The sequence below is a fragment of the Cupressus sempervirens genome, chromosome 1, assembly GCF_028749045.1.
Source record: "Cupressus sempervirens isolate cs-2001-9-10 chromosome 1, ASM2874904v1, whole genome shotgun sequence".
Lineage (NCBI taxonomy): Eukaryota > Viridiplantae > Streptophyta > Pinopsida > Cupressales > Cupressaceae > Cupressus > Cupressus sempervirens.
In genome coordinates, this window is record NC_143118.1 from 451,649,109 (window position 1) to 451,721,197 (window position 72,089).

Consider the following 72,089-nt stretch of genomic DNA (forward strand, 5'->3'; position numbering starts at 1 on the left):
AAGGTTTAGAGTACCATGTCGGTGCAGTGGTTGTAACCAGCACATGGCTTAGACAATATTCTATGAAGAACCCTAACTTGTGGTTATTAGAGGATTGGTAAATAGAGAGGAAGATTCTTCATTATTCAAACCTTTTTGTCACATAAAATGTCCACTTGATAAAATATGGTGGAAAACCACATAATACGATTATTTGGAAAGTTCGCGAGTTAGACCATGAGGCAATACTTGAGACATTAAAATGTTGAGCAAATATAGTTGGCTCATTAGATTGAATAGGGAGAGAGGGAGAGAGAGAAAGAGTGATCAATTGGATCTAAATACAATGTTGCAACCTCTTCCCCAAGATTGTCCACATGACTAAGGTGGACCGTATTGTTAGGATGTGTAAGTGATGAGATTTAGTTTAAGGGTGAGATGCCAAAATCATCTACGAAACGGTATTATCAATTCACATCCTCAATATTTATTAGTGATTTTTGTTTAAGTACCATTTTATGTTAATCATCTTATGCCTAGAATTGTAGAGGATCACAATCATCAAAAAGTAACAAGGAAAATGGGTCTCGATCTGATGATAGGTTTGTAACATTTTAAGATTTAATTTTGTGGATTTTTCCCGCATGTTGTACATGATAGGTTTGTTCAAGTGACATATATGAGGTTGTATGTACAACATAATGATTGAGTTGAAGTGATTTATGAAGTAAAGGGCTATTTACTCTAGCTATGATCAATCTATGATCAAAATAGGATCACATGTCCATGATTAAAATCATTACAAGTTTTAATGACCTTAGAAGGCCATTTGTCTTCCAATCCACCTAAGGATCCATCAATGTACCAATTAATCATCTTGCCTCTTGCTTGTGACCTTGGAGCTCCTGCACCAGTGTTGGCCAACAATTGGAAAATTTGTGTTATCGATTGAGCTACTAGATCTTGTCATTTTCATTTTTTGCCTTCGGTGAATTCTTACACTTAGCATAGCTACTATCTTTCAAAAGTTCTTCCTTATCCTTATAAATATTGGATTTGAGTGTAGTTTCAATATTTGGTAGCTTATTACCAAGAGTAGTCACCTCATAGAAAAAAAGTCTTCCAGCCTAAGCTTCTCTTGAAACTTGTTTTATATTTCTTAATTTCAAAATATATATAAATTTTTCATTGTAACATGTAGGCACATATCTCATAATTTTAATCATGTTCATCATCATTGCTTAATGGTGTAGGGGCACCAAGGTCATTCTATGAAGATACATTTATTGAAGACACCAACGACTAAGGATCCAATGGACTTCTAGTACAGGGAGACTCTACCCTGCAAGTGGACTCCACTTCACAAGCCCAACCCTCAAACTTAGGGTACTCAAACAACTTGGATCAACACCTAGGAACTCCCTGCCACCAATAGGCCTACAAAGGAAAATACTTCATAAATGGTTTCAATACTTGACTTTTCAGATGGAAATGGTTATTATAGACTCAAACCAACAAGAAAAATCCCAAACTTGAGGTTTCTCAACACTCAACAATCAAATTTCAAAACTGTTACCAACACTTCCTACTAGGATAATTTCTAGTTTTAATGGTCAAACTCCCAAACCACAAAGGACCCCCCACTATTTTTGCATTTTTAAACACTCTTCAACATCCCCTAAGAGATTCCAAAAGATTAACCACCATCTCAGCTCCAACATCAAGTTATGCCCACTTTGTGTCACAGTCCTAAATGGCCAGTTTAGGCTGGGTTACAAGGAAAACATAAACAAATGGGTTCAAAAACTTGGTTCAACCTCTTGGATCTCTGCTATACATCAAACTTGTCCTTCTACACCCTTCACCTAGGTTAGATTAATCAGTTTGGGAGCCTGATCCTTCTTTTTCCTTCAAATCTAGACTAGACATAAGATTATGTTCAGTCTAGGGCTTGTGGGTAAAAATAGATGCCATGCTCCTACAACCCTGAATCTTTGCCATCTCAAAGAACCCTCTCCTAACTTGCATTCCAAAAAGCGGAATTAAAATCCCACGGTGGGTTTGCAAGTTTAAAATCCCAAGGCTTTAGTATGTTGTATAAAACCCAAAAGGGTATTCAAATCCATGATTCTTTTCTTTGGGTTGTGAGGAGATGTTTGCGATTTTCCATGTTCAAGGCTACAAGCCTAGTCTTGAGTTTGTGAAGCAACTAGCCAATGAAAGTTTCATAGTTGAATCTAATGTTGGATTCATGTTAGTTTGGACTTAAATAGACCCTTTCCATGCTTGGAAGTCACCCCTGCTCATTATTTGTATTTGTGGGGTTTTGTGTCAAATATGCCTATGGGCCACTTTTTGGGCATAAATATGAGCAATATAAGTGATTTTTAAAGGAAAAAAAGAATTTTATGTTTTTTAGAAGGTTATAAATGTCCTAATGGGTTAATTTTTTGACATCTAGGAGTTAAGATGTCAAAAATTGCAAAAAATTGCAAAAGTTGTCAAAACAAAATTGCAAAAATGATGACAACTTTGTAGGGGTTTGGGAATTGGTAAAGGGATGAGCATTTGGAAATAAGTTATTTTACTATTTTCAAACCTTTTCTAAGTCATAGAATTGGATTCAAGTGAAAAATTTAAAAATTGCACTTTTTGTGCAAAGTTGCATTGTTGAAAATTGTAAAAGTTGCTCAAATTTGCAATTTAGTGGAAAAAGGGTCGTGGGATTGAACTGTCTGCTCCATTAGCTTCGGATGGCTAGGTAAACCTTATCCCCAACTTCATCCTATCCCTTTTAGCGATCAAACATTCTCAGACACACCAAACTGGAATGTCTCTAAGGGTCACTAAATGCCATACGACTGTGATCTTTGACAAAGCATATCTCGAAGCTTGTGCAAGGTATGGATGCGATTCTAGTTCCTATAGGACCATGTTGTGGAGACCTACAATAACCTATCTCATTTGTTGGAGATCAAACTCCATTTTCATTTTATGATGCCATCTTGGGTGATGTTGAAACTTGCAGTGTTGGCCAGCACAAAGTTGCCAACTACCAAATCTCTCTCACCTTTCATCGTGGGATCAAACTATCTACTCTGTTAGCTTCAGGTGGCTAGGTAAACCCTATCCCCAACCTCGGCCTATCCCCTTCAGCGCTTGAACATTACTAGAATGTTCCTAAGGGTCACTAAATGCCATAGGGCTGTGATCTTTGATGGGCCATATCTCTAAGCTTGTGTGAGGTATGGATGCGATTCTAGTTCCTACAAGACCATGTTGTGGAGACCTACAATAACCTCTCTCACTTTTTGGAGATCACACTCCATTTTCATTTTACAATGCCATCTCGGGTGATGCTGAAACTTGCAGTGTTGGCCAGTACAAAGCTGCCAACTGCCAAATCTCTCTCACCTTTTGTAATGGGATCGAACTGTCTACTCTATTAGCTCTAGGTGGCTGGGTAAACCCTATCCCCAACCTTGTCTTTTTCCTTTTAGTGCTTGAATGTTCTTGGGCACGTCGAACCGAAACGTCCCTAAGGGTCACTAAATGCCATAGGGCTGCTGCAATCTTTGACAGTGCATATCTCAAAGCTTGTGTGAGGTATGGATGCAATTCTAATTCCTACAAGACCATGTTGTGGAGGCCTACAATAACTTCTCTCACTTTTTGGAGATTACACTCCATTTTCATTTCACGATGCCATCTTGGGTGATGTTGAAACTTGCAATGTTGGCTAGTACAAAGTTGCCAACTGTCAAATCTCTCTCACCTTTCATCGTGGGATCAAAATATCTACTTTGTTAGCTCTAGGTGGCTAGGTAAATCCTATCCCCAACCTCATCTTATCCCCTTCACTGCTCAAACATTCTCGAGCACGCTGAACCAGAATGGTCCTAAAGGTCACTAAATGCTATAGGGCTGCAATCTTTGATGAGGCATATCTCAGAGCTCTTGTGAGGTATGGATGTGATTCTAGTTTCTATAGGACCATGTTGCGAAGACCTACAATAACCTCTCTCACTTTTTGGAGATCACACTCCATTTTCATTTTACGATTCCATCTTGGGTGATGCTGAAACTTGCAGTGTTGGCCAATATAAAGTTGCCAACTGCCAAATCTCTCTCACCTTTCGTTGTGGGATCAAACTATCTACTTCATTAGCTCCAAGTGGCTGGATAAACCCTATCCCCAACCTCATCTTTTCACCTTTAGTGCTTAAATGTTCTTGGGCACACCAAAACAGAATGTCCCTAAGGGTCACTAAATGCCATAGTGCTGTGATCTTTGACGGGGAATATCTCAGAGCTCGTGTGAGGTATGGATGCAATTTTAGTTCCTATAGGACTGTGTTGCAAAGGCCTACAATAATCTCTCTCACTTTTTGGAGATCATACTCTATTTTCATTTTACAATGCCATCTCGGGTGATGCTGAAACTTGTGTTGACCAATACAAAGTTGCCAACTACCAAATCTCTCTCACCTTTCGTCATGGGATTGAACTGTCTGCTTCGTTAGCTTTGGGTGGTTGGGTAAACCTATCCCCAACCTCCTCCTATCCCCTTCAGTGCTTGAACGTTCTCAAGCACGCCGAACCGAAATGTCCTTAAGGGTCACTAAATGCCATAGGGTTGCAATTTTTGACAGGGCATATCTTGGAGCTCATGTGAGGTATGGATGTGATTCTAGTTCCTGCAGGACCATGTTGTAGAGGCCTACAATAACCTCTCTCACTTTTTGGAGATCACACTCTATTTTTATTTTACGATGCCATCTCGGGTGATGTTGAAACCTACAGTGTTGGCCAGTACAAAGTTGCCAACTGCCAAATCTCTCTCACCTTTCGTCATGGGATCGAACCGTCTACTCTATTAGCTCTAGGTGGATAGGCAAACCCTATCCCCAGCCTCATCTTGTCCCCTTCTAATGCAGAGAAAAGTATGATGAGCCCTTTAAACAACTCAAAATGAGCAAAAGTGTAGAAGTGTTCCAAGAGACCCTTCTAGGTCTTGAAGGGAAAAATCTACAAATAGTCAACTTTAGGACGTTTCAAGGCATCAATAGGTTTTTTTTGGCATATCTAACATGTTCCAATCAATACCTTTCAATTTCAATACCTTCTAAGCCAAATGCTCAACGTACCCAAATGTTCTCAATGCAGGTTTTTCCAATTTGGTGACAGCAACAAGACAAATTGATCAATAACTTTTATTTTTCCCAAAAGGCTCCTTGAAAAAATGGATGTTTTGGATAGCATTTATCCTTGCACAAAACATATATAAAAATTAGATACCATTCCTTTGGAAAATATCAGAGATCCTTAACACTGCCCCTATTTCCAACAATGTAAGAATGATGCAATTACAAAGCAATTGATAGGAAGACTTAAGATCTAGTTTCCAAATTTTGCATAGTCTCTTAAAATGTCTTTAATTAGGAGATTCCACACTCAATTTCAATCTAAGGGTTCCCTAACCCCAAAAGCCCCAATTCACCCTTTTAGAATCCTTGTTCCTAGGGCTTGGTCAATCCCATACATGCCAACAGTTTTCTGACCAATTAAAGATGCAAACATCAATGTTTTTTCATCACAAGCATGTTCCCAAACTCAAACACTATCCTTATTAAGAAAAATCTCCTGCTATAGGTCTATCCCCTCAACTTTAACCCTTGTTTTCACAACTTTCTTGCTTGGTGGCCACCAGTTCTTCAGATTAAATGCTCATTACAAGGTTAGTAAGCATGGTACATGTTAGAGAAGTGTCTTAGGGAGTATGGTTTTAGTTATGCGATTGTATCTATGGTGATTCTTACAAACTAAGTTGATTTTTTGAAGATCCTATGTCTTATTGTGATATTTTAAATTGGTTTGAGATAGTTTAATTTTGATTTAAAGTGTTTAAGACAAGTTTTCTAGGAACAATCTAGGAAAAAGCCTTGTTAAGAGCTCATTCCACAAATGAAGCCCTAACTTATATTTGAACCAATGGAATTCTCTAAGATTCTAGAAAATTCAAGTAAGGAGGGTATAACTATAGATTCCTAGAGCTCAGGAAGTGTCTTGATGGAAAAACTATGTTTGCATTAGTCCCTAAGTTGAATAGCTTAGTGTATTCAGGTAGGATTGAGACCAAAAAGATTTAAAAATGTTGAATTGAATTGATGGGTAGTTTAGTGGTGGATTTGAGTTATTTTTGGTTAGTAGAGGAGGTCTAAGGCCATGCACCAATTATCTAGTAATTACTTTGAAAGCCAAACCTAGTGTGACCTTATTAGGTCTATGTACTTTACATGGGTTAGGTGCTACAGGAATGGAATTGGGAATCTAGGCTTTGGAGTCTTAAATAAATTCCAAAAGGGTGTCTGAATCTACCCATAGAATAGTTAGATTTCAACCTTAGAGGAATTTAAGTCCAGAAAATCAGAGTAGGAGGCCTACAAGGAATTCTATGATAGTCAACATTTTGTACTATATGACAATTGGAGGGTTAAACCAAGAGTTGTTTCTCAATTAGTTCAACATAAGGAAGGTGTCCCAATAGAAACTTGGGGTTGGTGAAGCCATTGGTGAAGAGTTATAGTTATTGGCTTGGAATAGGGCTAGTGTACCTAAAATAAAAAGGTGCAAGATCTTGAGTAGAGAAGTACTCACCTTGGAGGAGCTCACAAATTACCCTGTCACTTTGGATAGGCCACAAAACTGATATCCTAAAGGAGTAAGATATTAGGAAGGCCACAAGTTTAATTTGGTAGATTAGGAAGAAGATAGTGCTTAAACCTCACTTCTTGCTCAACATCTTTGCATTAGTGAGGGGGAGATAAAGAGGATAGATGGCTACATAGATATGGAAAAAAATAGATATGGAAAAAATAGAAATATAAAGAGGGAGGGAATAAGAGAGATTGAGATACAAGGATAACATGAGCCAAAACTACCAAATTGCAGTGCTTGAATCCTTCATTAGAAAATTGACACCCAAATTTGAATAGGAGTCTACAAAACAACATGTTTCTTCCACTTGTCATACTCTTTTATTTCCTTTTAAAAATTCTCTATGATTTTCCATAACATGCATTGTAAATTCGTTAACAAGTATAGCTCCCTCTTATAAGTATCTTATGTGTCATCTTAGATTCGTCCCCCTCTTATGTGAGATATTTCTCTTTCCTATACATCACAATTATTTATTAAACTTTTATTTTTACCTTAATCTAGTTACTATAGAATAATAACAACACATTCCAATCAACTGGTGATTATGTTACAATCATTAATGTATGAAAACACATAAAACTATCAATGATTATGTTAGATTTATGATTTTTAAAATGACTTTTTTTTGCAAATAATCCATCTTTTCTCTACTATCTCTGACATTTTTTAATTGATGATAAAGAATGGTGGTTATATATTGAAGCTCAACAAACTAATTGTGTTTTTTCTTCTTGTCTATATTCTTTTTGTAACAATGATTTTTTCTTCTACACAAACTTTGTGACCACTTGTGATCAAATTTTTATCTTATTTTTAACATAAAAGTTTAGAGAACTTTAGATCTAATTTTGTTCGATAGAGTAATTTCAAACAAAGATAATTGTCAATAGGCCATTGGTCTATTGATGAAGTTGAAATCTCTTTAAGCGTCCAGCAAATATCAATTTTACTGAATGTAAGACAAAATTTTAAATGAAAAATCTTCCATCAAAAAGTTATTTTCATAAAAGACTAAAACTCTATTATAACTAAATTATTTATTATTTATAAAGATTATAAAAATAAGTACTAGAGAAGAGCCACAAGTGACCATGAAGATTCATATTGTAACAATGGTATAACTAAGTCTATAATGAAGAAATATTTAGAGAAAAGTTATATCCATTAAAATCTTTAATAATAAATTAAATCAAAATCAATACAATTTACTGCTTAAAGATATTCATAGTTCCATCTAACCACCTCCCAAATCAAAACATCATGGAGCCAAGATTGCAATCAAGGGACAAAAATAGACTTATTCAAAATAGCATCTGCATATGGATTGTCATATAGCATAAGACTGCAATGAGCTCTACCTTGGAAAACCTCCATGCAAATGTGTTGATCACTAGGATCATCATAATAAAACTCCCACTTATCAACCATTAAATCATCTTTAGCTTCTAACTTATAGTATGCCCTTATTTTCACCTTCTCACCTCTCTTTGCAACATAAGCATGTTTCTTAACACTATCCCTGTAACTCCAACACTTGTTGAACATGGAGAAGATGCATAGAGATAGAGGGAAACAAAAGAAGGTGTAGGTAGACATGAAGATTAAAGGAAATAAAAACATAGTGATAAATGAATAGAGATATAAGAAGAGGATGAATGTGAGATAAAATAGAGAGAGTTAGGGAGACACAGAGAGACATCTAGATGGTGATATAGATTCATAGAGATCATCATATTAATACTTAGTTTTCTCTAATTCAAAAAATATTGAAGATATCATGCTAGAACTCTCTTATTGATTTTGTATCGACTTCATACTTAATTTGTCTTCTTTAGGTCATCCTTTTTAGGTTTAAGTGTATGTGCATACATTAGTGATTATTAGCAATTGTAAAACTTGATCTTCTTCTGATGTAACAATATTTCTATGCTTAGATGAATACACTATTTATTTGATTATATATCTATAAAATTGGTTTGTACAATGAAGGCCAGCCATCTAAAATCCAAGGTTTTAATTCAGCTAACAAATGGAGAGCTTCTCAAGCTACTGATTTCTTTCATGGAGTTCCTAATAAATCTCAAGGTTCTCATTTAGGTGACCAATTGCCAGGAGGTCCACGAATATTGCTTGATAAAGTTTATTGCCAGGAGGTCCTAATCGATCTTGACTGATAAAGTTTATTGCCAATCAATATTGTATCAAAAATTCAAACTAATTAGGTATTGAATTAAACTTGATAAACAAATGATAGAGAAGGAAAACTTTAAACATGAACAAGATCATAAATCATATGACAATGACATATTGCAAATGATTAACTTATGCTTAAACAGTGATAAAGTTTATTGTTAATCAATATTCTATCAAAGTTTCGAATAGATTAGGTATTGAATTTAATGCTATATATAAACATATCTAATTTAATGTCTTATATGCACATATCTAATTTAATGTCATACATGAACAAACATATCATATATTAACCAATAATGTCATACATCAAATATAAAATGTCATATACATCAAATGTGTATCGAATATGTCCACTGATGCCTATATATATACATGTCTAGATCAACTATATATTTTCCTTCCCACAAAGGGAAGGAAACAAATCTCTCGATGTCTTATGTTTTCGTGTGGAGGGAGACGGTGGAGATGATGGGGTCCTCCTAACATGCTCACTCGTCCTCTTGTTGAGGCTCTTCTCTAACTCGAGTTGATACAAACAAAGTAGATACGAATCAATATTTATGATATGTTGAAATCAAATATATGTACACAAAAAATTAATTATTTTCTTATCACCATCAAATAGTCACTCTGTAAGTCCACCTCAAAGGCTTGTGGATGATCAGGTGTGATGAGACCCTACAACAATTCAATAAATATAATCACTTATAAATAACATTAGAAATTTTAATACTAACTATTATAAACAACAACTAAAATCAAGAAAATTCTTTCATACCTCAGTCAATGGTTGTGAGCTAGCCATAGCTACGACCACTCCATGATCGACGAACTATTAGAGATGAGGAGGAGCGTTTGACTTCATGAGCTACATGTCATACAATACACATTACATGTAACATGAAACATGAAACAAATATAATCAAATGAATTAAATTAACATGAAACAAATGTACGTGTACATAGCTCATATGATGTCTATGCTCTGAGTCTGTAGTAAAGGTTAACGGTCCAGGAGAGAATTGAAGCACATGCATAATTTTTTTTGTCAATCTTTAATATGATTACTTAATAAATATATGTATTAATTTAAATGATTAAATTGATACATACCTCTAGACTCATGGAGTGGACAAAAAATGGGGCCAGAGGATCGTTGCTAGGCTCGACAACACTCTGACCCTGAATTTTGAACAATGTCAATAGATGCTAATTAATTAATCATTCACTATACATATGAAATGTGATCAAATTAGTAAATTATAATTGTAATTTACCTGTGTGTCAATACCAAATGTGTCGTTCAAGAACTAATCAGTGATGATCCCATCATCTGCACCATCTCCAGCATGAGTGCCAAATGTGCATAGGGATCTGCATGAAGTGCACATGTGACCACGATGTACAGAAGGCTCCCCCTCAACTAATGGGCTCATGGAATGGATGAGGGTCTGCATCAAAGCATTAATGGTCCCTAGAGTGTTGGCCTCTACATGTTCCTTCACAACTAAAGGAATAGTCACATGCTCACACTATGGCTTGAACACAAGTGTCCTAACTACATTAGGGTCACGACATGCTCCCGGCCTCTCAAATGATGACCCCCCACCTCTACCCTAGGAGTCTAATCTATCAAAATAATTGAGGATCTCCCCATGGACAAACTCACAATATAGTTTCTTCAAAAAATTCATCGGGACCTCATGATTGTTGCAAGGAGGGGCATCAAAAACCATCCACCATCTATTCCAAAAATTATTTCTAATACCATTGTGTATGCACCAATAGATGGGGAACCATTTAATACCCTCTCTAACAGTATTTTTCTCACCAAGTTTTCTAAATAATGCACATATTCTACCTTTTGGTATTTCTTTTTTTTTTTTACGTCTTCATATGACAATTTATTTGCATAAAATCTTTTTTGTTCATCCCTCTTAACCTACCAAATATCTAACTGACCACTAACTGAGGCTATCTGGGTCTTAATGGATTCGAGGGATGATGCCAATTGAGCCCTCATTGGATTGGTTTGTCCAAATTCTTTCAACCGAGCAATGAGTCCTTCTAATTCAGTTTTGCCTCTCTCTATTTCATTTATTATATTTTCTTGTGTGCTTGGCAAGGGTCTTGCAATTGGTTCAGGTGGTATAATTTGTTGTTCTTCTTGGGGAGGGTTTTGGTTTTGAGGTTCTTGTGGATTTGCCAGTTGATTATGGACATTTTTTGATAAAAAAACAATTGAAATCCAAATAAATAAACAAATCTAAATAAAAATTGTAAAAACCCTACAAAACAATATGAAAAACATATCAAACAATGCAAAATGAAGTTTAGATCACATACGGCATCGGCATGGGCATGCTTGTGATTTTGGATTTTTTCGGTGAGGAGGCATATTGGCAAGGGGGATGGTGAAAACCTTTGTTTCTTCAACCCACGTATGCACTACTAGTGTAGGAATGCGGAAAAATTGAGATGAAAATGATGGGCTGCAGGTATGTAGTGCATCTATAAAAATTCACTTTTTTAAAAGCGCGTACGTGCTATTCAAAATAGAAAAAAAAAGAGTTGTCACCTTTTTGGCACCACAACTTAGTGCATATACCCATACAGTTTGCTCATTTTATTTTAATAACCATTTTCTTCCTTAATCCAATCACTTAGGATGCCATAATAGCATTTGAAAATATATTTAATTATAAGAGGATATGTAGATAGGCGTGTTTCTTAATTTGTTGATGGCTTGTTAATAAGTGTTGAAGTTGATGAAAGATCAACCACATAGCTCCCAAGAATCACTTGCATGCAAACATCTATCATAGAAAGAGACAAACAAAGCTATGGAGGCTTGGATTCATAGATATGTTAGGATTAACCATAGATAGAAATAACAATTACATGCAAATATAATTAATATTAAGAAATAATAAATCGCACAGAAGAGAACACAAGACACAAGGATTTAACATGGTTCACCCAATCCCTGGGCTATGTCCACCAACAACAAGTCCAATAATATTATTATCCAGTGATTACAATTTGCAATCCCTTACAAATCAATACTACTGCAAGAAGCTACAATATCATCATACATTATGAAATCCCTAACCCTGAGCCATTTTATACAAGCTTTTGTCACTTCAAAAATTAGGGCTAAAATAAGTCATCCAATAGAAAAATAATAGCCAAAGACTTTTACAATAGAAGATTCATTTTGCGCTGCCCACAAAAACCCTCGTATGGGCATTGCCCCTTGACCCCACCCTAACTACGACAAGGAGCACACCTGGGGTGCTACTCTAGGTTCTCGCAAAGGGTACTGCCCCTTGACCCTGTCTTGGGAGCACTGCCCCAAAACCTCCATAGAAATAATCTAGGGGGAAACTGTATCAAATAAACCTCTGAGTCTGATTAGGTTCCACATCACAACAAGATCCACAAAAGATGAGACATTCTTGAGGTGAAAAATAGAATTGCAAATTGTATTGAAATTAAAGAGAGATCAATCCTCATAAAAGGAGATCAAAACCCTAAAAGGTAAAACCTAGGTTGAGTAATAATAATTAATAGAAGGATTAATTATTATATGCCTAAAGTTTAGCTTAGGTAAAACTGAGCTAATTAAAACATACCTAATTACTGTACACCATCCATTAAGATTAACTTAAGTAGTACCTAAAAACCTAGAAACTGCTACTAAAAGTAAATTTGGGTCCCAAAAATAAATCCTAATGAGGTACCCAAGTGCAATCAAATCTCTGTAAATAGAATGAATAAAGAAAATCACATGGGAAAACCCTACTCCAAGAAGAGATGGAAATAATGCTAAAAGAACTAGTGAAGGACTAAAGAAGCCTCCAAACTAGAGAATGCCCCAAAAGATAGGAACAAAAGAATGATCATGTAGAACATCGCTCCATGATGTAGAAGCTGCAAGGCTTTGTCGAAAATAACTTTTGATATGAAAAACCTCCAATGAAATAAAACCTTATAAGGTAGAGAAAACTATAATCTGCATGAGCACTCTCAGAAGACACTACTCGAATCAGGAGACACACAAAAGAAAATAATTGAACTTTGAGATATATATGGTATAAAACACCATAGCCTGAAGAGATAATCAATCAAACATGGAAGATTGCAACCAAAGTAGGAACAAAAATAAGAGTGTCTATATGGTAAATGATCCATCTCATGGAAATGCATAGGTACCTAGCCATTGTATTTTCCTAGTACATAAGAATAAAAATTGAATACATAGCTCATTCTATCAAACCAAGGAAGCATAAGAACCAACAAAAGAACCTCCCCAATGTAGATAGGGTGAGGTGATAGACAACTAGAAAAGTGGGCCAAAAGAACTGCATGTCAAGGAACCACAATCAAGATGCACAATGAAATACATATGTGTATACTAAGGTTATCAATCTTAGACATATCATGAGGCCAATGTCATAGATGAAATACTCACTAACAAAGGAAGATGGAAAACAAAGGAAAAACATCAAATCCCTCATGGTACTTTAATCAAAGTAGTGCATGTACAATAAGGCACAAGATATGTGAATCCTAAGAATACTATAATTTTCTTGAATGTCCTTAGATGACACTACTTGAATTAGAAGGCAAAATAAGGCAACACAAATTAAACAAAAATATAGATGGAATATGGCACTTCATCTTAGCACATTTTCAATAATGCATACAAATGATATCTATAAAGACTAGAAGAGACATAAGGCTCATAGAACAAATAGTACAATCGATGATGAATCATCTGAAGAAACAAAATTGATCCTCAGAGCTGAAACAACCAAGATATCCACTAGAATACAAAAAAAAAAAAAAAAAACTAAATAGAATGTTTCTAGAGAAGAATCTAGAAAAACCACTAGAATCACTAGAAAGAGTACAAAAAGATCTTTCAAGCAATATAAAGAATTCCCAAATCAAAGATTGGACACTCAAGACTCACAAATACCTACCCCACTATGACGGGCTTGGAACTAGCTTTTTGTTGATATCTCATTTCATGAAAATAGAGTCTGTATGCCTAGGATATGAGCAAAAATGTGAAGGGAGATCCAAATAGAGCTAAAAGGAGTAGCAGGAGTGTTGATGCAATCACCAACGTTAGCAAGTGACAAGCCCACATTTGACGGTCAAATGGCCATTGAGGCAAAAAAAAATTTGAAAATATCTAGATGATTGAAAAAAATTCAATTCATTGGAAAAATTGTCCTCTGCTGAAAAAGTCAACCATGCTCGAAAAAAGTCCATGTTGCCAGAGCTAGTTAAAATAACTGGTGGTCATTATTTTTTGTATGTGTATAAAAATGCATGCATTGGGAAAATAGGGATGCCAAAATATTTAGTGGAATATTCTTAAAAGAAATGCCATACCACTTGAGCCATGAAAAAAGTGCTCACAAAAGGGTGACAAACCACCAAAGCCCCAAAACAAAATGTACATGAAGAGGCCAAACCACATTAGGGAAAAAATTATCCACCAATATAAAGGCCCAAAAATTGTTGAGTATTAAGCCTCTAAAATTTCGCTCATTAATCACATCAAACTGCCATTTATTGTAGTCACTAGTAAAAGGGCCATGTGGAGGAGAATTGATGTGTGAAAGCCAAACCATGGAGGTGGAGGAGTTAGCACAAAAACCTGTGGCACTTGGAACTCCAAGAAAAAAATGTGCGACTCTTGAGCTCCAAGGAAAATATGCAAACCAAAAAAGCTTTTGTCTAGTTAAAAATGCAATCCGAGCCAACTAGACACATGAACCCAAAAAAGGGCCTCAATTTTTCCAAAATAAAGACCCACAAAGAAGGTACAACACTTGGATGATAAGCTAGAGATTTTGGACATCTACAAGGTTGTATGAGTTGTGTGAGTCACAGTGAGGTTCAAGTCAAAGCTACATAGGTACAAACATGGTCCCAAAGACTCACGGAGCACCAAATCCAAAAAGGAGTGCTAAACCCAAGATCCTACCTGCACTTTGTACAAGTCAGCACAGAGAGGATTGTGTGGGATCACACTAGTACACAAAAGGATTATGCGACATCACATTACCACAAAGAGAACAAAGGGGGAAAGGTTGGTGGCACTGGCTAAATAGCCGAAAATTGCACAGAGCAAATTTTATGCCCATGCCTTTATGTCAAATCAATTACCAACACTCAAACCACTTGATCTGCATGGAAGCCACTGTAGTCAAAAATTAAATATTAAGCTTTATACTCTTATGCACAATAATTTGCAAACCGTTTTTCTTACCAAGCTGGGACATTTTGAAATATATTCTTTCACATAAGAGTCACTTAGTTTTACTTTTTAGTATTTAAATAAATTCTAGTTTTAAATATTTTAAAATATTTTATTTCAAATGTTCAAACAAAAAGTATTAATTAATAAGTATAAATCATAAATTAGTCTTTTCAATTTAACTATTTAGATTGTAGGGTAAAAAAATACAATAATAATTTAGCATGAATCAATTATTATATAATATCAAAAAATTATAATATATTTTTAAAAATAAAATTTAGATTTATATATTTATTAAGTGAAAAATAAAATATTTATCATTATAAATATCATTTAACTTATCTAATTTTCAAACCATTCACAAACTAGAATAGATAATTTAAAATTTAAATAATATGATTATTTTAAAAATATTTTATTTTACTATATATATTAAATATAGATTATTATAAAATATTTTTTTAATAAAAACTTTTTAAATAAAAATTTAAACTTTATTATAATAATTATTATCTATGGTAGTTATTTTCCTATATAAAAATTATTTACATAAAAATATTGACAAATTATTTGAAGATGATGCAAAATAATAATTTAATTTTAAATAATGATTTACATTTTAATGTCAAAAATTTCCTAACTATAATTGTACATAGTTGAAATAGTTAATTGATAATTAATATAAGTAATGCATTACAATGCTGGTTGACCAAAAAATTTATAACTTATTTAAACTTTTTATTAAAATAGAAAATAACATAATAAGTATATGATATCCTAATTTACACCTATTAAATATGTATATTCAAATTTTATTTTTGAAAAAGATATTATAATTTTATTTATATGAGTAATTATATTATAGTATATCATCATTTTATTTTAATATAAATCTATAGATATTTAAAATTAATATAATTATTGTAGTAACATATATTTTAATATATAAATATATATCATTATATAACTAAAATTGTTATTAAACTTTATATTATTTAATTGAAAATTTATTTTTAAAGTTGAATAATATTAATAATTCTTCTTTAAGAAAAACTTTGAAATGAGGAAAAATCTAAGCAATATTTAAGATTAAAAAATAAATAAAATCTAAACAATATTTTAAGATACAATATAATTTTAGCACATGAATTTTGAGAAGAGGGCATAACAAAGTACCGATGGATATTAGCAACATTGTCGAGGTTTAATGGGCATGTATAAGGCATGGCTATGAGGAGCGATGCGTTTGCATTTCTCAAGGTGCAAATATTCGGCTATTTAGTCGGTGTTGAGGCTCATCATCTATGGGTTCCCCCAAAAAACCTTCAATTCTAATAAAGTCATGCACACCTTTTTCACATGCATATTTTTTTTGTTTTTGTAAAGAAGCAAACACTTTTTAAAATAAAATATATAGCGTGATTTTTTTTTTTGATATATAAAAAAATCAAAAAATTGCCTTTGCCTCAATTTTCATGCCTAAGGTCATACAACTTTGGGTCAATTTTTTTTTGCCTTAGATTTCAGCTGCGTCCAAACTAGATGTATTTTATATGAAAATGGGGTTTTTTGGATGCTTTGAGCACAACAATGATGCTTGTTTGGACTCAAAATGATCCTAAATAAAGATCCCCCATATCCAATACAAAAACCTCTAAAAATTGAAACCCTCTGAAAGAGAAAACATAGATCTAAAAGCCAAGCCAAACCTTTGATGAAGAGAACAAGGGCATGGAGATTTGGGACTCTGATACCATGTTGAAGTTGATAAACTATCAACCTAACAACTCCCAAGAATCACCTAAATGCAAACACCTATCATAGAAGGAAAGAAGAAAAGCTATGGAGGCTTGAACTTAGAGATCCATAGAGGACAAGACATTCTTGATGTGCAAAAATGAATTGCAAATTGTATTGAATGACTACATATTACAAAGAGAGATCAATCCTTATAAATAGAGATTTAAACCCTAAAAGGTAAAACTAAGGTTGCACAATAATAATTTATAAAAGAATTAATTGTTATATGTTGAAAGTTTAGCTTAAGTAAAATAGAGTAAATTAGAAAATATCTAATTACTCTATCAATAAGTGACCTTGCAAACATTAAATAAAAAACCATTTAAACAATCCCTTAATGAAGCACACTTCACACATGGGAAAGTATTAGCAAAAGAGCTTCAATGCTATGAAAATAAATATGCATATGCTAATCACCACTAGGACCCCTTTCATAGTCCTAGTTAGCCCCTAGAATCACAAGGTGTGGGCTAATGACTTGTCTACATGACTAGCTTGTAGTGTCTGCCCTAGTTTACATTTTTCTAGTTACATTGTTGCTATCATTGCCGAACTCTATTAGGCCAGTTTATGTTGATGGTTAGTAGCATTGTTTTGAGACTATCAAAGATTGTGTTATAGATTCAGTTGATATATGGTGTGATTACTTAGACACTACATTTCATGTATGCATGATGATTATTACATTATTCTCAGTTATTGATGATGTTTAGCTAAATGGATTATTATATGTGTGTGTTGTCTTATGGATACTTACCCCATACTGCATGTGTATGGTGTGTGTGTTTGTTTTCTTTATGTATGGTGTTTTTGATGTGGTTAAGGAAGGGAGTCATAGTCACCTGCTAGTCGAGATCTACACGATGCACCACTTCCTGCCATTGCTTGTTTAGCTACACACACACACACACACACACACACACACACACACACACACACACACACACACACATACACACAGTATGTACATGCATAGATTTTATGTAAGTTGCAGGTACCAGGTATCGACTTTCCTGAATTTTCCAGGATGAGCGTACCCTATCACACTATCTCAATGGTAAGAGAGGGGAGATAAATTCTCAAGTCCAAACCCTAAACCCTTAAACCATTTGTCCTAGAAAGGTAGGACAAGTATCTGAGATGTTTTACCTTCTGAATGTGTCGGATGATGTAATTTGTGATTTTAACCCCTCAAACTGATATTGTGTGGATTGTTCTATGATGGATTTTCATATTTAATCTTGGAGGTCTATGGTGAATTTTCTATTAATTAAGTCTAAAATTAAAAGATTTAATTAATGATTCATTTATTTTTGGAAAAATTAATATAATGTTATGATATTTCGATATCTTGTTTTTAATTAATTAAATGGGAAATTAATTGAGTAAGAGAATTAAATAAAAGAAATTAAAATTATTAATAATAAAAATAACAATAAAATAATAAATAATAATAATAATAAAAGAATTAAAAATAAAAGTCATAAGTCTACCTAGGAGTAAGTGCACCTCTTGAATGCACATGTGTCTACAACACAAGACTTAGTGCACAAATTAAGCATATGGTGTCTACAACCTTGTGACTCATCTAGAAGGTTGGAAAAGGCTCGTGCTTAGTTGTCAATGCTTATCTTATCTTATCTTCTGGTTGATTCTAGAGACATTCTAGGTGCTTCCTGAGAGGTCCTTATATTCAAGCACTCCTAGAAGCTCAGGGAGCATGTTTGGGTGGATCCACGAATGTTGGAGAAGGAAGGAGCTTTCTTTGAAGATTTTGAAAAGTGAATTAGCATCAGTGTCCAAATAGACACTTGTGATTTTGCATACGTTATTTTTGCTTCTTCTACTTCTTGTCTTCTTCGTGTCTTCTGAATGTTTTCTGAGGATTCCATAATTCAGTTAGATGCATTCTTGTCTTGGGTATCTAAATTTCTGTATGAGAAAACCACATCATGTGTAGATCTGAGTAATCTCTTTTTGGGCTAGGGTTTAAGCAATATGGGTAAATCATTTGAGAAGAAATAGATAGATAAAATTTAATAAAAGGAAAATATACTCTATTTCTTCATTCGAATAATTTGGGGTTCATTCTTAAATTTATACACTATGCACGTCAATCAGATTTATGTCTGGAATATATATATAAGAGTAGGAAGCTCTGAATCACATTATTTATACTCTTGATTTTTTTGCAAAAATTGGTGAAATGGTTATGTTTATGCTGAAAATGTTTTGTAAAGTGTTTTTTTTAAAATGGGCGACTTATTTTTAAAAGAATAATAATAATATTTTGGTGAGGGGCTAGCATTCACTTCCCACTCCCACTGGCGGTCACTATCCACGACAGTGGACCCACCGGCAATCATTAAAGACTACACGGCGGCCACTATCGTGGTAGTGCCGCGACAAGCCTCCCATATGGGATGGTGCTACGACAACAGCCTGCAAGATATTTTGTAGGTACATTTTTTTATATTTAAAAAAAAAAAAAATTATTTTAGTGTTATAAAATTTGTTTGTGAGAATTATTATATATTAATTATTATATAATAATTATTAATTAATATTTATAATTTGTTAATAATATTTAATTTAGCTAATAGTTGAGGGACTTATGTTTAATAATATTTGATTAAATTTTAATTAAGATATAAATAAATGTAATTTAATTATGACTAATTAATAAAGGTGGTAGAATAGCTTGAATCTTAAATGTGTTAGATTATTATAATATCGATAGAATCCTTGGAGTATTCTTTTGAAAATCAACAAGTGAAATTTTAATGATTTAAATAAACATAATTTACCCAAGGTATAATTTAGAGAATTGACCACGTTGGAAAAAATGGACTTTCATTCTAGCATGGGAAAATGGTTAAACTATAGGGATTAGGATGTACCTTTTTAAATTTGGAAACTCACACTGAAGTGAAAATTGAAACTTTACTGTAAATTGATACTATGTATTCAAAGCTAAGCCAAAACATGAAACTTACATTGTTGTATGTATATTGTTTGTGTTTTGGGGTTGACTAGATTGTTGACCAGTTATAGGACATCTACTAGAGGCTCGAGGGTTATGATTTGTGATGTCATGATAATGTCTTTTGATCTTGATCTTTTAAACCCAACCATGGTTATGTGATGGCATGCTTTATGGTGTGTGTGGTTACTAATTGATATTGTTTTCCAGCCTTCCTGTGTAAGTTGTGATTTATGTAACCATTTATGAGTTATCGATCAGTTGTATTTGGATTACTTTCCAGTCACCTTGATGGGACTGAAGTGTTTATTTGATCTTGATGATGTCATGATGAGACATGTATGACTTGACCATTTTGGAAGTCTTTGAACTATGTTATTATGATATATTTTTTGGTTGCTCGATGAGAACTAATGGACACTGTGATTTGTCATTGATGTTTTTCAGTTGCTCATAGAGAACTGTTATGTTATTATGATCTTTATGATGCCTTCTAGTCGCTTGTATAGGACTAAGGTAATTCTATGATCTTATGATTTTCATAAGCTTAGGATAGGATATCTACATGTAGTGATGGGAAGTGGCTTGCAATGGGGGTCGGGGCCTTAAGTGGCTACTAGGGTAACTTATTGTAAGTTGTTTAATAAGTGAAAACATTACACTAAATATTGACTTAAATGAACCTAATAAGATAATTGTCTGTTCTCCCCCATGCCTCGAGTGCTAGTACATACTAGGATGGGAGTAGAGAGAACGCTTGGTTGTGACCTTGCATTTCGTAGTATGTCTCGTCAGTATGAGAGGATACTAGTGGTCACATAGGGATCATTGGGGGGCTAAGGTCTATAGAGAGACTACCAGGGTAACTCTAGCGTGATCCATGTGATGACACTTTCTTGCTTACATAGTAGGTTCTTATATGTCTTGTGTTCCTCTGGGATTAGATGTCAGTTTATGTTGGAACCTTTGAGTTAGTATACTTTTAGGATTTCTGGACTTAAAAAGTACTTGTGCTATGTGATTGGATATTCTGTTTGGGACTTGAGATTATCTCCTCAACGCAGTGGGAGTGGGCCATTTAGGTTCCACGTTGTTGGGTGGTAGTGCTTTTTCATTCTTACCATTTGAGGTCTGTCTGAGACACCGTGGCTGAAGCATTCTTGTTGGCATCTATCTTCATTCTATTCATGGATTATGATGATGGACACGTATCCTTATATTGATGATTAGCATATGATAGATGATGTTATTTACTTATCTTATGCCTTATTTTGCATGATTAGATTTCTTATGCATATGTTGTAGCATGTTAGATTTCTTCTGCATATGATGTAGTATGTTTTAGGAGTGACATTCCTACTATGATAATACCAATGATCTCTTTGGTAATTGGGATGTTACACACGGAGGGATGGCTAGGGCCCACGATGGTCTAATGATGCTATTTATGATTGGGAGGAACCGTGCACTTAGATAATTATATGTTGTGTTTATGATGTATGGTCATCTTTTACGATGGATGTTTATATCTTCGATGATGATGTATCATATATGAAATGTGGTTTCATTTACTTTATTGCATCATGGATTAGAATAGGATCATGATGTACTTTATTTTCACACATGTATATTCTTAATGTCTTTCATACCCTATGACATGTACAATTGATGATTGAGCATTCTAAAATGTAATTTACTATGGGACATTTGGAACAAAAGTATATTGTTTTAAGAACGTTGGACTTTTTATTATTATTTCATGTGGATGTGGTATTAGATGAAATTAATATTAGTTAATTAAGTGTGATTCAACGTTAAGGGATCCTTAAGGAATGTAACCTATTATGTATGATTCTGTATACTTTCAGTTGAATGTTGTTATTTCTTCTACTACTATGTGAATGTTGTGTATAGTTTAACTTTCATGTTTCAAAAAAAAAATGCTACTAAACTTAGTGAAAGTTTAGGTTAATTCTTTTGGATCCCTTGGTGAGGCGTTACATAGCTCAAATTGGGGGCATTATAGTCCACCCCCTTGGAATTGTTGGGCCTCCAACATTTTTATATATGGATGCTATAAAATTGACTCACTCTCCATTTTACCATTCTTACTCATCATATCCTTCCATTGCACCAAATATTTCCTAATAGTTAATCCTCCACTATAACATACCCACTCTAGTGTCCCAAATCACCTTAGGAACCAATAGTAATTTCCCCTCATCATCGAGAGGAGGCAACTTTACTAAAGGTACCACATTATGTCTCGACACCTTCTTGAGGCATGACATGCAAAAAACATTGTGAATAATGTTGCTCACTAGTAGGTCCAACTCATAGGCTGCCTCTCCAACCCTCTTATCCACTTTGAAGGGAACATAATACCCGAGCTTCAATTTCTATGCACCAATCCTCTTAAGAGAGTAGTGATTTGATGCAGTGCAAGGTAGGAGAATCCCCAAAGGAGATGTCCTAGCCCTAGCAATATAACCACACAGTGAAAACACAAAAACAAGGAGCAATAATGCAAGATATGATACCAAATTACAATTCTTGATTCATAGATATATAACTGATTACATGCAATATGCCTGACTGTAAGGCCTTCTAGGTTAGAGCCAATTACAAATATTAAATTACAAAATCAGTTCTACAAGATCCAACATGATCCAACTTACAACCAATCTCAGCTAGTCTAGATACACAACTAGATATGAACACTAAGAAGAATCCACACTTGTACCCGTAGGTCCACCAAGAGATCTTCTAGTTCCTAAGCTATAGCCCTAGCTCTATCAATTCACATTTATCCTTCCTTCTATCTCAACTCCCTAATGACTAAAAGACTCCACAAGACCCCTACTTATACCAATCTAAGCCACAAGTCAGCCCAGAACACAAATTAAATACAAATACATAAATTAAATGCCACAAGTTGGCCTGCAACAATAATTAAATGTCTAGAAATTGATATTCGAGTAAAATCATTATATCTCCTAGCTCTGATTGAGTTAGAACTCATGCTTCGAACTATAGATAGAAATCTAGGTCTTCTATAACCTCTTAAATGTGCAAAGGCTAATTCCTAAAGAAAAAGTGTGCATCCATCTTGAAAGTCACCCACAACAGACTATCATACGAAACTACCAAAAATTGATACTCCGGGAGAATTGCCATATCTCCTAACCTATAATGAATTAGGACTTGCACTCTTGATAAAAGGAAGTAATCTAGGCCCTCTTCAATCTTTAAAGTGAACAACCTCTCATTCATTAAGGATAATTAGTTACACCTCTCGCAATAGGCACCCAGAAACCAAAAAAACACAGTTTCAACAGCAAGGTTCAAACAACTCAAACTTCAACTCAATCCATCCAATCTCTATGCATACCCCCACCAAAATCCAAACTCGATGCTCCTGCAATAGAATCCCTAGGTAAATAGAAAAGTATGTCCCATACTTTGATGCCTAAAGAAAGATCAACAACCAACTTCATCTTCACCAAAGGCTTCCACTTCGTCAAAGTCAATAGAAAAACTTTGAAAATCAACCATCTATGTGTCATCCACTAAAACATCAAAATCAAATACATATTAGAAACCCAATAAGCATGCTCACACCCAATAAAAAACTAAACAAATGCCTTAGATCAACAAACCCTCATGCACATTAGCAACAAGTGAATCCACACCAGTAGCAAAAAACTCCATATTAGCATATAGATTAAAATCCCCAATAAGAAGAACATGCAAATCCTTAGCCATGTCAACCATAGGAAAATTAGGAACATAAAAATCTGTAGTATCATGTAGATCCAAAACCAAATCAGCAACTAGTGAATCCACACCAGCAGTAACAAACTCCACATCAATAGAAACACCTATACCCTTAATCATCTTAGTAACAACATATGAATTCAGATCCATATCAACAACCATATGCAAATCCTCATAATCAACAATCTCAAAAATCTCATTGCTCACAACAAGATGCTCTACAATATACAATTCATCACCAACAACAACCAAATCATCCATGACCAAGTGCTCTACAATTTTGGCCATGTCAGATCCAACCAAATGATCATAAAAACCAACCTCTATCCTAGCATCAACAAGGTTAGGAATATCTTCAGCAACAACCTCCAGTTGCTCTGTAGGTTCTATATCAGGCTCCACAAACTTATCAACAAAACCAACCTCTTCCATCTTGACCTTGTCATGTCATCTTCTCTCACAAACACGTCTCTTAACTCGCCAAACAACTCTCTTCCAGATTAGTAGACTCTAGCTCCACAAACATCCACGAAATTCCTTCCTCACCCCACCCTCAACTCAATCAGCCAAGCTAGCTTCAAACTGAGCAGACATATTAGCAAACCTCCTCTCCACCACATCGTGGAGATTTTCAATCATCTTAGGGTCTAATCCTCTCATAGCCACTCCCAAGATCTTCATAAACCCCTTGCAAGAAATCCTTCCATGCTCCTTGTGACAACCTCAAATTTTTTGCAAGTCAAATTGTAATTTTCCACCTCACACGAATAATCAAGAACCACATCACAAGTCCAAGACCACAAATCTGCAACCCACAAACTCTCTACGATCATGCCTCAACAAGCTCAGTCTTCCATCTTTGCATCCATTGATCCATCTACAATTGCAAGCCAGAACCACGATCTTCCACCTTGCAACCAAGAGATCTAGGACTCTAGAAAGAAAATCCACCACTAGATTAAGACCAAATCAGATTTACTTCTCCAACCCAAGTCCTGCTATAAATTGTCGTAGCTTCGGCGATCTATCAACACACTCAAGAACAACCTTCACTCAGATACCATCTAATTTAGTGCAAGACAGGAGAATCCCCTAAGGAGATGTCCTAGCCCCCAACAATATAACCACACAGTGGAAACACAACAACAAGGAGTAATAATGCAAGATCTGATACCAAATTACAATTCTTGATTCATAGATATATAACTGATTACATGCAATATGCCCGGCTGTAAGGCCTTCTAGGTTAGGGCCAATTACAAATAGAAAACTACAAAATAAGTTTTGTAAGATCCAACATGATCCAACTTACAACCAATCTCAGCTAGTCTAGATAAGCAGTTGGATAAGAACACCAAGAAGAATTCACACTTGTACCTGCAGGTCCATCAAGAGATCCTCTAGTTCCTAAGTTGCGACCCTAGCTCTGCAAATTCACATCTATCCTTCCTTCTATCCCAACTCCCTAATGACTAAAAGATTTCACAAGACCCCTACTTATATCAATCTAAGCCACAAGTTGGCCCAGAACAAAAATTAAATACAAATACATAAATTAAATGCCACAAGTAGCCTGCAACATCAATTAAATGTTCAAAAATCGATATTTGAGTAAAATTGAGATATCTCCTAGCTTCGATTGAATTAGAACTCATGCTCTTGATGCAAAGAAGTACTCTAAGCCCTCTTCAATCCTTGAAGTGTGTGACCTCTCATTCATTAAGGATAATTAGTTACACCTCTCACAACAAGCATCCAGAAACCAAAAAAACACAATTTCAACAACAAGGTTCAAACAACTCAAACTTCAACTCTATCCATCCAATCTCTATGCATACCCCCACCAAAATCCAAACTCGATACTCTTGCATCATGCTTTCAGGGTTTTAATATGAGGTAAACCATATCTTATACCTTGAACACACTCAAAGTTACACTAATCTGCATACTATTTTTGTTGGTTTTGATCCTTTTACATATTTTCCCTCAATGATATCATCATATCCTAGTTCTCCTATAGTAAATCACTTCCCCTAGGAACCCTATTGTCAACAAATCTAAGTAACTCAAAGAATTATACCCATAAAGAGCCATTGATGGTGTCATTTGGATATACTTATGGTATGTGGTGTTGTAGAAATACTCACCAAGGTGAAACACTGCACTCATGCCTTCTAGTGCCTTGCTAGGTAATTATGTAAATATCCTTCAACTCATTTATTCACTATTGTTTTTTGTCTATTAGTTTGAGGGTGGTAGCTAGTATAGAGGGAAAACTTAGCTCCAAATAATCTAAAATGATCCTACCAAAATAGGCTCATGAACTCGATGTCCTGATTACTGACAATGGTTTACTATAACCCATGCAATCTTAATATTTCCTTGATGTTAGTTAACATACTTGTCTTTTACAAAAATAAGCTTAAAATGAATCTTGAATGCCCAAACCAAGAAGAAAATCATTTGCAACTAATAATTGGGTCACTTAGTAATTGGAACACATAAGCACCTTCTCAATTTTGATACGTAGGTACAACTCCCTTCTTTGGATGAATATGAATTTTGGTAATGCTTTTAACATGAAAGCAATAAAGGAACACAAACTTCTACCCATGAACACAAAATAGACATGGAGAAACTCAACAATTCAAAACAAAAAAACTAAGAAATGTTACAAAGACCATTCATCTAACTCTTATATTACAAAGAAATTAAGGAGGGGAGAGGCATATCTATTCTTTTAGGAATGTGAATAATCTAGGCTCAAAGACCAAGTAGTAAACACATTCACTAGTAGATGGGACACAACCAATTTCAAAGAACATTACATTAATTCAAAGATCAATCACAAACAAAAGACAAGAAATTTAGTCTCAAAGCTCTAACATATACATATCTTTTCTATAGTGCCCACCCATAGTTTATTTTTCCATTATATTTGTCAACTCTTTTAGGTCAATTTTATGCATTGTTTAGTTTCTTGAGATATTTGATTTATAATTTTATGATATTATTTTATGACTTGGATTGGTGATATATCAGTGATAATTACTTGGTTGACTATATTTCATGTGTTGTTTAATGATTGTGGTTACTAGTGCATTGATGATGCTTTAATGATTCATAGTTAATAAATGAGATTTCTTTCATAGCGATGTGAGATGATGTTGTTAATGATAACAATTTCATATTCATAATGATGCATTGTTATACCTGAGCATTTGATGTTTGACTTGTGATTATTATGATACTTACCCAATACTTGAATGTGTATGGTGCGTGTGTTTATTTTATCTTTCTATCTGACGTGTTTGATGTGGTTAAGGGAGGGAGTTAATAGTCATTTGCTAGTCAAAATCTACATGATGTACCACTCCCTACCATTGCTTATTTAGTTTAGATATATTTATATACATGTACATGCTCATCTTTTATACAAAATATAAGTATTGGGCATCAACTTCCCTAAATTGCCAGGATGAGCGTGCCCTATCACAATAACTCAATGGTAAGAATGGGGAGATAATATTTAGATCCAATCTTAGCCATAACCTAATTACTTTTCCTAAGAAGAACATGTATTTGACTTTCCACCCTTTTAAAATTTGTGAGTTTATCTTTGTCTGCTTTGGTCTATTTTGGTAATGTTGCTTTTATGTGAATTTCGCTATGTGATTTATTTGGTAAATGATTTAATTATAATATTTTAGATAATCATATAATATTGAGAATTATTAAATATTATTTGATTAAAATGAAAATATTAAAGCATGAGAATAATTAATTAATTAATTAAGAAAAATAATTAATATGTGTTTAAATATAAAAGTCTTAATTTAGAAATTTGGTTAAAGAAAAAATTAGAATATCATGATATTTGATTCATTATAAATTAATTAAATGTGTACTTCATCTTAAAAGATTTAATTTAAAAATCTAGTTTAAGAAGTTGGACAAGCAAAGAATTAAAATAATAAAATATTAAAATTTTAATATTGTTTTATTATAATTAATCATTTAATAATAATTAAATTAGAGTTGCATTTAAACAATGAGCTTTGATTATTATTATTAATTTAAATAATAAAATATGCTTTAATTAGTGTTTGCATTAATTAATAAATTGGAGGAAAAGAAAATATAAAAGAATATTTTAATTAAAAAGTGCTTTAAATGTGTATGAAAGGATTAAATGACAAAAGTTGATTTTAAGGAGAGGCCTTTACATATTAAAAAAAAATCAGAAACTCTAGGTAGAGTTAAACTCGTTATTAAGAGATTCGAGCTCATTTCTATGCACACATGGGTTTTGGGAGCAAAATTCAAAATAGGATCAAAAAAATTGTTGAAAGTTTTAGAGGGTTTGGATTTGCATGCATTCATAGATTGTCTCAAATTTTAGCTATGATTTTGAGGTAGGGTTTGAAAACTCATTGTAGAATTTTATTGAAAAATCTGTCTACTTCATTTCTTCCTAGGTGTTTGCATATTGCTTATTAATTTATTGTATTGATTGTTGAATAATGAATTATATTGTAAATTTTGACAAGGAAAACTTATTAATCAAGAAAACTTGACTGAGAAAAATTATAGAAAACTTGTAGAAAATGATTATGATTGCATTCTTTTAAAACCCTTTTAGAGAATATAGGAAATATTTAATTATGAAAATTTGGAAGAAAATAATAAATTGAACAGTTAGGGTTTCAACTTTAAATTTGTCATTAGAACCACGAAATTATCATGAATTTTCTAAATATAAATAAATATTATTTTTATATCTAAAATAATTTAATCGCAAAATTTATTGAAAAAAGAAAAAGATTAATTGAGAGGAAAGCATGTTGTAACTGAACTTATAAACTAAAAATAGAAGGCTAAGTATAGTAATGATTACATGCATGTGAAAACAAATATGCTAAAAATAGAAAGCTAAGTATAGTATGGTTGTATGCATGTGAAAACAATTATACTAAAAATAGAAAGCTAAGTATAATATGGTTATATGCATGTGAAAATAAATTATGCTAAAAATAGAAGCTAAGTATAGTATGGTTAAATATGGTTATATGCATGTGAAAATAATTATGCTAAAAATAGAAGCTAAGTATAGTATGGTTACATGTATGTAAAAACAATTATGCTAAAAATAGAAAGCTAAGTATAGTAGGGTTACATGCATGTGAAAACAATTATGCTAAAAATAGAAGCTAAGTATAGTATGGTTACATGTATGCAAAAACAATTATGCTAAAAATAGAAAGCTAAGTATAGTAGGGTTACATGCATGTAAAAACAATTATACTAAAAATAGAAAGCTAAGTATAGTAGGGTTGCATGCACGTGAAAACAAATATGCTAAAAATAGAAAACTAAGTATAGTATGATTGCATCGCTTGAGAGATCAAAGACATGCGAAAATACTAATTGTATATTTATTTTAATTTTATAAAAATATAATATAATTTTTAGATTTTTTTTTAAAAAAAAAGTATAATAATAATTTATTAATTTCTAAAATTAAATAAATATTATCCATTTTGTTATATAATGTGAATGATAGTATTCATGATTATTTAAGTCTAATTAAACTCTTAGTTGCATATAAATGATTTTATAATTATCAATGCAAGAGGGAAGTTGCTAAATAAATATTTATAATTTTATTATATTTTAAGAGAAGTTGTGGTAGGGTTCACTTTGTAATCATTTAGTTAATAACTATTCGACTTTATGAGAGAAATTATAAATAATTAAATTAAATTAATAATTTTATCTCTATAAAAATTAAATGTTAATATTGGATTAAAATGGAAGTCAAGTTAGTATTTTAGAAATGAAATTGATATTAGTATTTAATCTAATAATATACATTTAAGTTATTAATTAAATCATTTCTGATTTAAGATTATTTAAATTAATAACATAATAATATTGCTTGATATTTTATATGCACAAAGAGATTGAGTATTTAACTACTTATTCCTTTAAATACGTATATTAGCATAACAATTTATATTAACATGTATATTCTTATTTTATTTCTAAACACATCCTTATGGCCGAAACTAAACAAGAGAAATTGATGAAATTAAATTATGTGGTTGAAAACTATGTGTTTTCTAATATTCTATTTATAGTCTTGTGATGTTTATTTTCATGATGGTTTCTTTTTGTGAGTTGTTTAGTTGGCCAAGTTAGGATGTGAACTAGAAGCATTTTTGAGATTTTTTTAATGATTATTTGACGAGATTTCACGATGAACTTTATGATTTGAAGTGAAATTTATGTTTTATGAGCTTTATGCTATTGCACATTTATGAGAACTTGGGTTTTGAGAACCAATATTATTTTTGAGTTGTCTATTAAGGAACCAAATTCGATCAATATTACCCTTGTGGTATGAGACACTATTGTGGTTTGTAAATTTTGGGAGGTTGTCTAGGAACATATCCTTGGGAGTGGCTTACAGTAGGGGTCTAGGACCCAAAGTGGTTAGTGCCAGGGTAACCTATTGTAAGTTATGTAATAAGTGATAATCTAGTAATTTATATTTTGGAGAAACACATTAAAAAGATAAGTTAGAGCTATTTACCCCGCCCATGCCTTGAGTGCTTGTATAGACTAAGGATGGGAATGGAATGATAGTATGATTAATTTGCCTCATCTTCTTGAGAGGGTTTTCTAGTTTCGCATGTGTCATGTTGAGAGTTTAGGATTCAGAGTAACCAGTCCAGGGTAACTCAACGATTGAGGGTTCGAGGTCTATTGAGAGACCAGTCCAACATAACTCAATTAGTTTGACCACATGATGAAACTCCTTAGAATGTAGCCTAAGTCTCCTCCATAGTTTTTTTGGTATTTTCCTCTGGTGGTGTACTTGATGTTGGATGTATTTAATGTGATTATTTACTTTCCTTGATGGTGATTGGTGATTTATGGTTAATGTACTTTTGACATGTGGCTTTTGTCTTAAGGTCAATATCTTTCATTGACTTTATCATATGAGTTTGCTGATTTGATCTATTTTTGGTTTATGAATGATTTTTTGTTATGCGGTGTTGGTATTGGTTTGAGTGCTCTTTCTTTTGGAGTGTCTTATCTTCTTGAGTAGTATTTGTTACCTTTGAGATAGTTTTGGCTATCAAGATTTCTTGCCTAGGATTATTTTATGATTTGATTATCTGTATGTGGATTGTATATTATCTCTTTTGCACGGTGGGAGTGGGAGCTTGATTAGGTGACCATGCGGTAGGGAGATAGCGTATTTGTACCATTTGGGTCCCCCTCACATTGTCAGCTATTGAATGTTTGATGATGCAGTTGTACTATATTATCATTCTTCCTCTTATCTTGAAGACTTCTATTCATTTGATGTATCTATATATCATGTGTTTTGAGATCCTACAAGATATTGCATTGTATATTGATGTACTTGTATCTATTTTCACATACACTGTGACATGTGTAGTGGATGTTATTCATTAGATGTGCTTTCATATTATTAGTTATACTTATGCATTTGCTTATATAACTATGTTGTGTTTATTCATTTTATGATTATGGACAATGTAATTGAGACTTAAACTTATTAATAAAAACTTTCTTAAATGTGACTCACTGTGAAGGAACCCTTGAGGAATTGAAATTATATCTGTAATTGATTATGTGTTCTTGATGTGTATGTATAAATTGCTTACGCATTATTGTTACTTTGATGTTGTTTAAACTTTAAAAGAAAAATAGTTCAGTAAACTTTGTAACATATTTGGTTTATTTCTTTTGGGTTCCCAAGTGGGGCATTACATTTTTTCTCTGAACACACAAAAAGAGATCAACGCTCTTATTACCCCTGCCTACAAGTTATTTATTCAAAAGAAGAATATTTATTTTCCCCCTCTATGAAATATGAAAACAAAAGTAGAAACTCGCCTTACTGTAGCACAAAGTCTGTAGAACAAGAAGCCCCTCTAAGTGGAATCTAGAACCCCTTTTTGTTGAAGAGATTTCCATTAATAACCATCCTTTAAGACTTTTTGGTTGTTCATTTTATAACTGATTCTTGGAACTCTGCATTTGTGGTCTGCCCTCCTTTAATAACTTTACAAACATAATGTACAATGTCTTATACCATGTCCCTTTCGTATTTGTTATAGGCAATATACTATTGGAGTCACTTCTACTTAAATATTGATTAATCATTTTGATTTCAACCAATGGCATCTAAGCATTTTTATTTTTATTATTAATTTTTCATTTTTCATTTTTAATTTCCTAAATCAATGAAATTATTTTATTTCAATTTGATTGGGTTAAATATTTGGGATGTTATGGGGGTGGATTTCTAGGAAGCACTATCCCTATTGTGAGGCGATATTACTAGGATGTGTGTGTGTGTGCGTGTACACACACACACACACACACACACACACACACACACACACACACACACAATTAAGCTATAGTAACATTACGTTTATATAGTAAATTAGAAATTATATTTTATGATAAATATTTTTTATATTAAAAAATATGTTAATTTTGAAATATTAAAATATGAAATTATTATAAAACATAGATTGATAATTTTTTAATGTTTATGAATACAAAATTAGAATTTTATGAAAAATATTAAAATACTAATTAAACTATTATTACTCTACTTAATTAAACAATGTTGAATAATATTATTACTTTGGTTGATTTTTTATTATAATAATTAAATTTATTATATTGTTCTAGTTTACTTTATAAACTATTATAAAACATACTGTCAAATACAAGCTACTATGTGACACTTATTTTAGATACATTTAAATATGAACTCAAGACATTTCCCTTTTTTCAACTATATCCAACTAAATGTTTTATACTATGAAGGCTATGACAATAATCATTATAGGCAATCGGTCAACCAATGACATCTAAGCATTTTTATTTTTATTATTAATTTTTCATTTTTCATTTTTAATTTCCTAAATCAATGAAATTATTTTATTTCAATTTGATTGGGTTAAATATTTGGGATGTTATGGGGGTGGATTTCTAGGAAGCACTATCCCTATTGTGAGGCGATATTACTAGGATGCGCGCGCGCACACACACACACACACACACACACACACACACAATTAAGCTATAGTAACATTACATTTATATAGTAAATTAGAAATTATATTTTATGATAAATATTGTTTATATTAAAAAACATGTTAATTTTAAAATATTAAAATATGAAATTATTGTAAAACATAGATTGATAATTTTTTAATGTTTCTGAATACAAAATTAGAATTTTATGAAAAATATTAAAATACTAATTAAACTATTATTACTCTACTTAATTAAACAATGTTGAATAATATTATTACTTTGGTTGATTTTTTATTATAATAATTAAATTTATTATATTGTTCTAGTTTACTTTATAAACTATTATAAAGCATACTGCCAAATACAGGCTACTATGTGACACTTGTTTTAGATACATTTAAATATGAACTCAAGACATTTCCCTTTTTTCAACTATATCGAACAAAATGTTTTATATTATGAAGGCTATAACAATAATCACGATATTTATCAAGTAAAAATGAGTGTTGGTGTATCTAATGGAACCTACAAACTTTACTGTCATGTTTTAATTAATATTTTTGAAGTATATTATTATGTAACATTATATATACTTTTGTGTTTTAATGGTAAGCTTTTTATTATTATATTATGGTAAGTGTTTACAAATATTTATGCTCTTATAAGTACTTAATTTTATAACTTAGTAGCAATTGTTTAATTATTTGTATAAATTTTTTTTAATAATAATTTTTAATTAATATGATTATAATTTTATTGTTGTAAATTCATAGTTTTTACTACATAATTAAGGGGGGGAAATAGTGATATTAACAATATAAATACTTTTAATTCTATCCACAAATAAAATTATTTTAGATATATTTTGAATAAAATTGTAAAATATTAGGGAAGATGATAAATGAGATTAATTTTATTGATTTATTACAATTACATTTATAAATCTAATCAAATAATTTTGTACATTATTAATTAAATTAATAATATAATATAGTACATTTTAATATATTTAAGTTTTCTAACTATTATGATAGGAGATTTCAGAAAAATAAATAAATTTAAATATCTCAATCAAATAATTCACAATTAATAAGAATAAAAAATAAATAAATATAATTTGGTTTCTTTTATATAATAAAATGAAGTATCATCAACTTTATTTTCTTATTTTGTGTGTTTTAGTTACCACTCTTTATCTTGTTTATATCTTAAGTTATATATTCTACATAACACACATTAAATTTCCACAATCTGAGTTTGTAGAATTTGTTTCTCAATTTGATTTTGTTTGATTTTATTTTATCAACATTTCAAATCGCACTATGGATATAGAGAGATAAACAAATTGATCCAACATAATGTTTGGAAAATTGCATTTTATCTATAACTTCACACAAAGATTTAAAAAATCCAACGTAAGGGAAAATTTACATTTTATTTAAAATAAAGCATATTTTAAAAAATAAAAAATATTAATATTTGAAGATGAATACCATTATGTATATTTTTAATATTATTATTCAATATTCTTCTCCTTCCAATTATAAATGATTTTATTTTAAAGTTAATTTTTTGTCATTTAAAATTAAAATTTCATTAACATAGATTATTAAATATTATTTTTCATAATTGTTAACTTTAGAAATCAATTGAGAAACTTAAACAATTTTTTTGTTACTTTACTAAAAACTTATCAGATTAATAAAAATATTTGTACATATTAAAGTTATAATTTTGTCGAGAATAAATTATAATAAATATACTAAAATTAAGTTGGTAGTAAACACAATGTAAACATATTAATATAATAAAATTTACAATTAAAATGAAACAGTATAAATATTATGTAATAATAATATACTTAAAAAAGTTACTTTCATGAGATGACATCGTATTATGTGGTCTGCACATATTAATGATTGTAAAACAAGTCATCAATCATCTTTGACAACTATGTTTCTTGCAAACAAAGTGCATAGTATTTATATATAGTTAGACCATGCATGGGATGGGCATGTAAAATGCAATTGGGCCTAGTGCAAATATGTTGCACCGTAGTCAGTGCCCACACGATCACCCCTCCAAGGTAGAAGCGGAACTAATCTAGCTGCAAAGTTTTGGTTAACTTGTCTCTCCTTTGTTGAAGTTTGATAATCAGAGCCATTGTTCTCTTCACTTGATCCTCCTCAAATAAGTATTCTATAATATCTCTGTATAGCCAGATCTGATGTCACTGTATGCCAGGCAATCTTTGACAAATTGTTGCTCCATCTCTACCACTCCCATATTACATAATCGACATGTTTTGTCTGCCCAATCTTCCTTTGACACTTGCCATCTACTAGTTTCACATCACAACTGGTGTGAACTAGTATGAGTCGCGCTATCAACATTTTTTCTGTCCAATTAATAGGTGCTCTTATATAAGCCTTTTCATCATGACTATAAGTGGGGTTAAATTCTTTAATGTAATAAGATTTTTCTATCCCATGTGCCTTGTCTATAAAATATTGTGAAATTTTTTCAAAACAAACTTCTTTATTTCTTAAATACTATCCGGGCAAGTATGGATGTTAATATCCCATTTTCACATCCATTTGTCATTTTGCTTCATCTATGTGCTTTTTTGCCTGACAAGTTTTTCATCTACGACTAGCTTAGGCTAGCGATGTGTTTCCATACCTTGGGTTTTCTTTAAATAGCTTAACATCCGAACCAATGAGATGGCTTCTAATGGAAAGGAACCCACCTCAGCCAATAAGATCTCACAAGGCACCATGGTCTTGACTTTAAGATTGCATGTGACGAAGTATTTTTGAATTCTTTCTACTTGTCATCATTTCTGCTTGGACATACTGCTGCCCCAAACTTTGCATCCGTATAGCATAACCGATCTGACCAACAAGCCAAAAAGAGTTTTCATGGTCATCCAATCCCATAATTATGTGTTCCTACACCTGTTTTGTAGAGATTATAACACCTTCTAGCCCCCTTGAATCCTTTTGATCTACGTGTATCCCAATTGAGTTTGTTATGAAAATCTATACCCAGGTATTTGTACTCCTCCACAATCTCAAGTGGGTTACCCTTAAGTAGGAGCTCGTCCTGTATACCCCTATTCTTTTTCAGCGAGAAGATCATAACTTTAGTTTTGCTAGTGTTCACTTGCATTCCCACCTCATGGCAAAAAATTTCTAGTGCTTTCAAGTGTTCTTTCAAACCTTTAGTCATTCTAGCAAGTATGATGAGGTTGTTCGCATATAAAAGCAATCTTATCAAAAAATGAACTAGTTGTACCCCCTCACCATTGATCTTGTTTATCCATTCTTCTATCTTGTCAATATAAATCCCAAATAAGGTTGGAGATAGCAGACACCCTTGTTTAACCCCAATGTTGCTGCCAAAATCTTTTGATAGCCCTTCCATTGTTCTAATTTTAGCTTTGACCTGCTCATACAATCTGTGAACAACAGACCTAAGTTCTTTAGGAACTTTCAGCTCCTCTATTTTGTTCGAAAGTTTGTTACGTGACATTGTGTCAAATTCTTTTTAGAAGTCCACGAAACAATAGAAAGCCTCGACCCCTTGAGTGTCCCAAATTTTCTCTATCAAATATCTAAGAGTGATGTTGTGATCTATAGTAGAGTGTTTTGGTCTAAAGCCCACTTGCCCTTTTGCTATTTTGCCTTTTGTTTTAACTCATTTACTGATTTTCCATGCCACCATGCTGCCAAATAACTTTCCAAATAATGGATTGATCATGATAGTTCGGTAATTAGAAGGGTTGTTTATGTCTTTGCTTTTGTGGAGTGGTATCACCACACTTGTTGTCCAATTTATAGGGAAGCCTTCTCTATTGACACTATTGAAAATTTTAGTGATGTGTGGTGCTAGGGTTTCAACACCCCACTTTAAGTATTTAGCTTATAACCCATCTATATCTTGACCTTTGCCAATAGCTAACCTCCTTATGCCTTGAATAATATCCATATGGCTGAATAAATCACTCGTAGTCTCGGTTACCATGGTTTTATATTCTCCCAAATCACTCTCATAGAGGGTCTTGGCGTATTCTAGCCATTTGGTTCCTATGATGTTGTTCTCTATCTGTGTTTTTCTCTGCTGAAACTCTTTCCAAAACTTTCTAGGGCTTCTTTTCCCAAGATTAATCAACTCGATCCTTCTCATGTTCACATACTCCTCTTTCTTCTTTTTAATCAACTAATCATATTCCTTTCGACTTTCTTTGTTCATGTTCTTTTTCCAACTCCTTTTTGTCATTTTGTGCTCCTCATAAAACCACGGATTGGCCAAAAAAGTGTTCTTGTTTTCTCTTATGGCCTTAGATTTTTTACATTCCTCTAGGGTTTTAATGATAGTAAGAACAAGATTATCCTTGTCCATGGAATGTTGTTTAGAAGACTTGAGATACTTTCCCTGAACCCTAGACAACCGTAAAAGAGAGTCTTGGAAAATATTATGGTTTTCTCGTGTCATTAAAACTATGCCAGTTGAGAGCATCTTCCTCTTTTGTAGAGGTTTTGAGACATTATGTCGATCCTTAATGTGGGTGGTCACCCTTATCAAGATGGGGTTATGGTCGGACTTTAGCTCCATGGGGCATTCCTCTATTTCAAAGTTAATTATCTTTGTGACGTAGTCTTGTGAGCATATGACATAGTCTACAACACTTTGCCCATTGTATCCTTTGCATGTGATTCCACCCAATTTAGGTCACTTTTCCATAACATTGCATATGACCATGTTATAGAGGGAACATAAGCCTGGTAATTCAGCCCCAAAGTGGTTAACCTTTCTCGTGTTGTCCTGTGATGATCTTTCCCAATTTTGTGCCCCCTCTTCTTCTAGCCAAACTGGGTATCTTCTTTCCTTGTAACTCTCCTTAAGATTGAGAGTTTGGTTGTTCGTTGTTCTAGCATTGAAATCACATATTATCATTATTTTCCCTAGAGAGCTAAAAGCTACTATGTCTTTTTTTAGTGCAACGGGGTCTTCTCAATCCAATCTATGTTTTTAATACATTTTTTAGCCTTTTGGGGCAAAGTAGTAGGCAACCACCATTGTAGACATCTAATTCTCTGTTATTTTTATCCATATATATTGCTTGTTTACATCTTCTTTCTCCAAGTTTATAAATTTGCTCCAAGTTTCTTTAATTAGAACGGTGATGCCTCCATGTCCCTTACCATTTTCTATCTTCTTGTTCCATAGTGATACCTTCTTATATCCCTCAAAATCTAGAACCCTACAACCATCATGTTCATGAGTCTCGGTAAGCATAATGATGTCATTATCTTTAGCTATCAGCCCTAGCCTAGGTCCTCTTCTCCAAGGATAACCTCTACAATTCCAGCTGACTATAGTTAAATGTTCTTGGGTAGGCTTGAGTTCCTATTTATTGTGTGTAATTTTGCCGCTGACTTGGGCTCTGCCATTTTGTAGCCACACCCATTTGTCATTTTCTCTTGTTGTTTTCACATTTTCCCATTCCTTCCTTCTTTCTTCTTGCTGAGTTAAGGTGAGGTCATCATCAAGATATATATATGTGTGTGTGTGTGCCTTTGAGAAATTCCCTATTACTTAAGATGTTTTTGTCCCCTGCATTCTTCATTGTCACTCTAACATGGCTACCCTTGCCTCCTCTTATCCAGTCTAATTAATCTTTAAATAAGTCTTTAACTAGACCTGTTGTGTTTTCTTGTTCTTCATAGTTTCTTAGCCTTTTGATGACAATATTTGTTGCTTTCTCACTTCTTTCCTTTTCTTCTAATCTGCCTCCATACTTGTTTTTATGTTGTCATTAGAAATGTTTGCTAGCCCCTTTACTATGTTAGCCCATGATCTAACTTCTTTGATTTTTTCTCTTAGTTGGTTCTCTTTTATTTCCATATTGGCCATGACATCTTTGCATATTTTTCATTTGTGGGTCTTTGTCTTCATCTTTAGCCCCTCCTTCTCCCATGATACCTGTTGATGTCCTCTTTTCCCCTACTTTCCTTAACAATATCAATTTGTACTCTCCTTTTTCCATATTAAATTGCAATTTCTGAATTTGTTCTCTAAGTGACTTGACCTCCATTGCTAGTTTCTAGTTATCTTCGGTGACTCTTTTCATTTTGATACCTTCTATTTGGCTCTTCTCTTCGAGTGCTCACACCCTCTCTTTCATGGCTACCAAGTCGTTCACAAAGATGTCTAGGTACCATGTCATGGGTATCTTCGTGGGGCTGTAATTATTTGACACCCCATTCTCCACTGTGTCCATTCCTTGAGAATTATCTACCTTCTCTTTACGATTGAGATCATTAAACCACTTAACTATTTTAGAGATTTCAGTCAGCCTCAAACTCTGTTCCCCCATCTTTGTACTATTTGGAACGTGTGGTATCGGTTTCAGAAGTATAGCTGCCAGCGTCCCTCATTTTGCATATTTAATCTATCATATCCTTCTTCGTCTGATTATTCTTTTATATTGCTTAGCATTCACGTAAATGTAGTTTCCTCCTACAAGTGGTTCGTTGACTTGTGGAAAGCTCAAAATGTTTGTGGGTAGATTGTCATTTGCTCCTCCAAGAATGAAAGGACTCATGTGTCCAGTTGGGGGCCAAATGAGGAGCTCCCTTGATTCCACTTAATGAGGCTATTTTGTATTAAACTATCCTCATGTGCTAGAACCACATCTTTGGTACCAGAGATTTCGTTGTGCCTAGCAGCCTCCACCAAACTTGCTTGTTGTTTTGTTGTTACGGTTACCTTGACCATCTAATTCCCTGTCGCGCTGTTACTGTTAGATCTTGTGGTGTGCCCAATGAATCCATCTAGCTCTGTCTGTGGCTCCCTTACCGCTGGTTGATCGATCGATCGATGAGACTTGTGCAAGTATCTTCTCATTTGTCTAAAGCCCTATAGGTTTTTCTGTGATGCCCCTGTTTATTCCTTTCGTGGGAACCATGTTGTTATCTCTGGTTTTTTAACAGAGATTTTTTATGGTTTTTGCATTTTGTTTAGGTTTAATGACACACTTTAAGTTCAGAAGTTTTGTGCATCCCATATGAAACCGACAAAGTAATTTTGGAGAAAGCAATGTGTAAGAAAGTGATTGCTTAGTAAGGCACTTGGACTTACCGCCTGGTATCTCGACATAGTAAAATAGTAGGGTTTTGTTACCAACACCTGATGCACTGATGCTACTCCTCGTCGGCTTCTTCCTGATGCATGTTCTCGTGTCGCCTGTTGCTGCCTATGAGCCCGACCTTCCTCCTTCGGTATCGCTCGGTCACTATGTGGACCCGGTTTCCTGTTGCTACCTCCCGCTGCCTCTCGTTATTGATCACTCGAGCCTAGCATGCAACTGTTCTCGTCAATAGATGCCAATAGACGGCAGGTGATTGTGTGTCAATAGATGCAAGGTGGAATTTTAATGGAATTACTCGTCTCTTTAACTATGATAGTCGGCAACCATCATCTCATTCGCCTCTGTACTACTTTTCCATCTTCTTTTCCCTAGCCGAACTATCATGCATTGTTGAGGTGCTCGAATGTTGAGAAGATCTCTTATCGAACCATCTCCACATTTTCCCTTGACAGAACCTAATTGCATCGATGGAAGTTCTTACTCGAAATACCCCACTTTGGATGGTGTCTTGCAAGCTCTGTATTTGATTTGCTATCGCAGTGGATAGTTTTACCATCCAAAATATTGCCTTCCCCTATCCCCATCGTGAATCTGGGTGTGATCATTTATCTTTGGCACTTTGTCGGATTCTTTGCACATCGGCATTTTGTAAAACATTTTACATGTATTCTTATATTGGCATCATGCAATAACATCACCGCCTTGCTTTCGGTTTTCAGTTCTGAGATCTTTCATATGAAACCTAGAGCTTCTCTTGACATCTATTGTCGTGTTCAACCGCATTTGGCATCCCTTTGCATTTGATTTGAGTTTGGACCGGTAACGTCAACATTCTGACAAGTAGTTGATATCCGAATAGTCTTTAGTTCATTTTGGGATGGAGATTAGCCTGTTTCTTATTGTATTTGAGCATTCTGTCAAACAGTTTGTGCATATATTTTATTACACTTGATATGCATCCTTCGGCATTCTGTCAAACAATTCGCGTGCATTCTCTGTGACTGCATGCTATTCTTCTTTTCAAATTGATAGCTGGGTGCCATTGCCAATCATAACCACCAAATTCATTAAACCTTTGCCTTTGATCTCGGAACACCAATGGGAATCGGGTTTTAGACATATAAAACTCTTTTGTATCAAGTTCAAACCTGATCGAAGCACGCTCCTCTGTCTACCTTAAGTGAACAGATCATTTTTGAGGTAATTAGGTGCCTTGAATCTTGTCCAAGTTCATTAATCACAACCTCCCGTGTTTCTTCTCTCATGATGCTCGAACAATCATGCAACTAAATGAACTGTGGGTGGGCAGTTCTCCTGGTTCACAAATATAATGAAGCCAATTTCATATTCATTGGGTTCGATAAGTGTATCAAAAAATCATGGGATTCTGCTCCCAAGTCATCTTGCATGGGTTCGATTCTAGGGATTGGCACCGTCCCAAAGCCTGATCCTGAACTCATTTTCCATTTTGTGAAAAACTTTTTCTGTGATTCAAATTCATACTGCACTAAGATTTCATTGCGCTAGGTATACATAATAGCCATGAAGGTTCAATAGAATACTATAGGAACCTAACTTCCCTTTCTTAACTTTGTGCAAGCATTTTAAGTTCATCAGATTTTCAAAAATAGAGCTTCTTTAGAATTGAAGTCATGGGTTCTTCCCAGAATTCATCAGATTTTAGGAGGTGATCATGTATTCACAGAAAGTTCTGCACTATTGAAAGAAAGAAACAAATATTACCAAAAACTCTTCAGACCTCTAACATTGTGTTTACCAATTCTATTCCATGAGGGGGATTGTTGGCAGTGGACTAGCATCCTTCTCTAGATTCATGACATGCTTTAACAGCCTCTCGTGTATTCTATTAGTCCAATTATTGTATCAGGGATTGACAAGTCAATCTTTTGGTGTAATGACAACCCTTGTAGTTAACACTTTTGTGATTTGTTTTTACTATAACTTTTATGACCATCAGATACTATCTAAATTTAGCCAATGCATGCACAATGATTGGCATCTTCTTATTATAAATGTTGTAACTATTCTTATAACCTCTTAGTTTCCTAGTCTCAAAAGAAAAAGGGTGCTCATCCTCCATTAAAACCACTCCAACCCCTTCTCTTGAAGCATCACAATGTAACTCAAATCTCTTGTTAATATATGGAGTGGCTAAAATTGGAAAAGTGATCCATCAACTTTTTGAACCTTTCAAAACACTATTGTGATCTATCTATCCACTCAATTGCATCTTTGAGTCAAAATTGTGAGAGGTGCGTCTAACTGTGAATACCCTTTTACAAATTGATGGTAAAACTTTACATAACCAGGAGAATCCTCTAATGTGTGATAGATTCCTGGGTAGTGGTTAATATATAATACCTCAAATCTTCTCTAGATCTACATGTACAACCTTAGTGCTAATGATGTGTCCCAAATATAATAACTCAGTCATCCCAAAATCAAAATTTGACATTGAAGCATACAAGGACTCCCACTCAAGAATCCTCAGTACAACATCAATGTGTTTCAAATGCTCCTCCAAAGTCCTATTGTAGATAAGAGTATTGTTGAAGAAAACGAACACAAACCTCCTCATCTAATCCATAAATATCCTATTCATGCATGACTGAGAACTCAAAATGCCCATAATGACACTTGAAAGTTGTCTTCTCTATGTCATCCTTTCTGACATGTATCTGATAATACCCTGATTTCAAATATTTCTTCAAAAGGTAGTAGGCTCCATATGTAGTGCCTCACCCGTTTGACTTTTGTATGTCATCCTGATGGATGCAACCTTGCTAATCTTTTGTTGTGATGGGATCATGATTGTGACCTTGAGTGGTCTACATCGTTGAGGTGTTTGGATTTATGTTTCTTTATCAATTGCTTTGATTATGCTTTTGACTGATCTTTGAGATTATGATGTGATTTTTGCTTCACTGAGGTTTGTGCCAGTGGTTACCAAGATCGATGTGGTATCATGAGGTTGTTCTGCGATTACCCTGAGATGTGTGCAGAGATTGCACTATGTTCTATAACCATGCTACTCTGGACTAGGTTCGTATAGCAGTGGTTAGTCATGTTTATGACTGTGTTTGCTTATGTGTTTTAAGTGTCTTTTTAATGCAGTGTAATCAATCATTATTAAATGCTTAAGTAATTAAATGGGTTGTTCTTATTGGATTATTTGGTTATGTGCTGCGAACATTACCTTGTTATATTTCTGATTAGTGAGATAATCGTTACTCATGTTATGTTTACATTTGAGATGACCTGAGGGTCAAATTTTACACTTTGATTTCAATATCATAGATATTAGACTACTATGCTGTTCAGTTAATCATATTGCATGATGATGCCATTTTGAGATGACAGCATGTTTTTATGATGTTATCTGGTTATCTGGTATTTGGACATACCTCTGATTTCATTATATGATGGATTTAATGCTATGGTTATTTACTTCATTCTTACGTTGTTATGCTTTATGCGAACGTGAGTGATGTAAATAGATTATTTTAATATAATTAAATAAATGGTTAAATTAGGTGATTTAATGCATTTATTGCTTTGACTATGTTATTATATGCAATTGCACTTGATCGTGTTGTTTAGTGTGCAAGATTTATATCCCTGGCAGTGGCACATGGAGTTAGTGATTCACCCATTCATATTTTACCAATGTCGTCCTTGTATGGTCGACGTATCCTTAATTAAAGTGTTTAAATTAGACCTTTCAGTGATTATTAAATCCAAACTCATTTGCATTATGTGATTCGACCAGTAAGCGTGTCTGTGCATTTAGAGGTTCGCATTGTCACGAAAGTTATTAAGGAGATTTATGTGTTTTTGGGTTTTCGAGCTTTTTAATTGTTTTATTTTAATTTCTGGCAGCTTTGCCATAGATGAATTCCTATTTATAGGAATAGTCTGTTTTCATTTGGGTTGTTTCGGGGTTCAACTAGGTTGGTTGGTTATTTGCCCTAATCGATTATTCACTCGAAAAGTGAATAAGTATCCAAAAAGGAATTTAATTCCTCACTTCTCACTTTTGAATTGGAAAGTTGGAGAGTAAAACCCAAAATCCTCTTCATGAGGATTTACTGTTTTGTTCGTTGTGGGAGCTACGGGCGTGGGATCATCGCGAGGTTGGGCTCATTAGATCCAGCTCGGGGAAACCTTGGATTTTCGCGATTTTCAGCTACTTCTGCGGGATATTTATTTTATGGTTTAGATTCCCGTTTTGCCCTTTTGGCTGTGAGGTAGGGCTTTCCCGTTTTATTGTTTCTGCTTCTGTTTTTGGTAGCCATTTGTTTGGAGGTTGAGAACTAGTGTTCCCCTCCATTTTTGTATGCTAGTTCTACCCGGTTGAGCGGGTATGAACATTTCCCTGTTTTTTGGGATGAGAGTTTGGGATTTTACGCCGTTATGCTGGCCGTTTTTGCATACGGTGTTTGATTCCATTTATTTTTGGATTTTTGGGATTTTTGAACCCAAAGGTCAAATGGGTTTTAATTTTGAAATTTTTCTAAAATTTGAAGTTTTTACCTCGTTTTGCATGCTGCCCTGTTTTCTCATATTTTCTTGGCACAATGTGGGTCGTGGACTTGTATGATTCGTTTGGATATCAGTCAGACCACTTTTGCACTTTTATGTTGCATTGGGATGCGTGTTGCATCCGTACTCCCGACGTTGTGTTCGGTTGAGTGATTTGTTACCTGTTATGGTTTCTTTTGGACCTTTGCTTTTGTTTCGTGAATGCTAGGATTTGTGTACGATCCATGCTCTCGGATTGAGGCCGGTTGAGTGAGTTCATGATGTTTGGTCTTGTTACATCATTGGGATTCGTGTAGAATCCATACTCTCGGATTGAGGCCGATTGAGTGATTTCATGATGTATGATTTTATTGACTTTGGGATTCATGTAGAATTCGTCCTTCCCGTGTTGCTTTCAGTTGGGTGTTTTCTTTGCATTGTGTTCTCATTTTTGTCCTTATGTTATGATCTTCGTGATGGTGGTGCGCCACACATGAGTACGTCCGCGTACATTTGTCGAGTGACTTGCGAGGCTCGATCTTTCATGGTACTTCCAGAAGTTATGATCATTGGGATTGGGATGGGAGTATGCATGCCCATGGGCACTTGTCGTAGGATGAGCATGGGTAGGGTAGGGTAGCATATGAAGGGGGTTTCTATCTCACAGCCTGGTGACCTTAGTCCGATAGGGTTGGCGGAGGATAGGAAGTTTTAAATAAGTGATAACTAAATAAAATGTGTGATTGTTAATAAAACTTAAGATAATAAAATGGTACTTTTGTGTATTGGCCTTCCGTTGAGGGAGTTGAGCTACACAGTGTATTGGCCTTCCGTTGAGGGAGTTGAGCTACACAGATCCGAGCTTGGGATTTTTGATGCCAAGCGACTCTCCATGATGTTAGTCCCTACTTAGTAGCCTATTGAGTGTTTGACCAGGACTTGTACTCCTTGCATTGTCTTAGGTTCTTGGTTGCAGCCATCATATTGTTTGGCGTGAGTGTTAGCCTTGGATGTTGTATTTTATGTGTGTTTGTGGTTGGATCTTTATCTCCATCAGCACGGCGGGTGTGGACCTACGGGTGCCACGTGGTTGGGAGGCATAGCTACCTTCACCACTGCTAGGGATCGGTGTACAGAGATGATCTTTTGTCCTAGTGCGACCGTTGCTGGATGTCTTCACTTGGTACTTCAGGTTCTGGAGTATGCTTTCTTGTGATTTATGCTTTCATTGGGATGCTTGTATATCATGTTTAGATGATGTTATTTTATTTGACGCATTTCCCTTATTATGATGTTTAGCATATGATTAGATGCTGTGAATTGTTGTATTAGCATATCTGTTGCTTATTGTTGTTTAGCATGTGATAGGTGATGTTATCTACTATAGGATTATCTTATGCTTTTCTACTAGCATGTTAGATTTCTTTATGTTTATTTTGTTGCATGTTTTTAGTAGTGACGTCTCTATTACGACAGTATCGACGATCTGGTCGGTGGCTTGGGATGTTACGCGCGGGGGATGGCTAGGACCCACGATGGTCTTATGATGCTATTGACGATTGGGAGGAACCACACACTTAGTTTGGTTGTTCAGTTGTTGCTTTCTGTATGCTCTTTGCTGCTATAGTTTAGATGGATAGATGTTCTTCATTCTGTGTTGTTCTTGCACTCGAGTGTTCATTCCTCGAGCCTTTGTGGATCCAATACTCCCTGGTGTGGAGGTTCTTTGGTCTGTTCTTCACCTTTCTGAGTTCTGAAAGTGTCTTTGTTTTCTATGGGCGACATTTGTTCAGCATGGTGTGACACTTTATAAAAAGTATCGCACGCCCATGCAAACTATGTCGTATGACACTGTAAAGTATCGCATGCCTTCTTGAGAAATGTCGTACAACACTGGAAGAGTGCCGCATGCCTTCTTGAGAAATGTCGTACGATGCTGAAAAGTGTCACATACCTTCTTGAGATATGTCGTATGGCACTGGAAGAGTGTCGCACGCCTTAAGGAGAAGTGTCGCCCTCCCTTAGTAAGAAGTGTCGCACGATTTTTGTGAAAAACCTGCGTGTGCCGTCAGCGGGCACTTTTCTTCGTGATCCGAACTTTTTGAGAGTTGATTTGGATACCCTTTTGGGCGTTCTTCGACCCTATGTTGTTGCATTTTGAATTTTGTCGGTTTCTCTTGAAATCCAGTTTTTGTGTTTCTGTTTTTGTCTCTTGGGGTTTAAAATATATCGTTTAAGTATTAAGATATATTTTAATATATGCGACGAATCTTTTGAGATGGGTTTCAAACCTCTCGGAGATAAGTTATGGATTATAGGAAATTTCAGGGCTTCAGAAATCCAGACTTAGCCAATTTTCAGGGCTTCAAGGTTTCAGGCTTAGCGAAATTTCAGGTTTCTGCATTTTACCCCAGCTTGGTGTTTTGTTGATGAGTGGTTGTTTCTTGTGCTCTCATCAAGTGTGTTGTCGTTGTTGGCTTTGTTTGTGTGTGTCAGTTTGGTAGTGGCGTTTGGAGATTCATTAGTTGCCGGGATGGTGGTGAAGTCTTCCGTTGCGATCATTGTGATCCCTGTATGATGTTGTCATGTGCATTCATACTTGTAAAAAAAATTCTTGGCTTGTATTTCATCCTTGTTTCCAAGGATCTCCGGGCAGGGCATTACACCGTATAACCATCAATAAGCTCATATATGCAAGGAATATGGTACTTGTTTTTAATTGTCATCTTATTTAATTCTATATGATCTATGCACATCTGAAAAGTCTCATCCTTCTTTTTTAACTAAAACAATTATTGACTTGCTAATGGACTCTTACTAGGTTTGATATGTCTCATCTCAAGTATCCGTTTAATTTCCTTTTCAATTTCATCCTTACATCTCTTTGGATGCCTGTGGGGAGTAATAATCATTGGTTTAGCTCCTTCCTCAAGCTCTATCACATGCTCCACACCCCTATCTTGTGACCTACCTATTGGTATATCCTCAAACACTTTAGAGTGTTTGATCAAAAGTTCCTTATCTAGCATTATCACAATCCCTACAACTCATTGAACTTGGTCATCCTATATCCACCTCTTCATTTTTCTTAGTGACACTACATTAATCCACCCATCTGATAGAGCTCTAATTACCACTTTCTTGACTCAGTGTTTAAATTTTAGGTTCATTTGGTCAAGATTGAAATTGAGCTCATGAAGTGACTTCATTCAGGTCATGTTGAGAATGGAATCATAGTCCCCTATGTTTATCACAAAAAATTCTCAACCATATCATACTCCCCCATTTTCAAGTGCATGTCATTAGTAACTCGAGTTCTATGCAATGTATGATCACTAGCTACTATCATTCTAAAGCCCATACACCCCTCCATCTAAAGTCTTATTCTCTTAATTGACTTCTCTAATACAAAATTATGTGCAACCCATGTATTCACCAAGGTATTCACTCATTCCCCTTGTATTACAATTCTCACTCTAAAAGTTATTTCTTGGTCATTATCAAATATCCACACAATTATTTTCAAATCATTTGATTCATCATTTGAAGGTTTTCTATCCTTTCCATCCTCTAAATCTGTAATGCCCCCGAGAACCTAAATGAATTAGCCTTTTAATGTCATTAAGTTGACTAAATATTTTTTTTAAGTTTATATAACATCATTTAATAGAGTGTAGAAGCAAGCAATGATAATATATTACATTTACATAATTGATGTTATCAACATAGGTTAGATTCCTCTAAGATTCCTAAACAAAGTTCATATGTATTAAGTTTTGATTAATTAAGTTAAGTGTCTATATAAATTACAAGATCATTGTTACACAACTATAAAGCTTATAAATACATCATCTTGTTGACTAATCATTGTTGCAATATAAAATTTCATCAATTAAATTGATTCCACAAAATAATCTCAATACAAGAAATACACTACACAAGCTATAGGGTATGCCAAAATAATACAAGTACACGTAAAACATAATGATGAGGGCACAACACAAGACATAATGAACACAATAGGAAAATGAGAATCTTATTATCAGAAATAATATGCTATTACATTTAGTACAAAGAAAATAGACAACTACATGCCCTATGGGCTTACTATGTTATCAGATTGTGGAGAAAAATCCTTCTCAAAATACCTTCTCCCAAACTCCACAAAAATTGTTTTTACAATGCAAGAAAATGGTTTTAAGTAACAAAAATTCAGTTTAGAGTTAGGAATACATTTTAGAATATGCCATTTGGCATCCACCACCAAAGCAGAAGGTTCTAGAGGACATGTTAGAAGTTAGTGCAAAATTAGAAGAATCCAAAAATGGTAGTCCAACTTCCGAGAGGCATAACTTAAGATTCGAGACTTTGACTGATGAACCATTTACATTATTGGAAAGCTCTCCAATTTCTCTATACCCTTTTGAAGAGCTCAGCTCGTCCCCCATTTTTTGGGCCCATACAAGGCCATGTAGTGCCTCAAACTTGACTTTGAAGTGTTCTTACGTGGTCTCTAGACAACTTAAAACTGTAATAACTTTCAAACCGTAAAGCCTTTTGACCTTATTCTTTTTTTGAAATGCTTTAAATTACAATTACAATCATCCCTCCAACTTATACACACTAACTCATTATAATTATGGCTCAATTACAAAATAACCTATTTTCTACATTAGCACATATCCCAAGGTGTTAAAAAACACTAATCTAGAAAACCAATAGTGGAACTATGAGAGTTGGAATCTCTATTTGGCCCAAATAGGTATCCAAAAATACAAACACATTAAACAAAAACTAACAGTAAACATATTTTGGGGTGATACAACAGTGCCCTTACACCACTGGATGCTCTTGCATCAGACACCCAAGGTAAATTGAAAAGTGACCCTTTCACTTTATAGAGGGTAGAGGAAAACCCAAATGGGAAACCTTTGTCTTTGATAACGAGGTCGAATCTTCCAATGGTAATCCCTTCTACTTCACTAGGTACTCCTCATACAACATATTTATGGTGCTCTAACCAACATGACTATCCAAAATTTCTTCAATCTCCTCCTTCTTAGAAGTAGGAATGGGAGATGGCTCCAGTATCAATTCCTCCTTTGCACCATCTTCATGATATTATGTTAAGTCTACAATATTGAAAACAAGGGAAATATGGATCCCATTTGGCAACTCTACTTCATATGTATTTCTTGAATCATGTTTCTTCATAATCTTGCAGGGACTAAATTTCTTCATCTTCATCTTGTTGTAGGTGCCTACTAGAAATCATTCCTTTCTCAAGTACACCATAACTAGATCCCCACTTGGAACTCCTTATGTCTCCTCTTTTGATATGCTTGAGCCTTATACTGCAAGTTCATCTTTGTAATATGTGCACACACCTCCTCATATAGATTCTTGACATGTTTAGCAAAGTCTTCTACCTTAGCACTAGTCCTCTCTCCTTGCTCCATCCTCCTCAAATCTAGTGCAGTCCTTAGACTACTCCCATAGACAATTTAGAATGGTGATCTACCAGTACTCCTATTCATAGAATTATTGTAAGCAAATTCTGCTTGTGGTAGAATCAAATCTCATCCCTTGGGCTTATCTATTACTAAACACCTTAGCAAATTTCCCAGACTTCTATTCACCATTTTTTTTGTCCATCAATCTGTGGATGATGTGCAAAACTGAACTTCAATTCTGTCTTCAACTTCTTCCACAAAGTCCTCTAGAAATACCAAACAAATTTAGTATCTTTGTTGAAAACAATACTTTTTGGGAGACCATGTAGCCTCGCTACCTCTTTGAATTTTTTTTTTGCAATATGCACTACATCATGAGTCTTGTGACATGGAGTGAAATATGCCATCTTGGAGAACCTATGAACCACCATAGATACTAAGTCATTACCCCTTTTTGTCCTGGACAATCCAAGAATAAATTCCAAACTCATGTCCTCCCAAGGCTTTGATATAACATGTAATGGCTGATAGAGTTCAATATTTTGGTTGATTCCTTTGGTTGTCTAACATACTCAACAATTTTGCACAAACTTCTTCACATCTTATGACAATTGAGGCCAAAAATAATGTTCACTAACAATGGCAATGGTCTTATCGTGACCAAAGTTTCTTGCCATCCCTCCACTATGTTTCTCCTTGATCAAGTTATCCCTCATGGAATTCCTTGGAGCACACAATTGACTACCCTTGAACACATACCATCTTGGATCATGTAATCCAACCACCTAGTCATGTCTAGAGTAACAAGTTATTTACAAGACTTCCAAGCCTTTGCATAGTTAGGATCCTCAGGGTATAAATTCTTAAGTTCATCAAACCCAACCACTTCAACCTACATTTCTATCAACAACAATTGTCTCCTACTTAATGCATCTACAACTCTATTAGACCTTCCACTTCTATGTTTCAATACATATGTATATCTTTGCATGAAATATACCCATCTCAAATGTCTCTAATTCAATTTACCTTGGCTATTTAGATACTGCAATGCCTGATGATCAATATACAAGAAACATTCTTTTGGCAACGAATAATGCCTCCATTTCTTTAAGGCCTAAACTATTGCATAGAACTCTTGATCATAAACATAATACTTCTTCTTTGCATCATTCGATTTTTCTCTAAAATAGGCAATAGGATTCCCTTCTTGGCTCAACACAACCCCAAGAGTGCTACCACTAGCATCACAATCTACCTAGAACACTTTGTTAAAATCAAGAAGTGCCAACACAAGTCGCTCTATCACCTTCTTCTTCAACAACTAAAAACTCCTAGTAGCTCGTGTAGTCCACCTAAACTATTTTCTATCCCCTCTCATTGTTTCAATTAGGGGTGCACATATACTACTGGAATTCTTAATGAACTTCCTATAAAAACTATCCAAACCATGTAATGAGCTCATCTCAGTGGCCGACCTTGGAGTAGGCCATTCGAGGATGACCTTCACCTTCTCTGGGTCCATTTTGAGACCTTCAAATGATACAAAAAACCCCAAATAGACTAACTCCTTTTTGACAAAGCTACACTTCTTCAAATTTATCAATGATTTTTCTTCCCTCAACCTTTCAAGGACACTATGAATGTGCAACAAATGTTCATCCAAAGACTTACTGAAAATCAAAATATCACCCAAATAGACAATAACAAATTTTCCCAAGAATTGCTTTAGTACCTCATTCATAAGTGGCATGAAGGTGCTTGGCACATTGATCAATCTAAAGGGCATGACTAACCACTCATATAAACCATCCTTGGTCTTGAATGTATTCTTCGACTCATCTCCTTATCTTATTCATACCTAGTGATGACCACTCTTGAGATCTATCTTTGTGAAATACTAAGCTCTAGTCAAGAAATCTATAAGATCATCCACCTTGGCAAAGGAAACCAATTTTTTATGGTTATCTTTTTATAGCCCAAGAATCTATACACATCCTCCACTCTCCATCCTTCTTTAGTGCCAGTACTACAGGTACTACACATGGACTCAAGCTCTCTCAAATTAGACCTTCCCTCAATAGCTCATGAACTTGTCTGTTCAACTCCTCAGTCTCAGTAGGAGTCATTGTATGAGCAGCCTTGTTAGGAAAACTAACTCCAAGTACTAAATCTATTTGATGACTAATTTGCCTTATTGACAGAAACCCTTCTAGGACATTATCAGATATGACATTTCCATACTCACTTAACAGACCTAAAACTTCAACTGGAACTTAACTACTACCTTCCTTGCTCTTTCTAAGAATTAAAGCCTGATGTTTCATGCTATCCAGAAAAAATCTTCCATCAAAAAGACATACCCTAGCACCACTGCATACCTTTTCACCCTCCTTTATCAAGGGATTCAACTTGTGATGAACTCCATCCTTCATCAAAGAATATGTATTTGCATGACCATCATGTATAGAACACCTTTCAAACTACCATGGCCTTCCCAACAACAAATGGCATACATCCATGAGGATGATGTCATAGATAACTTCATCATGGTAACTCCTATTCTTGAACTTTACCAAACATTGTTCACTAACGAGGACCTTATGATCATCTTGCACCTAGGAAATTTGATATGGATGAGGGTGTGTCTCCCTATTGAGCTTTAGCTTTGAGACTATCTCCTCTAACACCAAGTTGTCAGTGCTCACACCATCAACAATCACATCACAACATTAATCCTCACACTTGCATCTGGTATGAAACAAACTCCTCCTTTGTCTAGGTTTAGTCTCACTGCTCAATAAGACCCTTTCATTAACCAGAACTTCTCCTCTTTCTACATCCTCTAAGTGCGATGACTTAGCATCATCATCCACATGAGTAACCTTTCTTGACCATCAACTCCTATCTTTCCTTCCTTGGCATTGAGGGTATTCACATGCACGGTGACCTTCTTCATTGCAATGAAATAGGTACCACAGAAGCCTCCTCTTCTCAAACCTTTTCCATGTCCTCTACCTCTTCCTGTTTGGTCTCCAAAGTTTGATCATTGGAGTAATTTAAACCCTCATTCCTTTAGTTTCGATTGGTACCTACATCTTCATCTTTCTTCTGGTCCTCATTTCGGCCTCCAAATGACCTACCACTACCACTTCCTCCTTGATTGTGCTCTCTTTGCCTTCCATCAAACTTTTTGTCTAGCTTCTCAACTCACAAGGAAAATTGGTATGCCTCTTCAATGTTGGTCATTCTAATCAAACTTAGCTCCTCTTGAAATCCGGGTCTTTTAATCCATTAAGGTAACAGGCAACCTTCTTGTTTTCTTCCGCATGCCTCATCCTAATAAGGACTCGGTGAAACTCCTCTATATATTCTTGGATAGATTTTCCTGATTTCTTTAACCCTTGCATTTTCTGTAGTGCCTCTCATGTTTGTAGGATGTACCTTGTTTAGTTTTTATCCAAGAGATACTTGTTACTCATGTTATTTTTACATTTGAGATGACCTGAGGGTCAAATGTTATACTTTCATTTCTATTATCATAGATGTTAGATTATTATGTTGTTCAGTTGATCATATTTTCATCATGATGCCATTTGAGATGACAATATGTTGAATGATGATATCTGGTTATTTGATTTTTGGACATACCTCTAATTATGTTATATATGGGAATTATGCTATGGTAATTTACTTCATTCTTTCTTTGTTATGCTTTATGTGAATGTAAGTGATGTAAATGGATTATTTTAGTACAATTGAATAAATGGTTAAATTAGGTTATTTAATGCAATTATTGCTTTAGCTATGTTATTATATGCAATTACACTTGATCATGTGTTTTAGTGTGTAGGATTTATATCCCTAGTAGTGGCACATAGAGTTAGTGATTAAGCTATTCATATTTTACCAATATTGTCCCTATATGGTCGACATATCTTATCCAATTATTTAAATTAAACATTCTGGTGATTTAATAAATTTGGACTCAATTGCATTATGTGATTAGACCCATGAACATGTCTATGCATCTAGAGGTTTGCATTTGTCATGAAAGCTTGTTAGGTTTTCTATGATTTTGGTTTAAGGGTTTTTCAAGTTTTATTTTAATTGATTTTAATTTCTGGCAGCTTTACCATAGATGAATTCCAATTACTTGGAATAAACTATTTTTGTTTGGGTCAATTTGGGGTTTAACTAAGTTACTTGGTTATTTACCCTAATCGATTATTCACTCAAAAAGTGAATAAGTATCCAAAGAGGAAATTAATTCCTCACTTCTCACTTTTTCAAATTAGAAATTTGAGATTTTTTTTTCAAAATCCTAGTTTAGGGGATTGCGTTTCTATTTGTTGTGGGAGCTACGGGCATGGGATTGTTGCGAGATAGGTCTCATTGGATCAATCTTAGGGAGACCTTGCTTTGTTGTGACTTTCGACAACTTCTACAGGTTATTTATTTTATTGTGTTGATCTTGTTTCTGCCCTTTTGGCTATCATGTAGGGCTCTCCCATTTTCTTGTTTTAGCTTTGTTTCTATTTCTATTTTTGGTAGTTGTGTGTTAGGAGGCTGAGAACTAGTGTTCCCCTCCATTTTTGATTGCTAGTTCTTCTCAGTTGGTTGGGTATGAATGTTGTCTTGATTTTTAGGATGAGGGTTTGGGGTTTCACACCGTTATGCTGGTCATTTTTGCATACAGTGTTTGAACCTAAATTTTATTAGATTTTCATGGCTTTGTGCCCTAAGACCAAATGAGTTTTATTTTCAAAGTTTTTAAGTTTTGAGGATTTTACTTCAATTTGCGTGCCACCCAATTTTCTCAGGTTTACTTGGCATGATGTTGGTCATGGACTTGGGTCATCCATATGATGTCATTCAAGCCTCTATTGCACCTTTTCATTGCATTGGGATGCATGTCACATCCATTCTCCCAAGCTTGTTTTCGATTGAGTGTTATTTTATTTGTGTTCTCATCCAACCCTTGTTTTATGATCTTCATGATGGTGGTGTGCCACACATGAGCACATGCACATGCATTTGTTAGGTGACTTGTGAGGCCCAAACTCCCAATTATTTTTTAATGAGTATGTTCATTTGGGGTTGGGTTGGGAATATGCATAGCTTTGGGAACTCATCGTTGGATGAGTATGGGAAGGGTAGGGTGGCATGGAGGGGCTTCTCTCTTGTAGCTTGGTGATCATTGTACCCAAAGGTTTGGCATGGAGAAGTTCTAACAACTGATAATTAAATAAATTAACTGGGTAATACATTTAAGATAATAAAAGGACATAGTGTGAGAGCCTTCCATTGGGAAGTTGAACTGCATGATATTTAGCTTGGGCTACCTGATGCCAAGTGAATTCCCCTCTAGGAAAGTCCCTACATAGTTACCTATTGAGTGTCTGACCAAGACCTATTGTACTTGCATTATCTCATGACCTTGGTTTAGTCATCTTTACTATTTGGCATGAGTGTTAGCCATGGTCATTTGCTTTGTGTTTTTTTGTGGTTGGATCATTATCTCCATCAACATGTCAGGAGTGGACCTATGGATTCTACATGGTTGGGAGGCGTAGATAACTATACCACATCTGGGGACCAGTGTATAGAGATGGTCTATTTCCAATTGTGACTAGTGGTTGATGTTTCACTTGGTACTTCGGGTTTCAGAGTATGTTATCTTGTGATTTATATTTATATTGGGATGCTTGGATATCATGTTTAGATGATGTTAGTTTACTTGTGACATTCCTTTATTATGATTTTTAGCATATGATTAGATGATGTGATTTACTTAGTTAAAGTATCTATTGCTTATTGGTTTAGCATGTTAGATTTCCTTGTTCTTATGATGTTATTAGATTTTAGTAGCGAGGCCCTCATAAGACAGCTCTGACTATCTAGTTGGTAGTTTGAGATGTTATGCATGAGGGATGGATAGGGCCTTCAAGGTCTCATCATGCCATTATGGTTGGGAGGAACTGCGCAAGAGTTTTTTTATTTTTGTACATTACGATGTTTCTTTGAGTACATTTTCTTTATTGCTTTGGTTTAGATGGTTAGTTATTTTCTGACTTTCAATTCTTGGGTTTGAGTGTCCAAGTCTCAACTTTTGGATTTGGTACTCCTTAGTGCAGAGGTTCTAAGTCCCTTTTTGACCCCTCTGAATGTTCGTTGGAGCATTCTTTCTTTTCTTGGATGATCATGTTTCAACATGGGCATATACTTGTAAAGTATCACACATCCAAAGAAGAAGTATTGTGCAATACTGGAACGTATCACACACACATTGGTGAACTATCATACAACATTATAGAAATGTCACACAACCTTAGAAATAGTATTGCCCATACTCTGAAAGTGTCTCATGACCTTTTGAGAAATGTCATACAATACTGGAAGTTATCGCCTAGGGTGTTTGAAAATGTTGCACAACCTTGTGTGAAAACTTGTGCAGGTGTGTAGTGGGCACTTTTTGACTTAATCAAAAGTATTTGAGAGGCAATTGGGGTAACCTTTTTAGAATTCTTGAACTCCTTGGTTTAACATTTTGAATTTGGAATGTTTCAAATTCAAATGTATTCTTTGACTTCTATAGTTTGTCATTTTTGGTAATTTGTGGCATTTGGAGATCCGTTGGTGTTTGGATGTTTGTTTAGTCTTTTGTTGCAATCTTTGTGATCCTTGTATGTTGTTTTTTGTGTGCATCTATACTTGTTTAAAAAAAAAATCTTGGCTTTTATTTATGCTTGTTCCAAGGATCTTTGAGTGAGGCATTACATCTTCTTGAACAAATCAAGCTCGTAGTCAAAAGGAATGAATTGCTTCTTTAATTTGTCTACCATGCAATCCCTTCTTGTGATTTTATTCTTCCCTCTTCTATTCCTTTCTAATTGAATCTCTTGCCACCATATTTTGGCATGGCCCTTTAGTCTGGCCTTCATAAACTTAACCCTATCAAGGCCCTCTATATCTTCATACTCAAAATATTCCTCCAACTCATTGATCTAGTTGATCAACTCATTTGGGTTTAGATTTCCTAAAAACATGTCGACCTCAAGTTTAGATCTTTTGCCTATCTTGGCAATGACCCTAAAAATTTTCTTCTCCACCTAGTTCAAGACTTCTCCTTCTTCTTCTCCTTCCTACACAATATTTCCTTCTTCATCATTTTCCTCCTCACTTATATCCCTAATGACAAGATTCATCCCTCTGCAAATCTCCTCTTGCAATGCTTGAACTTATTTCTAGAGGGCTCTAATCTCAGGGGGAGCACCTCCAACCCTTCCATCACACTCTTTCCATGGAGGCATCTTCTCACTATTTCCATAACCACATAATCTAGGTGTAAATTGCCTCATAGGCAACACTCTGTCTACATACTTAAGAACTCCTGCTCTAATACCACTTGATGAGGGTACGATCCAAGAAATAATAAATCCAATAGTAAAAGGAGAGTCTTATTATAAAAAAAAATGATATGCTATTACATTCAATATAGAGAAAATAGAATCAACTACATGCCCTATGGGCTTAGGATGTTGTCAGATTTTGGAGACAAATCCTTCTCACAATACCTTCTCCCAAACTCCACAAAAATTGCCTTTACAATGTAGGAAAATGAGCTTAATGAAAATTAGGTTTAGGGTTAGGAATAAATTTTATGATATGCCATTTGACATCCACCACCAAAGCAGAAGGTTCTAAAAGACACCTCAGAAGTCGGTGCAAAATTAGAAGAATCCAGAAATGGTAGTCCTTCTTTCAAGAGGCATAATTTTTGATCTGGAATTTCAATTAATGAATTGTTTACATTTTTGCTCTATAGCCTTTTGGAAGAGCTAGCCTCATCCCCAATATCTCAAGCCTACACAAGGCTATTTAGTGCCTCAAATATGACTTTGAAGTGTTCTTAGGGGGTCTCTAGGCAACTTAAAACTACAATAACTTTCAAACTATAAATCCTTTTGACCTGATTATTTTTTTGAAATGTTTCAAATTAAAATTAAAATTATCCCTCCAACTCATCATAATTATGTTTGAATTACAAAATAACCTATTTTCTACACTACCACATATCCCGAGGTGCTCAAAAACACTAATCCATAAAAACAATAGTGGAACTATGAGAGTTGGAATCTCTATTTGGTCCAAATGGGTATCGAGAAATACAAACACATTAAACAAAGACTAAAACAAAGAATATTTTTGAGTGATACATGATTGCCCTTACACCATTGGATGCTCCTACATCACATAAGATACAAAGTATCTCCATTATAAAATGTACATGAACTAAATACATAATGAGAAAAGAACAAGTCTCCAAGAGTGATGAGTAAGAATAAATAGGTACATCATGAATCTTTTAGCACAAGTACTAATATAAATCTACCAGAGCTCATATGGCAAGAAATCCACTACCACTTGACCTCGTGAACCTAAATGGTTCACTCTCATCTTGCTAAGGAGATAACATCAGATCCTTCTCAAAAATCAACCTACAAGATACAACCAAGTATCTAAGTATGGAAATCTTGAAAGCTTTCCACACAATGGTTCTATGAGCATAGTAAGGATGATAACTAATTTTCTACAGATAACCACACATGTAGGAATCTACTATGCATAAGGGGACATGTCATCACATGAGTCAACTCTAAGGTAACTTGACAATCTCTCTAGAAACCTACACCTAGTAACTCTATGCAACATTAGTAACCTTTCATATAGAAAAGGTAACTAACTATGCTTTCATTAAAAACAACTAAACATTTATTAAAATTAACTAAATATTCATTAAAAATAATTAAATATTTATAAACAACACAAAAATGAAGAAAATGCATACTTGATCGCATAACTATGATGGATTGTGGAAATCTGATCGCATTGAAAGTATAGTTATTTTTAATGTTTCTTAATTAGCTAAATTAGGTATACATATTTTTGTAGTTAGTTTTATGTACATAGATTTGTATTTTATTACTATGTTAGATAGTTTTTAACACAACAATAGTTAGAAAATATTGAAAAAATATATTCAAAACTATAGTTGGAAAATATAATAGGTTTAGAAAATGTAAAACTCTAGGTCTACATAGAGAAAAAACACAAATCTAGTAATAGGTGGATGGAAAACAAAAAATAATTTAACTCACTCCTTCTCTCTCTTGCTCTCTATCCTTACTTTCTCTAAGCTCCCCTCACCCTCTCTCTTCTCACTCTCCTCACTTGAATCTCTCTCCTCACACTCTCTCTCTAATTTCTCTCTCTTCACACTAGATCTCTCCTCTCACTTTCTCTCTCCTCACTCTCTCTCCCCACTTTTTCTCTTCTCTCACTTTCTCTCTCACCATCTTTCTTTGGTTTCTCTCTTGTCCTCTCTCCTCTCACTCGCTCTCTCCACTTTCTCTCTCCTCACTCTCTCTTCACTATTTCTCTTCTCACTTTCTCTCTCCTCACGCTCTCCTTACTTTCTCTCCTCAGTATCTCTCTCCTTAGTCTCTCTCTCTCTTCTCACTATCTCTCCACTTTCTCTCTCCTCACTCTCTCCTCTCACTTTTACTCTCCTCATTTTCTCTCCTTACACACACACTCTCTCTCTCCTTACTTTCTCTCTCCTCTCACTTTATTTCTTCTCACTCTCTCTCCTCTCACTTTCTCTCTCCTCACTTTTTCTTAATTTTCACTCTCACTCACTTTCTCTATCCTCTTAGTCTCTCTTTAGTTTCTCTCTCCTATCCTAGCTCTCTCCTCACTCTATTCTTAGTTTCTCTCTCCTCTCTCTCCTCTCACTTTCTCTTCTTATTCTCTCCTTAGTTTATCTCTCCTCTCACTCTCCCTCTCTATCCTCTTACTCTCTCTCTTCTCACTCTCTCTACTTTATCTCTCCTCTCACTCTCTCTTTAGTTTCTCTCTCTTGTCCTAACTCTCTCCTCACTCTATTCTTAATTTCTCTCTACTCTCTCCTCACTCTCTCCTTAGTTTTTCTCTCCTCTCACTTTCTATCTCTTCACTCTCTCCTTAGTTTCTCTCATCTCACTCTCTTCTCTCCTCACTCTCTCTACTCATTTTTCTCTCCTCTCACTCTCTCCCCACTCTTTGCTTGTTCTCCCATCACTTTCTTGCTCCTCACTTTCTCTCTCCTCTCCTCCCTCCCCTCATTCTCTCTCTCTCCCCACTTGCTCTCTCCTCTCTCTCTCTCTCCCCTTGAACTCTTTCTCCTCACTTTATCTCTTCTCTCTCCCCCCTTTCTTTCCCCTTAATTTCTCTCTCCTATCCTCACTCTCCCCTCACTTTCTCTCTTCTCATTGACCTAATCTAATCTATTCACACCTAAGATAGCCTATTAACACTTAATCTGGTCACATGAACACCTAATCAATCCTATTAAGCCCTAATAAGACATAGATTAAGATGTAATATGACCTGTGTTCCCTTAATAGGATAGGTCTTAGGGCCTAATATGGTCTCTTAATTTAAATAACATATATTAATGTGTCTACTATGATCTATTAACACCTAATAGTCCACCTCTTAAGTTGTAATAGGATAGTTTTTAGCATTTAATAGGGCCTAGATAACATTTTATTTGCACATGTTACCCATGTAGATGACATCACATGATAGAGATTAGGGTTAGGGATAGGATCATGGTCAGCCTCAAGATTAGTGACAAGGACAGGATCATGAGCATGGACATGGTTAGAAGCAAGGAGAGGGATAGGGTTAGAGAGTGTATGTTCACTCTCACACTCCCAATATGGACAATATTTTCCATTTTGTGCCTATGGAGATGGCACAACTTAGAGAGTTGATTGATAGATCTACTGATTATTTATATAGAGGTATTTGTGATCAAATATATACAAGTCTTTGAAAATATTACTGATAGAATTAGATCATAGACTACATTCACACTAAAATCTATTGATAGGAGTTTTGCAAAGCTCAAAAAAGAGGTCTCGGGTGATATGTCCTTAGCCCAGGTTAAGACCCTGGTCCCTAAGGAGATTATTCAATGAGAGGTACTCCCATATTATGAGGGTCAGTCCCAAATGAAGGGATATCATGTTACAAGATGCATTATGCCATAGATTACATGTATGATATACCTTTGATTTCTTGCAACACATGGTTATTATCCCAATACAAACCAAATACCATTATATAGGTCTGTTTGGGGTACAACATCAACTATTTAGATCTTCCAAGATATTATGGTTAGGGACATGGCAGAGTTGCAGATCATGATGAGTATTGTTTGGCTGGTCAACCTTGATGTGATACTCAACAATTGGTGGGTTAGAGGACTCCAACTATGACACCAATGATGGCTACTACTGCAGATAGAGTTGTTATTGCTTCTCAGAGGGAAGCAATTGATAGTATAGGACACATTGTAGCTTCAACTAGTAGCATTGCATCTGACGCTTTGGGTAGATATATTATGTGTAGAACCAGTTGATTGAGATCATCTCTAGAGGCATCATTTAACTCTGTATCTACCATGCTGAGTGATGAGGTTTATAGATGTGCAATCTTGCTACTCCGAGAGATATACATGGCCTTAGTGGGGAGCATAGACATATGGATATGGTGTTGTATTTTTTAGATGGTTTGTTACACGCATATTTATACAATGTCAATATTTAGAGGATACCTTTACAGGATGTTGCATATAGGATTAGAGATACTAGTCACAAATGTTATTGGGGTTCTATGGTCAAAATAGGGGTGTCACTAGTTACCACTAGGTAATTGTAGACCTTAAAATGACCATCCTATAGTATTTGACATTTCACCAATAGCCCCCACGAGCTCTGAGTTACAACCTTCAAAAGATCGACCTCCAAACACACTTAGAGCATTTTGGAGACTCTTTGGTATGGGGTGGCCGCAAACGTTGGAGGTTCTCCACAGCTAGAAAAAACATGTCACTATGGTTCAACTGCCCATTTGGAGCTAATGGCATTGGTGATTTGATGCCAAGATCAGCAGTTTCAAAGTTAACACAGTGATGCACCAATGAATTGAGGCACACTACAAGTTTTGGCATTGAGTGAGATTGTTATTTTGAATTCAAATGAAATGCGATCTCTCCAAAATGAGATATGTTATTGTACACCTCGATATTTCCTTTCTATAGCATTCAAAATTTCATCGATATCCCACACGAGCTCTGAGTTACAACCCTTAGAAGATCGACCTCTAAACACACTTAGAGCACCTTGGAGACTCTTTAGGAAGGGGTGGTCATGAAATTTGGAGGCTCTCTATGGCTGGAACAAGGGTGTCACTATGGTTCACCCAACCATCCAGAGCTAATGGCATTGGCAATTCAATACCAAGATCAATGGTTTCAAAGTTATGTAGTGACGTACTAATGAACTGAGGCACATTGCAGATTTTGGCATTGCTCAAGATTGTTGTGCATAATCCAAAGGGAATGTGATCTCTCTAAAATGAGATAGGCTATTGTAGACCTCAACATGACCATCTTGTAGTATTCAACGTTTCACCAATAGATCCAATGAGTTCCAAGTTGTGACCCTCAAAAGATTAACCTCCAAACACACTTAGAGCACCTTGGAGACTCTTTGGTATGGGGTGGCCACAAATGTTGGAGGCTCTCAGTGGCCAAAAAAAAGGGTGTCACTAGGGTTCACCCACCCATCTCGAGCTAATGGCACTAACGATTTGATTCCAATATCAACAGTTTCAGAGTTACACAATGATGCACCAATGAACTAAGCACATTGCAAGTTTTGGCATCCAAATAGAATATGATCTCTCTAAAATAAGATAGGTTATTGTAGATCTCAACATGATTGTCCTATAGCATTTTAAATTTTACTGATAGTCCCCATGAGCTCCAAGTTATGACCCTCAAAAAATCAAGGTCCAAACCCACTTAGAGCACCTTGAAGACTCTTTAGTACAAGGTGGCCACCAATGTTGGAGGCTCTCCATGGCTAGAACAAGGGTGTCACTAGGGTTCACCTATCCATCTAGAGCTAATGAGGCTGATGATTCAATTCCAAGATCAACAATTTCAAAGTTACGCAGTGATGAACGTATGAACTGAGGCACACTACAAGTTTTTGGCATCGAACAAGATTGTTGTGTCAAATCCAAAAAGAATATGATCTCTCTAAAATGAGATAGGTTATTATAGGACTTGGCATGGCCATCTTGTAACATTCAACATTCCACTGATAGCCCCCACAAGCTTTGACTTATGACCCTCAAAATATCAATCTCCAAATCCACTTTAGAGCACCTTGGAGACTCTTCAGTATGAGGTGGTCACAAACTTAGAGGGAAAATGGGTGTCACTATGGTTCATCGACCCATTCAGAGCTAGTGGTGCTGACAATTCAATGCCAAGATCAGCAATTTCAAACGTACATAGTGATGCACCAATGAACCAAGACATATTGCAAATTTTAGCATCAAGCAAGATTGCTATGCTGAATCCAAATAGAATGTGATCTCTCCAAAGTAAGATAGGTTATTTTAGAAATTGACATGACCATCTTGTAGCATTTGACATTTTGCTAATAGCTCCTATGACCTCTGAGCTACAATCCTCAAAAGATCAACCTCTAAATGCACTTAGAGCACCTTGGAGACTCTTTGGTATAGGGTGGCCGCGAACATTGGAGTGTTTCCATGGTTGAAAGAAGGGTGTCACTAGGGTTCACTTGCTCATCTAGAGCTAATGGCACTGACGATTCAATCTCAAGATTAGTGGTTTCAAAGTTACATAGTGATGCACTAATGAACTAAGACACATTGCAAATTTTGGCATCGAGCGAGATCATTGTACCGAATCCAAATGGAATGTGATCTCTCCAAAATGATATAGGTTATTGTAGACTCAATATGATTATCTTGTAGCATTCAAAATTTCACTAATATCCCCTACAAGCTTCAAGTTACAACCCTTGTAAGATTGATCTCCAAATGCACTTAGAGAACCTTGGAGACTCTTTAGTATGGGGTGGACGTGAATGTTGGAGGTTCTCCACAACCAAAAAAAGGGTCTCATTAGGGTTCATTTTACCATCTATAGCTGATGGTGCTAATGATTCATTACTAAGATCAATGGTTTCAAAGTCATGCAATGATATACCAATAAACAAAGGCACATTGTAAGATTTGGCATCGAGCGAGATTGATGTGCCAAATCCAAATGGAATGTAATCTCTTTGAAATGAGATAGTTTATTATAGATCTTGACATGACCGTCTTTTAGCATTCAATGTTTCACCAATATCCCCCACGAGCTATGAGTTGTGACCCTTAGAAGATCGACCTCGAAATGCAATTAGAGCACCTTGGAGACTCTTTGGTATGAGGTGGTTGTGAATGGTGGAGGCTCTCCATGGCTAGAAAAAGGGTGTCACTATGGATACTATTAAGTAAAAATATTAATTTTTAGCTCCCTCAAGTTTTTGGCATTGGGCACAGTGCAAGTTTGGTGTTAGTATTAATTAAAATCATCATTTTTTAGGTTCCTCCACATTAATTAAATTAAGTAAAAACATTCGTGTTTCTTACATTAAATCAACAAGTTTACATTTACAATATCTCAAGTGTTTCATTATTATTACACCAATACACAACTAGTAAAAATCATAGTGTCAAAAATCATAGTATAAAAAGTAGAATAGATTTTCTTCATTCTGCTCCTTATTTAGTTTTTATCTTCATGCATGGCTACTCTTTATGATGTACCTACATTGCAATATCATAAAAAACATCAATAAATAATTGTATTAAAAAAGATAATCATCTATTCACCAAATCATTAAAAAAAATTAAATAAGAAGTAAATATACCTAGTCAAGTGTTCCTCTAGGGTCCTCTCTCTATTTTAGGGTCTCCAATATGGCTTTATAATCAACATTAGTAACAATAAAAAGTTCTTTTACTTTTGGTCTTCCTTGACACTTCAACAACTTCACATTTGTTGCTATAATACATTGTGAATATATGAGAATTGTTTTGTGCTTCTGATAGTCTTTGAATGCTAGAATTCCATTCCTTCTAAGCACGTATGTTCGTAAACATGTTCCAACAACAATAGTTGAACCAATAGGATATGTGAATCCATCATCATCTATGATTGGTTGTGCAAGCTTCTTTTTAGCTCTTACACAATGTGCTGACCAATAATATGATTTCTCATCATTCTCCTGTGGTGCATCCAATGCAAAGACATGTCTTGGCTGAAGAATATCCCATAGATGGTTATGCTCATTTGAACTTTCAATGTCATCATTTTTTATAGAGAGTATGATAAAAAATGGAGTAAGATAATGTGGAGCCCATGTGTCCACCCGCTCACTCAACTCATAGTGATCCCAATCACATTGAAAACAACTAGGACAAAAGCAACCTAGTTGTCATATCCAAATGGTCCATGTACTAGAATTAGAGCTCCAAAATGAATGAATTTTTGATGAATCTCTAATAGTAGCACAATTTGAACTATTGCCTATGAACCCTTCCTCAACCAACCAAAAGAACCTGCATACTATTGAATTAAGAGGTCCCCCTATGATAATACTGAACTACACCAATCAACAATACTACGAGCATCAAGAAGCTCTACTCCTAAAATCTTCAATTGCTCCTTAACTAGAGCTCTCTTTACACATGCCCCTACTCCATTATGTTCCCCTTTCCCATGGCCAGACTAAGAAAAACTCCAAATATGAGGCACCCCCTCTTTATGTGCATCCTACACAACTAATACAACATGAGAGCATTCTTGAATTGACTGATGCAATTATATGACCAAATGATATGTCTATCCATAGCAATGTCATGCTCCTATAAGAAATCAAAATAATTCTTGAATTAATGTTGCACAAACTCATGATAGTAAGATCTAGCATCACTCGTGCAAAAATGGTACTGTCTAATAATCTTCTAATTATTTTCTGCACTATTAGGGACATGTCTACATGTTTTGTGAAAAAATAGCAATCTGAATGGAGTTGTAATACTGAGATTGTGTCTCATTTTGGGGCTAAAATGTGTAGTTCTCTACAAAGTCAACAACTAATATAATAGTGCTAATGGGAAAATTTTTCTTACACATTCTAAACTGTTGATCTAACCACCAAGACCTGTGACTATGCTTTGCATACTTATAGTCGATGCAATGGGTCGAGTAGGGTTGTAGGCTAGCCTACAATCCTATTCGACCCATTGCATCATGACATGTGTCCCTCGGGGTCCTAGGACCCCTAGGGATATAAGGTAATTGATGCAATGGGTTGAATAGGGTTTTAGGCTAGCCTACAACCCCATTCGACTCATTATATCGCCACATGTGTCCCTCAGAGTCCTAGGATCCCTAGGGACATAGGGTAATTGATATAATGGGTCAAATGGGGTTATAGGCTAGCCTATGAGCTCACTTGACCCATTGCATCATGACATGTGTCCTGGAGGTCTTAGGACGTCGAGAGACATAGGGTTATCGATGCAATGGATCGAATGGGGTCATAGACTAGGCTACGACCCTATTCAACCCATTGCATCATGACATGTGTCTCTCAAGGTCCTAGGATCCCTAGGGACATAAGATAATTGATGTAATGGGTTGAATGGGGTCATAAGCTAGCCTACGACCCCATTTACATTGAGACATGTGTCCCTGGGGATTCTAGGACCCCTTGGGACATAGGGTAATCAATCATATTATAATTTAATAAACTATATAATACTATATAATAATTTATAATACTATGTAATAATATATATTATAGTAGTATATGTAATAATATATATTTAATATAATAATAATAATAGTAATAATAATATAGATAATATTTATAATATTATAGGTAATATATATTAATATATATATTAGTATGTTCATAATGTACTACCTAATCATATTTAATATCATATATAATATTATAACAATAAAATTTGTTATATAATATAATAAAATAATAATAATAATAATATTCAAATATATTATTATATCTTAAATGTGAAAACATATTTAAATATGTTTGTTAGCTTTTTTGTTTAAAATGTACAATTAGTTCCCACCTTCTCTTTTTAATTTTTTTTTTTGTTTTGCCACCACATTTTGGGTACTCGATCAGGCTTGGTAGTTACCAAACCTTTTTGGTCAACTCAAAAAATATGTTTGAGACATGTTTCTATGACATTTAGACTTCAAGTAACCATCTAACAATATTTTTTTTCTTTCAAATTCAATGAAAGAAAAAGGGTTTTTTGATAACACTCTCAAGATTCCATCAATATAATTGCTATCAAATTATGAGCTCGATAAGTATTTATTAGTTAATTTTTAATGAAGATGTTTGTAAACTATTGATTGAAAAATAGCTATAACTTTCAAATGGTATAACATTTTTGAAATCCAAAAGTTGTCTCACATTCTATGTTTCACTTAGTATAAGAAAAAGAGAAAAACATAATTTTGTAAAGTTTTCAATTAGTTAAGGTGGTCAGACACAAGAGTTTTGTATTCTAAAAAATTTATAGTAGAAAATTCACATTTAATAATTTATTTGGAATAAAAATACCCAAAAATATGCATCACATCAGGGCATGAGTCTACTTTTTATATCTAAAATTATATTACAAAATATTTTCATTTTCATTTGATTATGCTAGTTAGACATACACCTACTTTTTATTTTCGTCCTGAAATTTTTCTAGTGCTACATTAAAATCCAAAATTTGGCAAATCAAATTATTTTTTCTCCAAATAAGGTCTAGTAGTTTAGAAACTAAATTCAATTTCACACAGATTATTTTCTTACAACTTTTTGATATAAACACCATAATTACTTTAAAGTTATGTGTCAAGTTAGCATAGCCCTGATTTGCTAGTTTTTCATTGCCACTTAAGGCCATTGTTTGGTTGACCATGATCTTGCACATACCAGAAATAAAATTATTTTAGAAAAATGGCATTTTAATAATTCTTATTATTTTTTATGATATACTTTTCATAACATATAAACATCATTTTAGAGAGCTCAAAGTCAAGAATATTCTTATATAGAGTTTATAGTGTTTTAATTAGATATAATATATTATAATTAAAAATATCTACAAGCATGTGTTTTAACACTCAAAATGATGTCAATTTTGAGAAATAAATTTTTTAAATCATATATTTTATTTTAAAAAATTATATGACGTTCTAGAGGAAAGAGTCCTCTTCTAGAATGTATAATTTTTCTTCTAGTTAGAATAGATTTATTTTGAAAAATGTGGTGGGAGGTGAAAAGTATTGATTTTGGGTGAGTTGAAATTTGAATCATTATAAAAGAGAAAATATAGGTCTAAAGCTAGTTTTTATTTTTGATTGTTCTAGCTATATATGTTATCTATAACATAGTATGAGATCAAAGGGAAATAAGTTTATTTCCATATAGTTTTGTGGTGGGAACTAGACCCCTAATTTTTGGCATTTTTCAACAACTAAAAAATTATCTATAAAAATTAGGAAAATATATAAATTCTTATTCCAAATAGTTATTAAAAACTATAATCCTAAACTTTATCCAATTCTACAAATTTCATTATTTTACTTCATTTTCAAATTCTTAATAATAATACCAGTTTTATGTCATTGAAGGTGAACATATATACTTTTCTTAGCCTTTTCCTTTACAAACGGGCGACACAGGTTTGTGCTTTTACCCATGACATTTCATACTTGAGAAAGTATTTTCTTCCTGTTATAAACTCTATCACTTGGCAGTAGTAAAGTGCATTGCCCTCCTTAAGGAAAACTATTGCCTAAAACAAAAGTATTGCACATATACTATAAAGTCTATTGCATGATACATTCTGTTGTCCTAATATCACTTTCTTTTTTGAGAAATATCACCTAGTTTTAGTTGCTTCCAAAACAGGGTCAAAATTTCCTCTTAGTTGATTATGGGGTGTCGTCACTTCACCCTACCCGAGTCTAGTAAAAAATCTTCATGTTAGGTACTATTTTAAGTGAAAATATGGGTTTAGTTCATTAGATGTAATCACAAAATGTCGCTAATAGCCACTTGTCAAAATATGGTTACTTGTCTATGCTAGCTACTTGCTATAGAGATTTTTTTTTCACTCTCATGGCTCGATTCATTAGTGCTGAAAATTCTTGAGCACTCTTGACAAGCCACTCAATTATTCTATTTTTACAAGTGATCATTCTTGACCTTACAAGCTTCAAATCTAAAATGCTTTACCTCATCTTATTAGACAAAGACATACACTTACATGCTGGTGGCGATTACGTTCTAAGTTGGTAAAGGTAGTCATCCTTCTTTCACCTTTGAACAATTTGAAAGTAGGCATCCTCATGGACAACTTTGTGTGGAGGAACCCATCTCTGATAAGCCACAAGTGGCTAATACTTCGAATAACCTTCTCTATAGCTTTGAGAATCCATTTGATGCACCTTTTGATACACCTAGGACTGAAGACATCATGTCATTTGCTATGCATCCTAAGGAGAGGAAACATTGCCTAAAAGAACAAGCACAGGAAAATGAAAGACTTAAAGAGGCTATACACATGGCCAGTAGAGAAAGAGCCTATCATCAAGCTAAGGTTGATGCACATGCATGTAATGATGAAAATAGGCATGGATACCATAGCAACCCCTTTGATACCATTCCTTTTGCTGACAATGATGGAAACAATACACCTCCTAGAATTCTTAGGGTAAATATAGGAGTGTGTCATTCACCACCTAGAAACTCAGTCACATCACAAAAGTGAAACCAATGATGAAATAACTAGTGAAAACCTTATGAAATTTCAACAAGATGAGGTTGCTGAAAGGATAATTCTCAAAGCCTTGGAACAAAATGGGGACCAAAATTTCAATACATGATAGCTAAGGGATAGAAACTCCCTCAACATTTTAATGTGCAAAGAATCATCCAAAAATAAGAACCTATTGAAGCTAAGATTTTGAGAGAGGAAATGCAAGAACTCAAAAATCAACTCGCTCAATTGCAAGTTTCCAAGGAACAACCCATGATCTCTTTTGTTGAATCAATATGTGCTCTTCCTTATGATAGGATTATTTATATGATCTCATTTCCTAGGGATATAGAGGTTCTCAAATATGATAAATATGATGGAAATGGTGATCCTCATGATCATGTAAGACACTTTTATGCTCTTAGCATGGAATTTATGCATGAAGACACTTACCTTATGAGGTTATTTCCTAGGAGCTTGAGAGGTCAAGCTATGGAATGGTTCACGAAAGTATCCCCTCCTCTCAAGTCATTTGATGAACACACACAATGCTTCATCCAACAATATTCTTATAACATTCAACATCCTATTACTATGTTGGATTTGTGCAACATTAAACAAAAACAAGGTGAACCCTTTGCAATGTACCTCCAATGATGGAGATCTTTACAATCTAGGTACCCTTGATAGATTTCTAAGATTGAGAAGATTGAAATTTTTGTCAATACACTCATACTTGAACTCTATTATGACCTCAGGAAACAATTGTTCACATCCTTCAATAACATGGTCAAAAGTGCATATCGCATTGAGGATGTTGTTGTTAGAAAAAGGTGACATTGTGTTGGACAAGGAAAAAAATGGCAATGGGAATGGTAAAGACAAAAAAATACTTGGAATAAGAGAAAATATGTTGTCAATAATGGAGTAATGGGAACTCCTAAGACCAAGGAGTTAGCCTTTAACCTTTCTAATGCTATCTATGTTGCAAAACAACAAGAGACTTCAAAGTCTCAAACATTTGATAAAACTAAAAAATCTTCTAAGCCAAAGTGTGTTTATACACCTATGGTAGAATCTTATAAAGTGGTCTTGAAGACCTTTCTTGCAAATAAACTTGTCACGCTTCCATGCAACTCTCGACACTATGACCCACCTGTTAGAACTTGTTGGTGGAGGGAGAATAATTTCTACAATTATCATAGGAGCAAAGGGCATAACACTAAAAATTTCTTTAAACTCAAAGATGTTGTCCAAGATCTCATTCATGGAGAAAAAGTTGTATTGGATGGCTTAGTAAAAAAATTTGATTAGAAAGCCTTCAAACAACCATTACATGAATATGAAAAAAGGGAATCATCCAACACTAACAATAAAAATCATGATGAAAAGATCAACTACACCTACACTGATGCTAACAATGTGATAAACATGCTAGAACCCATAGAACATATTTCCATGATGGGTCCCAAATTTGAGAAGGAACCCAACTATAAAAAGGATGACAAAAATGTTAGCATGAATGCTAATGGTATTCCTTTGGGGGAGTATCTTAAGAATTTGAGAGAATTGACATGTTGCATTCATGACTCTGTATGTCATTGATGTCAACATAGAAATAAGTCTTTGAAGACTAGCATAATGAAAGATAGAGATCATACTTGTATGGACAAAGTTTTGATGTGCAAGTGAAGCATGTTTAATGACATGTTTTACCTTGTGTCTTAATGACAAAGTTAAATGTGTAGAGTCTAAGTCGAAGATGTACAAAAGCTACAAGTGATTTTTAGAGAGTAGTGCAGAGACAGAGTGCATGGTAAACAATTTTTGATGGTCCTATTATATCTTCTAGCAAAGATATAGTTTGGTGATGCACAATTAGATAGTGATCAAGGATAGTCTGATGGTGACATCAATAAGTGCAAAAGTCCTAATATCTCACGTGTGAATTTTTGTATATACTGTGAGTTAACAATGTTATTATAATTGAGAATTAGCTAATTATCTTATTATAATTAATTGGGAAAGCATCAAGGCTGACTTAAGAAATTATTTTGAAGATAGGATATAAAGGAAAGATGTTTTCCTTGTTGTAAGTGTGTATGTATCAAGTATTGAATGCTAAGTGCAAAAAGAAGAAGAGTGTTTGGTGAATGCGAGTAAGTGATCTAAGGGATTATTGGATGAAGAGTTCATGATTTGGTATCAAGATTAGGAGTAGAGTGTTTGTTAGAGTGAAGCTTGATTAGTTCCCAAGTGGGAGATTGTTAGATTGTGGTGACTGATCAAAAAAGTACTGTACATACTTCATATTAAAAAAATTTGGGCCCT

General features: G+C 34.5%; 1 long non-coding RNA gene across 2 annotated transcripts; it reads right to left on the reverse strand.

Annotated features, from left to right (window-relative positions):
* Nucleotides 1–9,158: 9,158 nt before the first annotated feature.
* Nucleotides 9,159–41,633, reverse strand: LOC149578255 (uncharacterized). 2 transcript variants are annotated; one of them, XR_016355864.1, is made up of 4 exons: nt 39,975–41,633; nt 9,674–9,763; nt 9,511–9,573; nt 9,159–9,411 (listed from the first exon to the last, which is right to left on the reverse strand). It is a non-coding gene; the product is annotated as an uncharacterized LOC149578255 (long non-coding RNA). The 2 variants fall into 2 exon arrangements; XR_016355872.1 differs by lacking the exon at nt 39,975–41,633 and adding an exon at nt 10,009–12,431.
* Nucleotides 41,634–72,089: the final 30,456 nt, after the last annotated feature.